We start from the raw sequence: 72,089 nt of genomic DNA, 5'->3' as shown, positions 1-72,089 counted from the left end.
GCCCCATTATAAGCAATGGTGTAGTAAAATAGCATCCCTTATATAAAATGGAAAAATCAAGGTTTTCATTTTGGAACTAAAAATATATATATTTTCAAGCCGTAGATGGCGGAATCCCTAGATGCAGAATCCATGCATCTGGAGGGCCAACTGTAGTAGAATGAGGTAGTTATGGAATTCAGTGAAAAATCATAGAAACTAATTTTTCACCTAACATTATCACTACCTACTAAGTATTCCAGAAACATCAGAGTTCAGGGTTTTTTCTTTGCAAAATTTATATGTGGACTGTAATGCAGCGTTTTCTGCACAGAAAAGGCTTTTCTATTAAGAAAAGATTGTTCCCTGTGCAGAAAATGCTGTGGTTAAGGATTTATTCTGTGTAAAATTTGCATGTTTTGTGCAGAAAAGTGCATTTTCTCAGCAAGAAAAAATATTTTTCAGCTGTACTTTGCAGAGAAAATGTTTCCTGTACATAAAAACCAACCCACTTGAGAATTGTGCACAGAATAAGTTTTAAACTGCAAAAACGGTGCAGTCTGGAGAAATTAGCAGTCTGCTAAAATTACTTGTTGCTTCTTTGAAGAACTAATTTAGCAAATTATCTCCCTGCTCTTGCCATCCCTTTACTGTTCACTCTCCCATCCTTTCTCCTATGCAATTTTTGACATTTTATATAACTTGAACAGAACCTGCTAAACCACTAGATTTGTTTGCTTGCTTGCTTACTTACTTGTTTTAGTAAATTATTACATGTATAAATAAAGGTTGGGGAAGATTTGGGAAAGTAAAGGTATCCATGAATTAGGAGAATAATTTTTATTAATCTCTAGGAGAAAAAAATGAATGGATTATTGGTGCACACAGAATTAGTTCCCTTAATGCCACAGTATCAATACCATACCAATAAGAATCACATTATATAATCATATCTAATATTTAAAAGTGTGGGGGGGATTCCTATTTCTGTTGTTACTCACAACAACAGGAATAAAACAGTTGTTATATTGAAGTTTTGGTGTGCTAGATTACTGATAAAAGCAGAAGAGTAGGAGCAGTTTAATAACCATAGTAATAATAATAATCATAATAAAAAAGTAAATCCTAACTGCATCTCATTGTTAATATGACCTAAATCCCTTTGTTGATGTATTTTTGAAGATTTAGTGTAGCAAGGCTTATTCAGGACCTTGTTTTCCTAGATAGCAATGCTGCAACAAAGTGTTTTAGATTCACTTGGGGCTTGCATGTATAAGCAAGGATTTGTGTTCACAGTGAATTTCAAGGGAGGGGGAGCCTCATTAATATTATTTTTCAACTTTTGTGGTTGTTTTTATCCTTCTTCTTTTTCTACTCAGAATGCTGATGGATGAATTTATTTTATCCATCAGCAAACTAGCACCCAGTCTGACTAGATAATGGCAGGAACAGAAAGTAATAGGCTGTTACTGTGGTTTCAACGGACACCCACAAGTCTCACCTATTTCCATTTCCTGCACCTCGTGCACATTGTCTTTTAAGTGCAGATATCAGTGTGTGTGTGCATCAAAGCTTCCAAGTAAATAAGAGCTGAAAACAAGAATGTGGGCTCAAAGCCAAAAACGCTTTTCCTTGTCTCCAGTGGTGGACATAGCACAGGGGAAAACTGTCTGGTCTGGTGCTGCCACTAATTAGAAAAATGCAGGCAGCAAAGCCTGGCACATTTGTCATCTGGTATTACATCACAAATGTGAGTAGAGTAGCGTTAAATGCATCTAAATGACGGGTCTTTTCTTCTTTTTCTTCCCCCCTCCCCAAACCTGCTCACCATTGCTCCTTAAACACAGATGGAACCCGTAACGGCTCCACTTATTAATTCATTTGTTATTCATGCACTCCTGATCCTTGTGACACTTTGTCCTCTGGCCTGACATCAAGTCATTTTTAATACATGATCTCGGAATGGTGGCCCTTGCCCTGCATTCTGCCTAGCAAATCCCTGACACACACACGCATGCATTTTTTATTGTTCTCACATGTTGCTGATCAGTCTGCGTGATTGCTGCTTTAAAAAGCACACCAGATGGGGTTCCTGCTTTGCAGTGAAACAGATGAGATGCTCAAATCGATTGCTTTATCAACAATCAGTTGCAGATAAAAATCATTTTAATGAGGGAAATTAATGGTGTTTGCAAACATGATGTTAATTAAAGAACATTGCATAGGTCCCCCCCGTCCTTTGCTTTCCCGTTTTTTTCCTTGCACACAATTTTTGTTACCCATGACATCTTTCATTATTGACTCATGCCCCAAAGAAAAGGCGATTAAAATCTGCTTTTGTTTGATGTAGCTTTTATTGAAGAAAGAAATAGATCTTTCTGAAGCGTCCTGGTGAGATGAAAGTCTAATTATCTCCACAAATGAAAGGAAAAGCTTTAATTAGGCCTGCGCTGAATTTGTGCACTGTGAATTTGTGCATTGTGATGGATGGAGCCTGTATTTCCTCAGTGGCTGAGGTTGAAATAATGAAAGAAGAGGAAAGGTAACCTGCTCCTATGATTCAGCTGGCAGGGTTGAGCTGGAGGTACACCTGTGTTGTGTGAGAGTGCCCAGAGCAGCTGCCACAGGCCATGTTTCAGTGCAATGCATTCGGCTGTTCTACAGCCCCCTCCTGAGCTTTGATCTCTTCTCAGACAGCAGGGGTCCTAACAAATCAAGCTTTTCATGTTTCACTCTGTTTCACTCTCTTTGCTTCACCATTCACACTCCAACTCCAAAGAGGACAGATAAAATATTGTCTTTTTCTGATGCAATTAATGATCAGCAGCCGGCATGACTGGAGTGTGCATTCTGCTTTATGTGAGCTATTCTATGGTTTTGCAGCAAACAAATATGGTTGGTGCGGAAGGGATAGGTGAGGGAGGGCGAGAGAAAAAACAAATGGTTTAAGACAGTTTTAATTTATTTTGATGGTTAATTAACTTTCTATTTATGATTTCAAAAGCCTTTTTGAGCATAACATTTAATTTGTGGGCACACTCCTCTTCTGCAGGGCTGGAGCCTGTAATTTGGTCCACCCTGGTGAGAAAGGTGACAGTCAAGGATATTGTTATGATTGTAATGGCCCCGGGAGGCAAAATCTAAATGATGACAAATAATGCAATACTTCAGGCCTTATACCATCTCTACTGGATTTTTACCATGTTGCACAAAGCTTACTCTGTCTTCCTGTAGTCCAGCTGATATCAGGAAGGTCAAATTGCTACTTATTCACATCACTTGCAGCTAACACATTCCTCGCAGTGAATCATAAAGCACCTTTGACATCAAGGGCAGTCAAGGGGATTACTTGCACACCTTTCTAGATGGGATAACAATGGGAGGACAGGAAAGGGAATTGAAGACAAACTTGGATCAGCATGAGCAAGCTGACCTTTCATTCTTTCGGTCAGAGTATTCTGTATTGTTTTAGAAAGTGTTAGTCTAATTGCCAGCCCCTCAGTGAAAGCCAAGTGCTCTGCAGCCAAGCTGAACATGTAGAAGGAGAAGGAGGGGAAGGGGAAGAAAGGAAAGATTAAGCTCCGTATAGTTGTTTACAGATACAGGCCTTGGAAGTTAAAATCGACTGTCATTTCTCCATGCAAATATTATTAGTATTATTATTTTGTCTATCTGTAAATTAGGCAAAGTACAAAGTACAAAAGAGCAATGAAACAGACTGCAATATGGACTCTTATTTGGAAAGAAAACTCCAGTTAACATTTTTTTTTCATGAATGCAGTTTTATATTCTTTTATTTCTAAACCTTTAAAAGGTACCTTTCTTGGCAGCTAAGCTCTGTATGCATCTGCAATTGGTTCAGGATCTGTGGTAAATTAACTTCTACTTGTCAGTCAAAAATTTCCAGTTTGCTTCTTTTTTATTTCATATTTTGTAGATTTGACCTCTCGGTAATTATCTGCTTATGTCACTTGCTTAACTCTATAGAACAAAATACAGGACACACCTTAGCTGTATACAAAATGTTTTGATATGAATAGTCAAACAAATACCAACTTGGAGATTATGGTGGGTGTGCAGATCATTTCCTGTTGTGTGTTGAAACAGCTGGTAGAAGCTGGAGTGCTGTAATGCATGCATCAGTTAGGTCAAGGCTCAGGGGAAAATAAGCAAGCCAGGGAATAACTATCACAACAGCTTTACAACTGGCTGCAAAGCAAAAGACACAAAAACACTGATTGCCACTTCATTTGTTCCAGCACAGATATTCAGAAGGACAGGCCTCTCAGAGAAGAAATTGCTTGGGAAGAAAAGGTGGAAGAATGAGTGAAAAAGAGAGAATGGATAAAAATATCCTTGCTTAGCAGCTCATAAATCCAGGCAAATCCATTGCTTCAAAAGCAATGGCTACACACTTTGTGTGTCAATATTCACCAAACCCTATATCCACCTGAAAGTGTGGATTCAAGCTGAACCAAAAACCATATTTGTTAAAAATTAAGGGAAGAGTGACATAGTTTTGTGTAAATGTGGTGGTAGATGACACTTTCTTTTTATCATCACTTGCATTTTCCACCATCACTGCACTCTCTAGTTCTGCAGCAACCTGGTCACTTTCCATGGGAACCAGTGTATGTCATGATGGAATATTGTTCCCATGCTCTGGAACAGGGATGTAGCTTTTACAGTTTTCAGGTCTGTCATTTCTTATGATTTTATGGCCAAAGACTAGAAGGAAGATTCATGTCATGTCATGTCATGAAGGGACCCTTGTGAAGTCAGAGAGGCAGGGCAGGCAAAAGGTCTCAGATGGTGTGCAACTGCTTCTGGGTCAACTGATTGTGGAAATGGAGGTGTGAATAATCTGGGAAAATGAACATTGAATCTGTGTAAAACCTGGCTAAGGAATCCACAGCAAAATACACCTAGTAGATACATCAGTTGACCCCATTCCATCTGTGGCTGGTTTCCCACATTGTTTTACCCACAACATTCAATACATGGAGAGTTTTCCAGAGTTTACTGCTGCTGGGCCATTTAGAAGACTCATTGCCTTTTTTTGTTCAAGCTCTGCAGGACGTATATAACAAGAAGGATCACAGGCCACAACATTGGCCTTGCTACAGGTGGTTCAATAGGCCAAAGTGCATCATTTCCCAGTCCCTCCCCTTGCTCCTGGTATTTTGGTGCATTAATAGTGCAGAAGTGCAACACACATAAACATAGTTGTGCTATGTAAGTGAACACTGGTGTTAACTGGGAACTGGGAATGCTAGAAATAAAGGTACTTCACACACAGAAATGTTCTCTTTCTCTTTGCTTCAGCTGCAGGCAAAGGCAATTGACAATGCAGTTTTGTTCGAGATAACTACCTCCCAGGGTTTGCTATTTCTCTCTCTCAAAGTGTCTTTGAAATATATTATCTTTATTATATAGTGTCTTAGTAGACAGAAGTCTTATGAAGGAAGGGAAATGGTGCTATTAGAGGCTGCCATTTTCTTCCCAAAGCTGATTTGCAATGAAATTAGGGCTTCATCTGCAGAAGTAATATAGTTTGACAGTGCTTTAACAGCAATGGCTCGATACTGGGATTTGCTGCTTTTTGAGATATTTAGCCTTCTCTCTCAGAGAGCTCTGGTGCCACAAAAAACACAAATCCCAGGATTCCATAGTATTGAGCCAGGCAGTTAAAGTGGCAAACTGCATTATTTCTGCAGTACAGATGTAGCCTAGCACATGATACAGAACCTTTCCAAATGAAGAGGGAGAAGATCAGTAGTCGCCAAGGGAAACTCTGCTGCCATTGCTTGTAGTGATGGCAGAGAAAGGCTTTAAAAAGAATTTCCATCACTGTAGCAATAAATAAGTCCCTTAAGTATTTTAGTGAATTCTCCTATATCCCATCCCATCCCATCCCAAATCGACTGTGTTCCCTTGCTGTTGACTCTAAAAAAATAAAAAAAATAAAAAAACCAAAACCATCCTCACAATTGTAATATATGAAACCATAGAACAAATTATATGATTCATGGAGACCAGGAAGTGTTTATGAATTCAAGGCCAGGTAGACTAGACTGTAGATGAAAGAAAATTCTGAACTCCACAGAACAATACTTCTCAAATATTGATTTACTATCTCTTTGTCCTAACCATATTGTGTGTATCAAATTCAGTGTTTTAAAGCAGTTTTAAACTCTGAAGTCATTTGTCTAAAGATAGTAATATACTTCTGCTGTACTCTAATAATGTTGCTAACAATATTAATTATTATTTTTATGTGTATTAATAAAAATGATCAGACATGCATATAAATATTAAGCTTTCCTACACCTAAATTGTATTAAAATATATTTTCCTTTTTTCACTTTTAATTTATCCAATAGCTTTGAAGCTGGATGACATTAAGACATAAAATGATTTGTTCAAGGCCTGAGTTTTAAATTTTATGCTGATGTGAAGAATCTCTCCAGTACTACAGATATGTTTTGTCTTGTCTTGGACTGTATTGTAAATTTGGGATCTTAAATGGATGGATATTTGAGCAGTGTCATCTTAAAGTTCATTTCAACTTGAGAGACAGCTGCCAAGCATATGAAACTTTCCAAATCCTGTCATGGCATATGTGTGAGCTGCATTCATGTTTTGATACCTTTCTCAACAAATCTAGTCAAAACCCTTTGCACATCTCTTGGAATTTCTACTGATATTCTATCTGAACAGTAACCTCTGAATTTACTTATTTTTTCATAGAAATAATCCCTGAAAACATCCAATAACTGAACATGCATGAGCTATTGGGCAATTATGATGTGTTATGCTAGACTTATGATCTTGACATTGTTTCATATTCACATTTACAATTATGACATCAAACAAAGAAGGGCTCCACTACTTGTGAGTAGGGTGCTGAAAGACAGTGCATGCAGACTGTTCCTGGAAGCTATCTGCAATGCAACAAGGAGTTGTGACTGAACTCTGTAGGGCTCTCTGCTTCTTTGGCTCCATACTAGGATGGGGTTGGATGCCTTATCCTTAGCGGTTCACTCCCCAGTGCTGCAGAACATCTTCACTCAGTATGACTGCCTGGCTTTTAAGTTGGGTTTGGAGGGGGGGTTGGATCAGGAGATGGAGCATAGCTACTAAATCATAGCTATGTGTTCCATACAGGAACTTGTCCATCGTTTTTTAAAATCTCATTCACAGTCACCCACCCCACCCCCTATTCCCAGCTGCTTTTGCCCTATTTCATCTTCCTGAATCCTGAGTGCCTCCAAAACCCTTCAGTTGAGTTGCTCCCTGGAAGAAAAGGTAGGTTTTTGTGGGGTGGACCTGTAAGATGTAGCTACAGTGGTGAAGTTCCATTCTTGTAATTACATCTGATGAAGTCTGAACCATGATGGTAAATGCCATGTTAAAATAACTATCAACTAAGTGTTTTTGCAAGATAAGGATGGGGAACCTTCTTATGCAAGGACGTTGGAGAAGTATGTCCAAGTCTACATGCCATCTCTGGGCAAGGTCAGGACCCAATGGGTTCAATGCCCTTTCCAATCTTCCTTCCTCTCCCCTTTCCCATTCTTCTCTCATACATACCATTCATCTATTCTTTCTTTCTCATTCATTCTACTACCACAACCACAATTCCAAAACCTGTGGGATCAATAAATGTCTTCTCCCACACTCCCATAACAAATGTATGTCTCTGCAGGATCTTGGTGCTCATACAAATAATCTTATCTTCCAAAATGTCACTATCTTCTACTATTAGTTTTAAGGCTGCATCTAAACAGAAAAGTTAATGCAGTTTAACTGCCATGGCTCAATGCTATCCTTCTGTCAGAGAATTTTCAGAGAGCTCTGTGCCACAATACAGTTTCTCTCATAGGATGGAGCCATGACAGTTAAAGTAATGTCCAACTGTAATTCTACAGTGTGGCAGCAGCCTAAGATCCATTTATCTCTTTTTAAAAATTCTTTGGTTTACATTTTCTTTTTTACATTGAGTATTTAGGAAAGGCAATCAATGGGACAAAAGAAGGGACTCTGCTTGTGAGCAGAGTCAGGGTGCAATGTCCTGATGATGGCCTGACTCCGCCCCCAGGGCACCATGATGTGTGTGCCACTCCAGATGGTGCATGGCATCATGACGCACATCTGGCTCTGTGTCCAGATGATGCAGCGCTGAAGGGGTGCTAAACAGCCATGCCACCATGGCTAATGCGGCTACCCAACTAAGCGGGCAGGCCATGTTGCCGCCGGGGCCGGCAACGCAGGGCTCCTGGTGCGCCCCAGCATGCTTTGCTGGGGCGTGCTGCCCTGTGATTGGTGGCCAGGGAGGGAAGGGGAGGGACTTCTGCCTCCAGAGGGCGCTCTGAGAGGCGGATAGCCCCTCTCTATGGTTGCCCCGCTGATTGGTTGGCTGCTCTGGGGGTGGGGGACTCCCTTCCTGGCCCCTCCCACACATGTATTGGCCTATATAAGGCCACGCTGCTCGGCGCTCAGCGCCATTTGCTGCTCGGCTCTCCCACCCGCCCTCCCTAGGGTTCGTGGTTTTTTTGTCACAACATTGGGGCGGCAGCAGAGGGTCTGGATCTGGTTGGCATGGTCTATAGGGTTGCGTAGCACTGTATCAGGAGTCTCTATGGGACACGGGAGCAATGAGGGCATGCGTTGTGGCCATTGCGGGGGCCATAACGTGACACCGCTCCCCGGTGACTAGGGGCTTTATTATTAATGCAATTCGTAGGTTGCACAGATATGAGATGGCGTTCCATTAGCCCCTAGCTCATCCCGATGTCTTGCTGATATATGCCTTGCCCTTATCTTAAAACAGCGGGTTGTATGATGATCCAGACCTCATGCATTTGTGCCAACCCTACCTTTGGTTGCTGGTTTTGCGTTAATAAAGTTGTGGCCTTTCCTCCACAGTTGGCTTTTGTTTTATTGTGGCTCCGCCCTCCCAGGCAATGACACCCTTTGGAGGGCACAAAAAGGAGCCAAAAAAAGCGGCTTCTTTTTTAACCCTCCAACGGCCAGATTGGGGCTGCAGCGTGTGATTGCCATGGCTCTGATCCAGCCAGGAAAAGGGTGGCATCCTACCGCCCCCTAGGGGCAGTCTATATAGCTCCATAGTTGAAAAATAAGGAATGTACTCTACATAAGTGAAAGAGGTTCAGCAAAGGTCTTTCAATCTAGCCTTCTACTCATATGCAAGGGCAAGCAGGACCTGTGTGAGGCAGGACTGGAAAGTGTTGTGCAATGCAAAAGTAAGTGGAAGAAAAAAACATTTTAAATACCCATATATTATATTAAAATACATTTTTCTAAATACTTGAAAGTAAGCAGCAGTGCTGAGCAGAAAAGTACGGCAGTTAGAGAAGTTGACCAGGGCCAGAGAAGAAGGCTCTGTGGGCCAGCTTTGCCCCACAGTATGGAACCTCACCATTCTTCTTTTATAATAGTCAGGCTGCAGTCTTTTCAGCACTTTCCTAGGAGTAAATTCTGTTGAACTCATTCAGTGTCATTCCGAGAGATGTAAGTCTTCACTAATTATGTTCTTGAAGAAATGTGAGTACTTTGACATTGTTTTCCTTTGCTTCATTCTTTATGTCCTTTGTTATATGCCCTCTGTTTTATCTTCAACATATCCATGAGTCATATCAAAATCCATAATTTTGGCCCCAAAACTTGCCCTCAACTTATACATGAGGTCAACTTATAGTTGTTTATATATGGTAGTAGTGATCAAATTAGGGACGTGGTGGCTTTGCAGTTACAGTGCCATCTCTGATGACTCCAAGGTTGACAGATCAGCAGTTTGAGACCCAAGTGCTGCATGATGGAGTGAGCTCCCATTATTAGTCCCAGCTTCTGTCAATCTAACAGTTTGAATGCATGTAAAAATGTAAGTAGATAAATAGGTACCACTTTGGTAACAAGGTAACAGCATTTTGTGCTCCTTGGTGTTTAGTCATGCTGGTCACTTGATCATGGAGTCATCTTTGACAATGTTGGCTCCCTCAGCTTAGTAACAGAGATGACCACTACCACCTACAATTGGACATGACTAGACAATCATTTACCTTTTCCTTTATCTTTAGTGATCAAATTAGTCTGAAGTTCATGAAAATGAGTAGCAGTGTCTGTCTTTAATGCAATTGCTATATAATGGGTCTCTCTTAGCATTTAATTTCTGAAGCCTTTAAGAAGTTTAATTTTGAACATCATAGAGCTACTCGTGGAAGATACTGTTCGAAACTAGTGAGTAAACAAATTAGTGGTAAAATCTCAAATTGGGTATCCCTCACTATGATATTCAGAATATTAGTTTTATAACATCTTAAATTATCATGAGAAGCATTGTCTGTTTATAGCTCTGAATGCAACTGGCAAATGGCAGTTTACACAGTTTGGTGAAAATATCAAATGATCAATAAAAAGTGAAGCCATCCCAATGTCTCTTCTCAATATTTGTGAAATGTCAAAATACTTGTCAATACATATTTCATAATAGGGATTTCCCATTTTCTGTATTAATAGTATTGAAATATAAATTTGAAACAAAATTTAAATTGAAAAAAATGAGATTGGGGTTGCAATTGTATAGGGGGTTATGGCTTTAAATACTGATACAGTAGTCCCTTCCCTTATGCACGGGATCCGTTCAGGACCCCCGCGTAAGAAACATTCAAAATTTGTGACTATGTACACTGTATTGGCGATATTGTATTGTATCTTGATGTTTATGTGTAATTTTAGCAGAAGGAGGGATGGTTAAGGGGATTAGGGAAATTTTATTATTGTCTGTACATCAGTTTTATTGGACTGTTGTTGCTTGCCTAGATTCCAGAAGGAAGAGGTGGGGTATAAATATATTATTATTATTATTATTATTATTATTATTATTAGGGCTGCTGGTTGTTTGGAGCTTGTCCTCCTTGCAGATCCAGAAACCCTGATAGTAAGCTGTATTTTTGCATCAGTGCAGACATGGCCTAAGTAACATTTGTGGTGTGATATAGAATCATAGGCCTGTTACAGACTGCCAAAATAAAGCTGCTTCGGGTCTCTTTGGAGGTATGCTGTTTAAATTATGCATGGGTCCTAAGAATCCGAAAGCTGCACCAAAGCTGCACTCCAGTGCTTAGGAATGGAGTGTGGCTTTGGTGCAACCTCCGGACTCTTAGGACCCATGCATCATTTAAATAGCATACCTCCAAAGAGACTCGAAGCAGCTTTATTTTGGCAGTCTGTAACAGGCCATAGAATCATAAAATCGTAGAGTTAGAAGAGACCCCCAAGGGCCATCCAGTCCAACTCACTGCCATGCAGGAACTCTCAATCAAAGCATCCCTGAAGATGGCCATCCAGCCTCTGCTTAAAGACCTCCAAGGAAGGAGACTCCACTACACTCTGAGGGTGTGTCTCTCAGTTCAGGCCACAGGTGATATACCAGTTTTACTTTGATATACCTCAGTTCAGCCACAGGCCAGTTTTATATACCAGTTTTACATACTGTAAGAATTTTACGCACCTGAAGGTTTCAAAAGCCGTACTTTCTGAATTTCATATCTTCCACCTCACTGCAGTGCCAACAGCCCCCTGCTTTCTAATAATTATATGTATATCTGTTGGCCAACTTAGAGAAAACTTTGTGCATATGATGCAGAGGGCGTCCATGAACTCTTGTGACATGATAAAAGTGCAAGCTATTAAGGTACCGCAAGACTTCTCATTTTTCTTCTTCACCATGTGTTTGACTCTATAGGGATTCATTAAACTCATTCCTCAACACATCACAAATTTGCTTGTGTGATAATATTTGAACAAGGAATGCATGTTTGAACATAAACACAGATGGATTTTCTTCAGATGCCAGTTTTTCACATATTTTGATTGCCACACCACAAGGGGGGAGGGAATCCATGCACAATGCAAAATAATAATAAAACAGAATAAAGCTGAATCCCAGTGTACATCTTCCTAAGTAGGATGATTAAACACAGTGAGATCTGCTTCTGGGTGAACATGCACAGGATCAGGTTACATGAAACAGTTTCTGAAGATGCAATCTGACATAAAATCAGTAGAAGAACTTGAACTGTTCAAAATGATAGACTAAGAGGAAACATTTGCCCATTAAAGATAACAGAAAATCAACTATTTTCTTGAAAGTGTCAAAGGAAGAATAAGGTGGATATTTAGCATGGAAAACTATAGCTGGGCAAGCACATTTAGTGGTAAACCACCTCCTCACTATGGAAACCTACTGTACCAGCAGGATATGGAGGGCGAGCTTGACATTGCATTCCTTTAAAAGCCTGAGAGCAGTGGGTTTTAAAAGAATTGATCTCTAAGCTATGTTATTCTAGATTTTAGCTTCATCAGTCATTATGTGAAGCAGGAGTAAAGATGGTTTAAAAACACTAACTCCCATCATAATATATTATCAAAGGGTTTTTGAAGCCAACAATAATATTTTTCTTCTTTTGTTAGCTTCCATAAGTCATATTGCTCTTGGAATGTTAAGCCTTGCTAAGTGAAGTCATTTTTATTCTCTTTTCCGTCAGTAGCATAGCACTTTTCTCTGCTTCAGCTGTTCCTCTTGCAATAAAAAACACAATTTACAAGTCAGTTCTGTCTAAACAATGTGAATTATATATTGATGATGCTTTGCAAGTTTTCTATTCCATTACAGGAGGCATTTTATACTAGACCGGCTAGTTCTATGGTTTTTGGCAAATTAGTTCCAGTGGCTTCTTTGCTATGTGCTGCTAGATAAGCCATGTTGTGTTGTTCCCATTGTCAATGAAATGAATGCACAGAGAGTATTTAAATAAGGTCCTAATGGTGAATCTGACTAGATGGGGAAATGAAGCAGACAATTGCTTAGATAAGTATTTGTCAAATTGCTGAAGGTGTGTGAGGGGGTGTCAAAGCAGTTAATGTTGCCTCCTCCTGTCGCCTTATTATGGTTTGTCTTGCATTTAACCAAAACATCACCACTTCTGGTTTTAACCATGGACTTTCTGTCCATACATTTTAAGCCACTGTTAGTAGTGCCTTCCTACTTCTGTTGCCGTCCATTCTCTCTCTCTCTCTCTCTCTCTCTCTCTCTCTCTCTCTCTCTCACACACACACACACACACACACACAATTATAGGTTACAGAATAGTCTTATGGCAAGGACAAAGAAAACAGGAACACTTTGCCTAGCCAGACCACATTGTCAGGTCTAGATTTTTAACAGACCTGGTTGGGATACAACTTGGAAACTATTTGTAAGATAAAAACTTGAGTGCAGTTAACAACAACAAAGCTGTAGTGTAGTCTTCCTTTTGTCCTACTGCCTTCCACTTTACCAAGAGTTACAATTACCTCTAGTGAGTCATGTCATCTCAAGGTATGTCCAAAGTATGGCAGTTTCAGTTTAGTAATCTTCCCTTTTAATTAGTGTTCAGACTTCATTTGAACCTAAGGCCTATTTATTTGTCTTTTTTTTTTTTTTTTTTTTTTTGAGTAGTCTATAATGTCCACAGAACTCTTCCCCATCCCAGTCAAATGAGTTGATTTTCTTACTGTCAGTTTTCTTCACTGTCCAGTTTTCACATAGAAATCCACAATGTTAAAAGCCTTAGTCAGCCAAGGAAAACAACTGGGTGTCCTTGGCCAAGTCATACTCTTCTGTCACCTTAAGAAGAAGAAAATGGCAAGCTTCCCTTGAATAAATCTGGGCAAGGAAACCCTATCATAGAATTGCCATTATTAGGAGTTGACTTGAAGGCACATAACAACAGTGTGTGTGTGTGTGTGTGTGTGTGTGTGTGTGTGTGGTTTTAAATATATATTATTTATTTATGAGGTCTACATTTATTTTTTTATCATAGTGGGTATTTTAAATATATATATTTGTAATCTTTTGGGATGTCCTGCACAGAAATGTTCAAGAAGTGTCAATGCCAGGAGTAAATAAAATTCCTGTCTGCATATTAGTCCAGCTGATTTGGATCAATTAAGTTCACCTCAAAATTTGCAAAGACTAAAAAACAAACAAAAAAAACCCTTGGCTTAAAGGATCTTTATTTTATTTATTTATTTATTCATAGTTCAGCAATGGAAAAGTATTTTGCCAGAGGACAAGTTAACCTATTTGGACTGTGATTTTAGTAATATGTACAATCCATAGCATGTGCATGTAGTTCTCTACGACCCACTTTGTCACACTCAGCTACCAGACTGGAAAAATGTAATAGAACTTAATTGTTATAGTTAATCTTACATTGATTTTATAATTGGTGCACTTTTCCTTGTCCTAGTTTCTTAAACATTACTGTTTAGTGGCTAAATATGTCCACTGCCATTAGTGAATGTCTCTTAATAAAACAACTGAAAATCAGTTTCAGTGGTGGCAAATAGATGTGCAATTTGACATTCACCTGAACACATAAGTAGCCTACTGCAGGGATGGGCATATGGAGAATGTCAAAGGGCCATTTTTGCTTAACCTGACCAGCATGTGCTGCACCACTGTCATTTTTAAAGACCAGATTTGACAATAAATATGACTTTCGGTGTTGAGGTGGAAGATAGCTTTTAGAGACAAAAACATACCAATAGAAATATTTTTATAAAGTTTTTTTTAAAAAAAAATCTCTTAAAGGTTATGTGGGCATCCATGAGACCCAAGGACCACAATGTGGCCAGTGGACTGCATAATTCCTATCTTCTTCCACTGGAGCAGTAAGTGCAATAATACCCTTAAAAAGCCAGTCATGCTGGTTAAGAAATTTTCACGTACTTCCATCTATGGATTTATGGCCTAGAGAAACTTCTTTCACTGCTTTGTCACAAGAGCTCTCAGTGACTGATTAGCTCAGAAAGAAGGGGTGTTTTTTGTAATGTGAATTGAACTGTTTATCACAAGAAAGTACTCTACTCCAGCTATATATTTCTGCATGTTATGCTGTAGACAAATGGAAATCATATTCTGCCAGGTATTAAAATCTTCATAGACCCTCCTTAAATTACCCTACTGATTCATTATTCCTAAAGGTCTTTGAAGGCAGATGAGTTTTGGAGTCTTTGGCGGGATACAGACCGCCCTTTGGGGCGGCCTGCACCCATCCCTTTCCCCAACGGATCGGGGCCTGAGCTGCCACAGCGCCAGCCCCAGAGACCCCGATCCGCTGCTTTTCCAGGCCTCTGGGAGGCGGCAAAACACCGCTTGCTCATGGCCTTGAAAGGGATGTCCTTGGGACTTCATGTTCCAAGGACACCCCAACAGCAGCGGGGAGACAGAGAAAGGGGTTTCTCTTCAGTATCGCTGGCGCGGCTATGTAAAGGCCACACCAGCAATATGTAGCACAAAAGGAGGTCCATTTTGGAGCTCTTTTGGGCACTACTGATAGGGTACCACAAGCGCCCTTCAGCAGCGCCAGAATGTAATGGCTGCACAGTGCCGTTTGGACGCGACATGGCTGTTATGTCAAAATGGTGGTGCCCATGTGTACAGGGCATCACCATTTTGACGGCCCCGCCACATGCTAGGGGTGAGGCCAGTATGGACGCTGCGTCCTCGGCCAACCCTAGCACGTGACGGGGGCGCACTATCTGCCAGTATGTACAGCACCTTAGCATCATGGCCAAAGGTTAACAGCTGTCCTGAGACATAAAAAGGATTAATTGGCCTTTTTGCTACTATTTTGCATTAGCTTGATATTTTGAGGCTGGGGAAATATAAGAAAGCTGAGAATGGACTATTGGAATTAAAATTCTCTTTTACAAACTTGTTTGCACAATTCTTATAGCTAATGGGGGACAAGGCTCATGCTTGCATACTTTGTGTGCTCCTGCACTATATAACCCCCTTCCTTTTTGTTATGTTTCTTTGTTTGTTTTTATGCTACATAAACCGTGGGAGTTTATCCTCCACTGACCTCACCTAGAACGGATTGTATCCCACCCAACAGATTAAATAGTCAGTTATGGGGAATTGAGTTGTCAGCTATGGATAATTTGGTTGTTTAGGGGCCCAGTTCCACAATTGGCTATGAGGAGATTATGAATTCCATCAATGAAAAGCCTACATTATTTCTTTGCTATACAATATCCACTACATCCTTTACATCCAATAAAGCTTATATAATAACAGTAGCATGTGTCAGTGTTAAGTACCAAACATAGTCTTGGCAGGCAAAACTGCAACCAGTTCTTACATTGAACAGTATATACAGGAGCAGGCTGAGACAAAAGTCAAATAGCCCAATCAAATAGGGTAAAAAATCTGCAAAAGGAAAATTCTTTACATAGAATGTGATCGTGAAATTTCATCTCAGAAGATGTAGTGGTTATTACTAGGTGAAATTGCTTTTTTCAACACATTAAACAAATTCATTGAAGAAAGATCTATCCTCAGTTATCAAAACAAAAACTCTTAACTTCTATATTAGAAGATGTATGCCTCTGATCTCTAAATACTGGTGGAAAACAACAAAATAGCCATCATGTTACTTCTCTGTTTGTGAGCTGGAAGGGATAGCTAATTGGCTACCATTGGAGAAGGAATGCTGGGATGGGCCTTTGGTTTGGTCCAAAAAGACGAAGCATATATCCCTCTACTTCAAACTTCATTTTTAAGCTAAACATTCTGAGTTTCTTCATCTGCACCTTTCACTATTTGTCTTCTAGATGCATTGTCATCCTTACAGCTTTTTTCTGAATCCTTTTCAACCCATCAGTATACTTTGTGTGCTGTGGCTCTCAATCCAAAATATAATTCTTCAGAGAGCAACAGGACAGTGCTATTTCTGACAGCCTAGGTTTCCATTCAGTCCAGACTGAATTGTCCTCTTGAAAGCCAGTCTGGGTAAAATCTAAAGAAGAAAAGAAGCATGGATAAAAGGAAGAAAGCAGAACACTATTTTACCAAGGATGTGTAGCTATTACATCTTATTGTATAATGTTCATTTTTTCCCCCTTTACTCCCTCATGTTGACAGGGAGTGCACAACAAAGGTTACATTTACATTGAACTCAGACAAAAGCCCTTTAAAACCCTGGTTCTTTATGATGGGGGTTGTTTGTCCTTTTTTTCTAGGTTTTACCTGAATTAGCCTTGTTATATTAATCAGCAATAACACATCGATCATCATTAATTATGTGTTCAATTGATATCTGCACTTGCTTGCACTTTAATCTTCATTAGTATGTATGAGTTGGGGGGAATATACCACAGGGTGTACAGCATGTGTTCCTGTGTTTTACTCAGGCTTCCCTGGAGTCTTTACTGCTCAGAGAAACAGGCTTCTTCAATAGCAAGCAAGCATATGTCACCAGGGTCTTTTATCTTAATGCTTCAGATTAAATCAAAGGGCATAATGTGAGCAGCCATGAGCCAAAAGAGAAATGCAACTCTTTGCATTCATGATAGTGGTGATATATTCTGGAGTATCTTCTAGAGAACTCCACTTGGGTCTTGTAGACCTAAATGTGAACAGTTTCTTTCTAAACTTGTCCAGCAGCACAATCTTCCTTATTTCAGGTGGTTATTTTCACATTCCTTTATGCAAGGTTCATAACAGTCTATCACTAGGCAAAAATATCTTCAGTCCTAATCCCATAGCAGCACCAGTTTACATGTCCCAGTAGAATGCAACTTTCAATTGCATGCATCACATGATGTTGTCTATTGAAACTTTGCAACCACATTGATCTTGATAATTTCATGCATTTTTCTCATTTGGGGTGTCCTTTTTTTGGGGAGGAGCACACTGCCATCTCCTATCCTCTGCTCCTATATTGTTTCTTACTTCCTGAGGTCCCCAGTTCTCTTGCCTATAAGAGATAAGAAATCATCTTTTTGTAGGTATCTCTTGCTGTTGCTCTGATTCCAGGATCCCAGCCTACGGATCAAGGCTGCTGTGGTAAGTAAATCCAGAAATAGAGATGTTAGTAGTAGAGGGGCCAGATGCCTAGATCCAGCACATCATGACTGCTGGTTGAGGGGAAATAGTGGTTTATTGTCCTGCTGAGGCCAGTTCAGCAGCTGGCTGGTGGGGATCAGACACAGTTTCATACTAGGAGAGAATATTATTATGATCTGATGGCTAATGTATTTAGATGATAAAGATGCTTTCATACGCTTTTTTCCATGCCAGAGGCTTTAAACAACTCAGAGCTCTCTATCCTCCATAGTCCAGGATATCCATACCTTTACTTGAAAAGCAATTTATGACAGCTATTTGGAATATCTTTTACATGAAGGTGATATAGAAATCAATCTTAATTAAAATGGGAAGCAAGAGAGATGGAATAATATGCCTTCAGTATCAAGCCATTGAACCACCATGTTTACTAATGCAGACAGGCATGCTGTCATTATTCCTATGCTGTCAGAATTAAGTTATAGAGTTGGGGGGGGGGGAGAGACAAGCTGGAATCCAATTCAATTTATAGTCTCTCATTAATGCACAGGAAGAAGCTGGGTTTGGTTATTGTCCAGCAGTGGCATTGATTTTGATTTTATGTCAATAGGTGTCCTGTGAATTTTGCAGTGATGCACTTTGAAGGTGAATATATATTCTCCTTAAGAAAACACAGGGAAATGCTTTTATTTGCTGAAATGTACTGCTATGAATAGGATATAAGGTAGAACAAAACCTGTGTTTTGGATTGAGTTAAAGCTAAACTCATTTAAGACTGTAGATTTCAATGGGAAAATTAATGGAAAAGTTTATTGAATCTATGCCACTATCAAAACAGACATTTTAATTCTCAGCTTACAAGGTGTAGGTGAGCAGAGGGATCTTACAATACCTTTGAGACTGAGAGAAAGAAGTTGGTTGCATAAGCTTCATCTAATATTGCCTACCTAGATCTACTTCCTCAGATGTGAGAGTAGCTAAGTGTGCAGCATAATATTATAGACCCACCATTTGGAAATATATTAGCATTCTTACAAGCATGGCATAGTTAGTTGTATATTTGGAATTTTTGCCTCCGAAACCTTGTGGCAGATGCTATTAAATATATGATACTAAACATGTTTGATCTATTATAATGGTTAGAAGACTTGACTATGACACAGAAAGTCCTTGCTTTATGTCTTTGCAGCAAGATCATCAGATGGCCTCAGACAAGCCACTGTTTATAGGAAGGAGTTAGTGAGGGATAAACACACTAAGGCCTTTATCGCATAAGAAAAGAAAGCCAAAATGGATCAGCTTGCCTTTCTGCATGCTGTCAAAGCACTTCTGTTCCCAAGGGAGATGGTCATGCTGGAAAAATCCATTTGGCAAAAGGCATGCTTTTACAACCATCTCCCTCAGGAAGGAAAACAGAAGTGCTATGCCAGCATGTGGAGGGGCAAGGGGCAACCTGCAACACTGCTGATCAGTTTGGGCTTTCTTTTCTCATGCCATTAGACCCCACGTTGTGGCTCAAATAGGCCATAATGTAATTGACTGATCAACTTCTGACATTCTGTCCCATTTGTTTCATAGGTATAACACACATAGCCCTTGTGCTCTATCAAACCAAATGGCGCAAAAGAGAGGATAATTTATTTTATTTCTATTTTGTTTATTTCAAAGATTTATATACTGCCTTTCTTCCACAAGGGGATTCAAGGTGGGTTACAATAATTTAAAAAGACAGAAGTACAAAAGTTAAAAAAATAATTGAACATTATTAATATTAAAGCATAAGTTAAAAGTAGTAAAAACTGTAAAAAGCATTTACAGCATACAGCACAAGTAAAATCCATCCACAGAGTACCTGCCTAAATAAAAATGTCTCCAACTGCTGGTGGAAAGAGAGCAGGGAGGGGACCAAGCTGACCTCCTATGGAAGGGAATCCTAGAGTCTGGGAGCAGCCACAGAGAAGGCTCTCTCCCAAGTCCTCACTAGCCACACCTGTGAAGGTGCTGGCTTTTATAGAGAGATATGGTCCTTCAGATAGTCTGGACCCAAGTCATTTGGGGCTTTAAAGGTCAAAACCAGCACCTTGAATTCTGCCCAGAAATAGACCAGCACTCTGGGCACTCTGTTAGTATACAGCATCTAGAAAGTGAAGGTTAAATATCTGCTTTTCAAGTGCCCATAGAACAACATGACTTATGGCACTTCAGCATTAATTATTGGGAACTATAATTGGTAGGCATTGGCAGATCAAGCACCACCAGGATAATCCCATTACTAGAGTATTCTATGTGGTGTTTTAATTATCTGCCTAAAAGTCAACTCCAACAAGGCAATATTTATTCTAAGAAGGTTTGCCCTTGCTTTCCTCTAAGGCTGAGAAAGTCGGTTTCCATGACTGTGCAGGGATTCAATTGTTGGTCTCCTAGAGTCGTAGCACAAGTTTCAGACTACATCACATTGGTTCTCATTCTATGTGTATGTTGTCTATATTCTCCTATCAATGGCATCAGATGAAGGACAGTCAGAAGAGGGCTGTCAGCATGCAGTAAAGCATGGCAATAATTAGTAACAGCAGCTATAGCGGTATTTAACAGCCAGGAGGAGCTGTATGCAAAATCAGACTGGGAATATTGTGTTGTTACATTGTGTGTCTCTCACACACACTGAAAAACAAGGTTCTCTGTGTGTGGTACCTGTGTTCTGCTTTATACTTGTGTATGTGCGTGTGCACATGTGCATATGTGTGTGTAAATGTAAAAATGGTTCAAAGATAAAAGTTTAAGAAAAACCCTCCCCTAACATCGGAGTCTAACCTGATTTTGACTAAAAATTTTCCTGACAGTTAAATACTGTGACTGCTGCCATTCTTCACTGCATATTCACAGCCACTTATCTGATCTTCTGATAGCCTTGCTGGGAGAAAAAAAAATCCGTTTTATGTCCATAGTCATGGAATCATACTGAACCATTATTTAGTGATCACATTCTATGAAAGAAAGGAGTTGAAAGGAGAAGTTACTAAGGGACAGTACAGACCAGCACTTTGTGCCAGCCTGACTGCATGCTAGGGCTGAACTAGGGCTGAGTGCTTACACACCTAGTTACGCTGCATGGGCATCATTATGGCACATGCCTGTCCACATGAGGTACACCATTATGATGCATGGGCAGCACAGCGCCAAAACGGTGCTGGCCAGAAGGGGCATCATCATGGTGCGAGAGCGCCACTATGGTGCCCCTTCCAGGAACCTGCTTACAGCAGCTTCTTTTTGCTCCCGAGAGGGAGCAGATCATTGCCATGGCATGTGGTTGCTGCGGCAATGATCCGGGGCTATGAGGGGTGCCATTTAGCTGCCCATCTGTTGAGCCCCTTAGTTTTTCTCAGCCATGTCCTATGGTTTCCTGGAGGCTTTCTGGAGTTGGCCAAATCATCATATGACTACTGTTCTCCCTCAACATGTGATAAAGGCTCACACTCCAGAAGTTGTTTCTCAGCCTCATTTCTACCCAATATACAGGAATAATAATCGTGATCTACCTCATAGGGTTGGTGTAAGATTTACTGAAATAATATATTTGAAGTGCTTTGAAAACCTGGATAGGACTCTATAAAATGCTTCATCTTGATAAACAGAAACAGTGGGCATATTGTTGTTGTTAACTGACACCAAATTGACTTCTACTGATGGTAACCCTACCAATGAGAGACCGCCAAGTCTCCTGAACCCCAATAGCCCTCTTCAAGTCTTGCAGATTCAGATCCTTGGCTTCCTTGACTGAGTCTATCCATCTGCAATATGGTCTTCCTTTTTTCCTGCTGCCTGTTACCTTATTAAGCATTATTGTCTTTTCTAGTAAGTCATGTCTTTTCTTGAAACGGTCAAAATATGACAGCCTCAGTTTTGTCATCTTCAGTTCTCAGGAGAGCTCAGGACTGACTTGCTCTAGGACCCATTTATTTATCTTTTTAGCTGTCCATGGTATCTGCACTCCAGCACCACATCTCAAATGAGTTAATTCTCTTCTTATCTGCTTTCTTCACTGTCCAGCTTCCACAGCTAAGCAGGGGGAGTACAAACATTTGAAAACCACATTGGTCTTGTTAACTGAAATGTAACACATTTCTTAATTGCAGTAGTTGAACTTGTTAAATGACTATTGATTCCTCTGCTACCTCTTCAACCTATAATAGTGATTCCCTAGCATGCCCCACCTCCTTCTATTCTCCAGGCACATCATTTACAGTTCAATGTCAAATTGACCTTCAGTTTCATTAGCCATAATGCAAGTCCTGGATTTCAGAAGATAAATGTCCCTTTATGCGGAATCAAAAATCTTTTCACAGACCCCCTGTGTGCCACACTTGCGAAGTAATTTTAGTGCTCCAAAGTGGAAGCTTCCTTTGTTTGCCTGCTGTACTTGGAACAAGGCAGCACAAGAATAGCTGTCAGAAGTATAAACAGTAGCTACTAGCTTGCAAGAGCTCCTTCAACTCTGGCAGCCTTTTCATTTGATAACAAACCAAACCCTGCTTGTAAAAAGACCAAAGATGCTCTGTTCTCACTTCACAACTTTCTGCCTCAAACTACCTTGTATATGGTTGGAGTCACAACTTTTATACCACCCAGCACTTTCCTCCCTCCCTTCCTCCCTCCATCTGCATGTACTCTAGAGGTGTTAGTACATCTCCAAATTTTTCACAGAGATGTATTCTAAAGTGATTAAAACTAATGGAAACTTTATTTTAGGCATTACCTAACATCATGGATGCTTGAAGGTTTTATTTCTTATTTATCTGAAAGAGACATGGCCTGGTTTGTAACTCACAACCTACTGTGCCTGTCTTACTGCTACATTCCATACAAATATACCAAAATGTGTATAAAAGTCTTGTTTTGTTCTAAGATGCATCTAAAACTACATTTTTATACGCTTTGTCTATAATATCTACACATTTTCATGTAGATGGTTTTTAAAGAAAGATGCATGGGTTAATTTGGGGATGGGATAGCTCTGTGAATAAACAAGTGAGAAATTCAAACTAAAAATAGTTTGATCTGATAAAACAGAGACACTTGCCTGCCAGTATCTATTTTGTGTACTAGTTACTGTGGACAACATTTCGTCTGTCAAAGGACTCACTTAATGTGTGTATATTGAGTGTGTACAAAAACATCTATATTGCAGAGATATCCCCAAAATTCCTTTTTGTTAAGTGGGGAAACACTTGCAAAAACAGTGTACTAGAGTTGTAATTCTGCACTTAATTCATTCTCATGCACAAGGATATAAAACATTTACTCCTGCTGGATGAGATGATGCCAGATTTTGTTTATTTTTTAAAAAATTCTCATTTCAAAACCTTGCGATAACATTTTTTTGTGCAAAAATGCATTTTTGCTCAGCAAAAAATGGGCTAAAATAAAACAAATTAAAAACTGATTAAAGCTTACATTTTTAGATTTCCCCAATGTTGCAAACAATGAAAATTAAAATTAATTCGGATGTGTACACCTGAGTATGACGGCAGCTTCTTCTTCTTCTTCAGTTTAGTATGAAATACATTGCACAGGCACTTGGCAAATGACATCACAATAATACACATTGCTTAAGTTGCCATGTTCTTTTGTCACTTTAAGAAAAAGACATATTGCCATACACATTTCCAATTAGAATGCATAATCTGTGGTCACTTTATAATTTAAGTTTTTTTTTAATGTCTGTGCAACTTTGAGAAATGAAAGCTGCCATTCTGTATTTTTTTGGTAAGAATTAGTGAAAGTTTTTTTTTAAATGGTTTGTTTGTCAGTTTCTCTTGTTTTGATTATCTGTGGCTGCACAGCATATTACATGATCACAGCAATGTTTTTGGAGATATAATCATCAAAGAGAGTTACTCAGTTGGGGTAGGACATGTGAGGGATATAAATAATGGAAGAGAACAGGGGGCCATTAAATATATTATTTTGTTTTTTGTGCTGGGAGGCTAGCTTACATGGTAGGGGGTATCCTTTTTCTAACGGAAGAATTCTGAACTGCTCCTTTCAGCCAATCCATCTGTTTGGACTGAGAGCCCTGAAGCCCTGGCAGACCTTGAAGGCTTTGAGAGAGTCAGCACTGAGTCTGGTTCTCCAAGCTGTGAGCATCTCAGCAGCTCATGCAGCTCTAATTTACAGACAAATACATGCATCCCCAACATCATCTGTTCCAGGGAATTTTGGCACTTTTTAACTGTCTCACCAATTTTTCAGTGCATGAGGTTTCATGAAGCTTGTTTTCATGTAGGGCATCAAAAGTTTTAAAAAAACAAACCCTTGTTCATGCTAATTACCAATTGGTCTAGAGGAGAAGAGAGAGCAGCTACCAAAGTGTTCAAACATGTGTGTCCCTGACTTGTAACTGGGTTGAAAAGCAGCTGGCTGTGTATGGATAATTACCATGACTCGGTCTGACAGACCCCTATTGTTTATCAAAGTTGTGAGTCTGTCTCTTAAACTGTTCAAACATAAAGCTCCAATAATCGTGTCAAGAAAGCCTTGTTCAGCCAGCTGCTTTGTTAAATCTCATTGCCTATTTGTTCAAATGTACATTATCTTCCTGTGACTGCTTCAGTGCTCATATTGTGACAAAGGCAAGAGTATGAAAAGGCTGGCCCTCTCGATCCTAGTCAAATGGTTCCAGCTTTCCGCAAATCTGCAACACTAATTGCTTCTGAAGTTTGACAAAAATGCTGCCATTTCACAATATGCTTGCAGCCTTCGGTGTGGTTTGATCTTGCTTTTAAACTGATATAAATAAGAATGAACTGAGCTGAATTGAAGTCTGATTCTTGTTTAAGCAGAGACCAGTTACTGTTGCAGTGTAATAGAAATCAAATTCTCAGTTCTTGTTTAAGCTAAAGCCCTATGTTACTGATGCAATGTAAAGAAGGTCAAAGTAAATTTGTATGCCTTTTGCATTTGAGAAGACTATATAAAAAACCCTAGTGAACTACACTCCTAAGTATTCATCACCTACAGAACAAAACGTATAGGGAAAAATTTGTTATGTGAAAAGCCTCATCCCATTAAACTCTCATCCCTGCCATAAAATGCCATGCTATCCTTACTTATGTAAAGCAAATAAATAAGTAAACAATAATACCACATTTCCAGCTATGACATAAAATCCATATATGATATGAAAAATGGAAAGAAAATTAATTAATCCCCTCACCTCTTTCTGTTTGGAGGAAACATGTGCAGTCTGCCTGTTAAGGAACAGAGAAGTGCAAACTAAGGAAGGTCAATTTTCATCTTTCACCAAACTCAAGTTTGGCTTGAGCCAAGAAGAGACCAATGGAGAGCATTTCAGACTCTGCTAAGAACTCATGTAATACAATGATCCACTTTTCAAAAGAGGGAGGGAAATCACTCTACATAGAAAAACAACATGTTAGATAGAAGGAAGGCTAGAACTTTCCTTATGACATCTGTTTTTGTGTGTAGTCAGATGGAGGAAGGTGTGGGAGAGAATTCAGTAAAGTAGAAATTGCCTACAGTCAGAAATAGGCGTAGGTAAGATTTTTTTTTGGTATGATTTAATTTCAAAATATGCAAATATTATCATAAATAAGATGGAAAGAATTTGAGATTTAAAACATTGGATAGCAGGAGAAAGCAGAACATATAAATCAGTAAAGTAGAATATGTGATTATGAGTGGTAACATTATTATAATAATTGGGTCGTGTTTAAGGGCTATGCAACAACTGCATTTGTAATTCTCAAACTTTTTTAAAAAAGATAGTGTGTAGAGGGATCTTGTAGCACCTTTGACACCAAATGAAAGAAAAAAGTTGGCACCATGAGCTTTCATAGATTTAAGTCTACTTCCTCAGATGTATTTGGTGGAGTGGAGAGCCGGGGCAGACATATATATGCCATTACTATGAGAGAATATCAATTCAAGTTCAAAATCCTTTGTATATGGAAATGAAGCGGCAAATGCATCTGAGGAATTAGACTTAAGTCTATAAAGCTCCTGTTGGCAACTTCTTTCTTTCAATAAGTCTCAAAGGTACTATAAGAACTCTCTACATTCTGATAATACATACCAACATGGCTATATCATTTAATTGTAATCTTTAAAAAAAATAGTTGCCTTTGAGGGAAAGTGGTTATTGAGAGCAATTCGACTGAATACCTGTTCATGAGCATGCATTAAGACCGAATCTCAATTAGATTAGACATATTGAATCATTAAATGGTGAGTAAACATTTATGTAATTTCCACTGATTCAAACCTATACTTTTAAACCTTGTTAAAATTAAAAAGGAGTTGCCTACTGCTACAGGTGGGATATTTTAAAGTGCAAGTGGCCAACTTGACAGTCTCCATAGCCATATTCCCAAGAAAGGTCCAAAAAGCAGCGGTCGCCCGCCTCGCCGGGGAGACCGTTTTGCCGCTAGACACGACTGGACTACAAGCCCCAGAGTGCTCTGGGGCTTGCCCGGCTCCCTATCGGTGCGCGGGGGTGGAAGGGGCGGCCCTTCCGCTCCGCGATGCTCTGGGAAACGGTTTTGTTGGTGCGGGGCTTCCGGTCCTCCAAGGCTGCCCATTGGTGGGCTGGGCCTTGGAGGCGGGGCCCTGCACAGCAGGCAGGGAGGGAGGGGCCTAGGCCTATATAAGGCTGTGTTGCTGGCCCTTTCCCCTTGGCTTCGAGCAGAGTGGAGCCAAGCTGTGGAAGGGAGCAAGTCTTGGTGCTTCTCCCGCCTGCCCACCGCTGTTGTTAGGTGGTTTTTAGTCACAACTTGGCAGCAGCATAGGCCAGGATCTGCACGTTGTGGTACCAGGGCTATGGAGCTCTGGTTTGGGAGTCAATAGGTACCCGGGGGCGAATAGGGCAGGCGTTTGGCCATTGCGGGGGCAGAACGCAGGAGCGCCTCCCGGTGACTAGGGGCTTTGTGAATTGGTGAACACAAGACAAGGTTTGCGGTCAAGTTGTGTTCCTTAGCCCCTAGGTCATCCCAAGCACCGGGTGGGTGCCTGGTTTGGATAATCAGACTACATCGGGTTGTTTGATTGCACAGATCCTGACCTTATGCTTTGTGCCAACCCTACCAATTGTTTGCAAATAAAGTTGTGGCCTTACTTCCAACATGTTGTACTGTGGTTATTTGACAGCAACATCTGAGGCAATGCAAGCTGTTGTGTCAGTCCATATCACCTTAGTATCTTTTGTCCCCAGTTTTTTAAAAAAAGCTAACAAGTCATTATTTCATATTTTAACCATATCTCCATGATGTCTGTTCTTGGGCTGTGTCCCTTACAAATCCACACTTGCATTCACTTTTTCATTTGTGAGATGATGGAGCTAGTTTCCGGGGGGGGGGGGGAGGGGGTGGGGAGGAAACTCACAGTACTAATGTGTTATAAATAGGGTATCACTTCTGACACTTTGGGGGATAATGTTGCCACCCCCCATTATGCACACATAGGACTTTATCACATGGGGGGAAATGGGGATCAGAATTTTGAGATGATGACACAATCATAAACTAGATAATAATAATAAATAATAATAATAAAAACTTTATTTATATACCACCTTTCCACAGTGATCAAAGCGGTTCACAAGACCATCAATACAATTACACCATACATCAAATACAAAATAAATAAAACCGCAAGTACATATATAATTATACAAGCATCCTTAAAATGACGAATTAAAACATTAAGTAACATCTGTCAGTCATAAGAGCATCTTTCAACAAGGAATAATATCTATAGAGAGTCAGGAGGATATGCTGACCGGAAAAGATGGGTCTTTAAGGCTTTCTTAAAGGCATCTAGAGAGGAACTAAGCCTTATCTCCTCTGGGAGCTTGTTCTAGTATATGGGAGCTGCTGATGAAAATGCTTTTTAGCGAGTTGATGCCGATATTGATAAGAAGTTTGTTTTGGTGTTGATCACTGACTGAATTACCAGAATCTTTTCATGCAGGACAGGAAGATCATGAAATTATTTTTCAAGGCTATCAGGGAAAAAGCAAGGCTAAAAGAATTATCCATCCCTAGCTGAAACTATCTGGTCACAAGTATACTATGGAGAACCAAGTCTCTGTTCCTCCACACATCTACCTTGATAAGTATGATAATTTCCTGTGTGGAAATGCATCATAGAACAGACCTGGTACTGGGTGCACAGGATTGTCAAAGCAGTCCTTCAAGGAAGCTTTTTCACACTGATTAACTTTCTGACTGAGAATTTTTTATAAGCCTCCAAGGAACCCCAGAGGTTCTATGGAGCACAGTTTAAAAACTACTGCCTCTGAGTACAAACAGTTCTGAGGATCCCAAGGAGTTTTTTTAAAACAACAACACAGAGAGAGAGAGAGATTTTCTGATAGAAAAGTGCAAGTTGATTCACAATTAGACGTTTCATGAGGGTGAATTGTTTTCAGCACACGTTTTCCATTGGGCATAAATCCATTTAGACTCTGTTAAAATAAAAATTGGTTTTGTCCCATTGGACTGAGAAAGAGCTAATGCACTTTAGAACCAAGAAAAGAAGGCAAGATTGCTTGCTGTCAACTTCATTCTATGATTATTTTTTTAAAAAAGCAACATATTTTCCTCTTTTGATGAAATAACCCATTTATTGAGCAGGAGAAAGGAAACTGATGTGATATGCCCATACTTGAGCAAGGATTTTGATCTAGCTCTTTGTATAAATGTGGACTAGAAAAAAAATTTGTAAGGCAAATATACATTTGTCAACTAAACTTCCATGCACCAGCCATAATGTATGGATTAATATCATATAAAGAAGGTGTATATAGAGGTATCTATATACTCCCAACTCCCATGTACCTAAATTATGAAATCTATCTGTTCAGCAGTACCAAGGCCCACAAGGGCCACTGTAGGGCTTGGTACTTCTGAATAGATTGATTTCATAATTTAGATACATGAGAATAGGCAGTTTGTAGATTAAATTTACAGAAGATAGAAATACCCATTAAAGAGACTATCTTTCTTTATGTCATGAGGTGTTGGAAAACAGTTTTCCAAACAGGGCAGAGAAAAAATATACTGCAAACCGCAGACATTGTATATTATACTTATTGTCTATTTCTGTTCTTTTAATTGTGACCCAAGATAATGAACTAGAGAGATTGAAAATTATAAAAAGAAAAAAGAAAACAAAAACAGTGTTGGTGCAATGCTAGGGAAGGAGACATTTTCAGTTTTTCAACAATAGCTCTGCTATACATGGGACCTTAAGATAACTGGGAAGTGCTAAAAAGCAGACTAAGTACTAGATGTCTTTGTCTGTATCAAGAAAGCCTCTTAAAATATAAGGGATTTTTAATGTTTATGAAGGCCAAGATACTGTTTTGGTAATCCGCCTAGGATATGGGCCATTCTGTGAGCAGTTTAACAGGATCGAGTGTGCACCAGTGGGATAGCAGTGGTGGCAGGAGGAGAGGCAGATGATTGCAAGTTACTTTTTCATGTATTCCTGGCTTTAGAGGTACTCAGAACCCAAGCATTAGAGGAGTATTGGCTTGGAAAATCAACAATATAAGTGATTTTCCAAGTCATCACTCCTATAGTGCCTGGATTCTATGGAGCCCCAAATCCAGGTGTTGGAGAAAAAGGCATGAGTCATCTGCCCCATCCTTCTGTTGCCAAAGGCAGCTTCTCTTTCTGTTACTGTCACCACTGCATTCACCTTCTACATAACTATGCTAGCAGAGCTGGAGGATCTTTGCCAGATAAATGGTTGAGTTAGGAAATAATTGGGGAAACAGGAAAAATTTAAATGTTCTCTAAATACAAAAGAGGTTTAGTACTTGATAATAATTGTTTTTAATATTTAAAAACGAGGCTTCTCTGTACTTGAGGACAAGGGTAAGACTAGTCACGAAGTAATCACATTTAAATACAATCAGTCATAAGGCAGATCAGGGAATTGGGGCTCCCCCTGAAATCTCAGGCTCGCAGCTTGGGTGCACCTCTGGACTCTGCCCTGAGCCTGGATGCCCAGGTCACAGCAGTGGCCAGGAGTGCATTTGCACAATTACAACTTGTGCACCAGCTGCACCCATTCCTTGAGACATCAGATCTGGCTACAGTGACACATTTAGACTACTGTATTGTCCTCTATGTGGGGCTGCCTTTGGAAACTGTTCAGAAACTTCAGCAGGTACAAAATGCCGTGGCTAGAATGCTGACCAGTTACAGAGAACGTGTAACTCCTGTGTTGAAACAGCTTCACTGGCTATAGTTTCATTTCCAAGCACAATTCAAAGTGCTAGTCTTGACCTATAAAGCCCTACACAGCTTAAGTTTAGACTATTTGATAGCATGTTTTGAATTGTTAAATGGTTAAATGTTTACATATTTTATTGATCAGTTTTGTAGTTATATATTTATATTAGGTTGTAATCCCGCCTTGATCCATCTGGGAGGGACAGGAAAATATATATATTTATTTGTTTGTTTGTTTGTTTGAGAGACCGTATCTCCCCATACAAACCACCTAGAGCTGTGAGATCCTCAGGAGAAAGCTTTCTCTTGGTCCCACCACCATCCCAGGTTCGTCTGGTGAGGACACAAGAGAGAACCTTCTCAGTGGCTGCTCCCACCCTCTGGAAGTCCCTTTCACGGCTGGCCCCCTCACTGCTGGCCTTTCGCAGTCAGGCAAAGATATTCTTATTTAAACAGGCTTTTTAAGGTCTGGCAGGTTTGGTTTTATTGGGGGATGAGAGGGTTGCTCTTAGATTATTAATTTTAACTTTGTATGTTTTACATTTTATATTTGTAATTTTTATATTTACATGATTTAATTGTATAATTTTAATTGTTTTGCTTACATATGTTAGCCACCTTGGGTCCCACTACGGAGAAAGGCGGGATAAAAATAAAATAAAATAAAATAAAATAAATACAATGCACTACACTCCATAGCCAACCAGTTCACAAGGTCTTCCATGAGTTCCACAAGACAGACAACTAACTAAAAACATTGCCAGCATTAGGTAGAAGATTGCTTATATATGTGGACTACATAGGTGTATTTTGCCTAGCTGAAGTGTGCTATTTAAAAAAAAAACCTTTGGAAATTTACATGACATCCACAGACACCTGTGAGTTGTCACAAAATGTTATAGGAAGATCATATTCCCTTCTTTTTACCCTTAAGTGTTGTCAGAAACTACTGAAGTTAACACTCTTCAGTTTAAATTTAGTGTAGTTTCTTCAAGTTTTTGTTTATTGAGTTCAAGCTGTGTTCTGTAAACAAAAATTCATAAACTGGTGTGTGTGGGGGGGTAAAATTATTCCATGGAAATGCACTGTTTTAATGTAATGTAAGGAGTGAAAATAGGCAGTATACTACACACATATATAACATATTGTGCACATACTGTAAGCACGGGAAAACACATTCCTGCCAGTCTATTTGTATATTGAAAATTATGTTAAATTCTGATAGCATTTTAATCATGTAAATTTATCATACTGTATGAAAGTGATACTAAATAATAAATCATACAGTCATTCCACACCAATCCAGAAGCAGAGCTGCATTACTTGAGAAGCCTTCTAATTTAACATAGAGCAGTCTCTTGTGCATAACTGGTTTTTCAGGATCAAACTATACTTTTAAACCTCAAACACTAAAGAAAAGAAACCTAGAGTGTCTTGGAAAAAAGAAACAGGCAGAACGTCTTTTAACACAAATGGAAATGACTTGATAGAGAGCTCAAAGAGAACCAAAAAGAGTTAGACATTTTTGTGGGTCTGTTTAATCTTGCAAGTAAAACAAGACCGCTAAGAATTACACAAGTTGCCTGGTTCTAAGTAAGGATTCAGGGAAATAAATAACCAGTAAATTACAAATGCAAAGTGAGAAAAAGAGAAAATACAAGGCCTTTCTAGATAGTTGTGCAATAACTGTAGCGCTGATGTTCTGATGCAGGTTCTAGGTATATTTCCTAAGTATTTTGGTTGCAAGTGAATTGCACTATTAAAGCAGCAGTGTTCTATGACTGAGAAAATACATGTTTACATGCATTAGCTTTTACATGCATAACTAGCCCACCCCTTACCACTGTAAGGAGGCAAGGTCAATTATGTGGTAACAATGCAAAATCAATGAAAAGATTTAAACACATTAAAAAAACTAAATTATCATGAGGGAAACAAGCTATCTATTGCTTAAATTACTGAGTATAAGCCATATCTAGTGTTCCAAAACATATTTTTAAATATTTCTCTAAAATAAAATGTCCAACCAATATGCTAAATCTGCTAGCCTTTACATAGCTTGATCAAACAAAATTCTCCTTTGAAAGAAACTCCACTACATCTGAAAAACCTGTCTAAGATGCAGGGAAGGGAATCATGAAGCTATCAGTGTATTGTTGGACTGTGAGTCCAGGCAGCCCTAGCCAATATAGATAATGGCTAAGCATGCTGGAAGTTGCAGTTCCCAACATGTGTCCCTGCTGTAATATATGCAACATGTTGTGTACTTTATGAAAAAAACTATACTCATACAAAGATGGTGCTTATTTATTTTTATGTCAATTTGTTAAAGTCTAGTTAGAACAGAAGCAATTATTTTCCAGGAAAATATAAATTATCTGCTCTTTCCATCAGTTCAAAGACATACGCTTTTTGTTTATTAAATATATTATTCTTCAAAGAAGTTGGCATGCATCCTCTACAATCAAAAACATGTTATTGCTTTGTGTTTTTTCCTAAAGAGATGTTATTCATATATAAATATATGACAGTGTTATTCATATATAAATACAGGGACATATTGGTCACAGATATGTTTGACAGATTCTTGGACAAACTGGACCAAATCAAACATTGAATCAGTACAAAGAGTGGTCCATAAGGATTGTACCTGGACTTCTAATGATATAGGCACATCAGGTTGCATCCTGCTTTGAAACATGAGAGGAGGATATGCCTCGGTAGCTTATGGTTCAGCATTGGTTAAAGATGAGAGATGTGCCTCCTTCCCCCCAAAATGAAACACCTGCTCCCTGTTGCTCTGCATGGCTTCATGTATTAGTCCACATGTAGATACATAAATAGATAACCAGAATTACACATTTCCTGTTGGGAAAAATTAAACCCAACTAATGGGGAATAGAAAACAGTTTGTGGAAATCTTTACAACAATGTGTTTAGATGTATAGGGGCTTGACATTTAATTATTTTTTGCATAGTTATCAGCAGTAGATGTGAAATGAGGTTAATTGAAATGACCAAGCAATGATAATTAAGGCTTAAAACCCCTCTTTTTTGCTGTTCTAGAAACCATTGAAAAACAGCCCTTGAAAGGGACTGGCTAAAATTAGCAAGCTGCGAGTAACCGAAACAAGAAAGGCAAACCTGATATAATTTCACTATGTGTGTGGGTCCTTTCTTTTTTAACCACACAAGATCACGTTAAATTATTTCTCCATTAGCTCATACTGGTGCCTACTTCGAGCCCTTGCTGAGCTCACTTCAAGAGCAGAACCCAGCATGTGTCCTATAGTTCAGAACAGGAAGCACTTTGGTACTCAGTATTCATGAGAGATATGGGAGGGGCAGCAGGAGGCAGGGGGGGAAATGAAAAGAAATCCAATGCATAAGATCCCAGTCACTTCTTTTTATTACACTTGGCATAGAAATGAGACACTTTGTTCACCATTATATGGGGCGGACCCAACCCATGAACATATTCCTTTCATGGTTCGCTAGTTGCTTCTCTGTGTTGTTAACTGGGCAGTAAGTTATATAAAACTAGTCCACAGCAAAAAAAAACAGAATTGTTTTCAATGGACATGCTAGAAAGATAAAGTACAGGGAGATGGTGATGGTCTCAGGCATTTTTATGGTGGTTTTTTTTTTGTGTGTGTGTGTGTGTCCCTCTGCTTCCTTCACACCTTTTCCAGCTTCCTACACACATGGTTAACTTTACTCATAAAAGGAATTTATTTAACTGTTGCTGGATTGTGTTCATAGTAAATTTGTCACAGTTACTATCTGCACTATTTCTATGCAAGTTCTGCTCCTATTGGGAGCAAAGATGCAGTATTCATAATGTAGAAGTTGTGGAGATACAATGCATATTCACAGATTTCCCCTCCCCAGCAAGAAAGGGTATGTGTACATCATGACATCTCATCAAAAAAAATTTCCAACCTTTGCAGTATTTTTGTCCTTCAACAAGAGTTTAAAAAACCAAGGCTGTTTTCTCATTTGTTGTCTTTGCATTAAACACCATTTATAATGTTAGCATAAAAACCTATTTTACACAAAGAGCAATGGGTGGCATACTGTTGGTGCCTTATACGTTTCCTAACCTTTGCAGTATTTTTGTCCATCAACAAGAGTTAAAAAACTAAAACGAATTTATTTAACTGTTTCTGGATTGTGTTCATAGTAAATTTGTCACAGTTACTATATGCACTATTTCCATGCAAGTCCTGCTCCCATTGGGAACAAAGATGCAGTATCCATGATGTAGCAATTGTGGAGATACAATGTTCATTTAGATGTATAGTTGTACTTTTTAGGCTCATGTGTAACATCCATATCCTGTTGAAGTTTGCAAAAGCAGAATTATGCACATTATGCACATTATGCCCAGGATTGTCTACTTTCACATTTTAAATTCCCATCCTTTTCAAAATATGAAGAGTACAGTAAGTATTTTCTCCCACTTGAGGAGGTACAGACAGTCATACTGCTAGACCCTGGAATTAATGGAAAAGCATCCCTGTTTTATGTTCTTCTGCCTCTCATTTTTTTTTTAAAGCTAAAGTTCTTCCCTCCCCTGAATAAGAGGATTACCTCTTCTCCATATTTGTACAGACCAAATACATTTGAACCAGACAAATTCAGGTGATATGGCTGTCTCCAGCTTGGAAAGGACTATGTCTGCTATAAAAATGTTTAAAGTGAATACCTTCTCACAACAACATAGTCCAGGTCTAAAATACTACTAAATTAGAGGTGAAACAGACCGCCCCTTTGCAGCACCATCTGGGTGGTTTCAGAGTGCGGTGTTTTGATGCTGCATGCTCTGAAGCCACCATTCCAGCCGTCCACACATGGTCCAGCTTTCAGGCATCTTGGAGATATGGCAGTTACACGCCGCAAGCCCCCAACACACTGGGAAGCCACCGTGGGGCCATAGAAGAGCCACTAAAGGTGGCTTTTCCGCAGCCAAAAAAGGGGTAGTTGAAAACCTCTCCTTTTTTGGCTGGCACTGCAGCAGATTGGGGCCTTAGCATGCGGCTGCCACAACCTCAATCCATCTTCAGGTGGGATGGCTTCATGAAGCCCAATCCTGGCTGTTTATTTTGGCCCAAAGATTTAAATCTAGACCTAAGTTAAGCACTCCAAGCTCAGGAATTCATATTCCCAGAAAATTCTCCAAGATTCATATACAGTGACTTGTACAGTGTGCCCTTGCCTTATGTTTCGGACACACACCCCGGCATAAGGCAAGTTGAAAATAATGGGGCTTGTGCATGTGGCGGCACACGATGTGCATGCCATTGGCCTGCGCACCATTTCCTGTATGTCACACAGCTTTCAGCATATGCTGAACGCCCCGTATAGCGCACTCATGTATGACGCAGGCGCACTGTACAGACGTTGGTTGTTTGTTTCTTTGACTCCAAGTAGTGGAGCAGTAGTACTTCTAGAAAACTAGGCAGTGAATGCCAGCGTCATCTATACTGCTTTTAACAATGTAATTTTGTTAGCTTTCACTGTTTTCCTCTTATCAGATCGAAAATGACTATTGTAGAAATAGTCATATCTTCACTGTTAGGGGGAAACATTTTGGCTCCCTTTAGACTTTTAGGAATGCAGTGCCTATCATACCCAAACAACATGGCTAGGTCATCATGAAACGTGCAGTCCAAATACTTGGAAAACACACAGTTGCCTATCAATGCTTTATTGACACAGGTATACAAGATCTCCTTTCTATTTTCATGCATACTTAAAAAAAGTAGTTTCAGAGTGGGGACATGGACAACTATAGCATAAAACATACTGTAATGGCAGTTCAGGAATGTAATTAGAACGTATCCATGGTGCCATGTCTACCATATGGAGACATGGATGGTTCCAGAAGGCTGCAAATTTATGACCATTTTTGCAAGAAAAAGTGGAGGCATAAGTTTTGTCTGCCTGAGGTAGAAAGCCCTGGTGGTGGGGTGGTTAAATGCTGGTACTGCAGCCACAACATTGTAAGTTTGATCCTTTCCAAGGTCCACTCAGCCTTCCATCCTCTCGTAGATCAGTAAAATGAGTACCCAGCTTGTTGGGGCAATTAGTTTATACATTGTAAACTGCTTAAGGAGTGCTAGTTCACTGATAAGTGGTATAGAAATGTACTTGCTATTGCTATTTCTACAGAGATACTTGGAATTTGTAGTACTTCATACTATGAGGGATCTTTTCTTTGGACACTTAGAAAACTGCTAGAATAACAAGTTCTCCAACAGAATTAAATTAGTTATGTTTATGTTTATACCATATATAAACATGGTATAAACATAAGTTGACCTCATGTATAAGTCAAGGGAAGGTTTGGGAGGCAAAATTATAGATTTTCATATGACTTTTGCATAAGTCGAGGGTGAAACTTTGGGACATTGAGTAATGGATCTAAATGATGAAGCAAAGAAAAACAATGCCAAAGAACCTACAAAATTATGACAAGCATAACTGTTTTGGCTCACACTAAAGGCTGGATAGAAGAGAGAATAGAAGGAGGTCAGTGCTTCCAGGGCAAATTGCTCTAGTGCCTTTCACCAGGGGATAGTTCCCTTTTGAATAAGAGTTAAAATATAGAATTTACATTGACTCATGGATAAGTCGACCTAAGTTTTTGGGGTCAACTTTTTGACTAAAATTTCTAGACTTATACATGAGTATATACAGTAAGTATATATATATATATATATATATATATATATAGAGAGAGAGAGAGAGAGAGAGAGAGAGAGCAGCAGCAGCAGTGATGCTCTGTAAATATGTGTTTGATATGGAGGAAACCAGAGCAGACAAATATTTCCAGTCTTTTCTTTCACCCATAAGAATATTAAGTTTTAAATATATGCAGCTAGAAGCCGATAAAATTATAGCTTTCAGACACTTCATAACTCTCAAACAGATCTTTGATTGATTGCAAGGTGGCATAGCTGCTGGCAGTTTTTGTCGGCACATTTTGATGATGCAGTTTCTTAGGTGAACTTCAAGTACATCAGTGACACCTACTATGTTCCAGACACTTTGAGTGATTTCAAAGCTAATAATTTATGAGAGCTTTTGGAGAAAGTTATTAGGTTTGTCTCAGGAGAGACATTCTTTTTAAATCCTTAATTCTTTGCTGTACATTCTGTTTATTTCATTTTACTTGTTGGTAAACAAATACATAAAAATTGATGTATCCAATTCTGCATTGTAACAGTAGGCTGTTACTTTCATTACTTTAATGAAGTTTCTTCTTCTTCTTCTTCATTTGCTCTACTGAATAGCGGTGAAGCATCCTGAAAGCCAGGATCACTTCATGGCACACAAAGTTAATGCAGCAGAATTGATATCACCACAGTACACTGATAATTAATGACAGTATTTGGAGTCCCTACTCAGCTTATATACTTTATACATCTATAACACATTGTTGTACCTTATTATTACACAATAGACAAACATGTTTTTTGTGATTCATTTTTTATTAATCTTTAACAAAAATAATCTAGTCCACAATCAAAATAATATACAATCAAAGATAAAGTTCAGAAACAATTCATTCAAACTGACTTCTGACTAGCATATCTGAATAAGTGGCTTCATGTTAAGGTTTCAACCTTGATCAACAAACTACAGGGGATTATATAAACTGTTGCATTAAGTCAATTAAGAGGACAGCCAGCAGTTTTATCATGGGATACCAGGATTATTGCTAAAGCTTCAGGAACAAATTGACATGTTCTTAACATGTGTACAAGTGCTTAATGAACGAATATACATGGGGGTGGGTTTAGCCAAAGTGAGATGTTTATCTAGTCTATTAAATAAATATGGGCATTATTCTAGAAAAGCTAGTTGGTTTTATTTCTGTCCAGTTTTTAGATATTCAAGGGCTAAGGCACCATCTGGATGACTTTGAAGTTGTTCCAGACATTCAGTTTGATTGCTTGCCCTTAAATATCTTGATTTAAGCCTCCATAAACAGAATTCTAAAGCATATCAAGGCAAGAATTATTTGAAATATTTTGATGTATTCTGGACAGCGACCACAGAGGTTGGATATGAAATAGGAATAGAAATGATATGAAATAGAAAAGTAAAACTAAATACAAGTATCTTAACATGCATTTCTGTGAATTTTTTTCTGAAAAGTTAATGTCACTGTCTTCTGTCTGTTTTACTTAGAATTCAGGCTTAATAAACTCAATTTGGGTCAGCGTTAGAAGACATCAGATGCTTCTTCAAATAATGAATAGCCATGTTGCAAATGTTCCTACACTTGACAAGAAAGGGGAGAACATGTGTACAATGACATTGGGGTGAAGGTGTAATTTGGTTCTTTCTGAAAAACCATTTGCACAAAAAAAGTTGTGGTGAGGGGTAACCACCCCCACCCCCACCCCAAAAAAACCCCATTGGTTTTCATGCAGAAAACAACACATTTCTTCACAAAAGTGTGCCAAACAAATTTATTTACAAAAAGGTATTTTTTTATTATTTTTTCACTAAAAGTCTTGCAGTGTGAAAAACTGTCCTAAAATAATTCCAAAGCTCATCCTGTAATCTCACTCAGTGGTGGGAAAACTTTTGAAATTATTCATTCCTGTATACAAGAATAAAATAACTGAAAATGTATATATCCCAAATGATTACAAGTACCTGAAAGAAACTTTCAGGAACCAGACGGAGTAGTTGTATATGAGTTTCTTGTGGTAAGTATTGAACCTTTGCTTCTGGAATACAGAATGTACTTTTAGCATATGCAGGTACATCCTGAACAAATTGTGGGTTGTTTTATGCAATGCAGAACAAGCACAGGGATGTGGCAGCAAAGGGAAAACTTGTCTCTTATTTCACACTGCAGTCCCATATTCATTCCAAAAATTGTTTCTTGAGGGCAAGGGGAAGCTGAAGATGTGTGGTCGAAATGTCCACAGAGGATGAAAAGGAAATTACAGAAAAACAGACAGAAGGAGCAGATTGTGCAAGTCCACGTTCATCCTATCCTTAGTGTTCTCCAATGGTGCAGGGAAGACTTGTTCAACTGGATTACATGGGAATTTTTATTCTCTGAGAATGCACTTGAACAAAGAGCCTTTTGTATGCACTGTAAATTATTGGGGGGGGGGGGGGAATTAATCACTTCCACCACTATAATAGCCACATATAGATCTACTTAACCAAAAACTTAGCTTTGTTTTTTAACATATTGCTCTTCTGATTATCTTTTAAAGCATATTCCTATAAGGCCTTCCATAAAACTTCAGTCACTGTTTACAAAAGCACAATAATGTGTGTGTCCATTAACACATTAAAATACATTTAAAAGTCTTTGGGGCTGAAAACGGTGGGCCTTTTGGGGAAAGTAATCCCTTTAAATAGGAACTACCACAGAGAAGTCTTTCCCTTTCTCTTACTTCAAGTTGATAAGTGGAACAGGATCAAGGACCCATAACTCTTCTGTCCTAAAGACTAACATGAGCTATTGCTTTGAAAGCCACAAAGAGGCCTGGGAGAATCAGCTGGATCATATCAAGTACCTTGGCCAGGAAAGGGATATTGGCAACCAGATGATAAGTCATAGGACTTCAATGGTATAAGGAATATTTAAGGGGCCTTGAAACCCTAAAGGCACCAGACCTCATGTGATCATAAATCCTATTATTATTATTATGGAAGCTAAGCAAGGCCAGCTCTGGTTAGTACTTGGATGGGAGACAACCAACAAATATCAAGTGCTATAGGCTGTGTTTCAGAGGAAGGAACTGGCAAAGCCACCTCTGAGTATTCCTTGCCTAAGATAGCCCTATGAAATTTATGGGGTCAAAATAAGTTGACAGGTGACTGAAGGCACATGTAACAGGGAATTTCCCCTTAGGATCAGCTTCACAACTGCCTTTTTCAAGGTAATAAAGCCAACCTTATATCTAGGCATAATCCAGGTATCAGTCCACTACTGTGTGCAGTGAAGAAACATTTGAACAACAAGGGTCAGTCAAACAATGGCATGGATGATTTGGAAAGTCATCTTAATAATGCCTTGAAGCTTTAAGAATGGAAAGTTATCTATGACAAGATCATATACAAGTGTACACAGAAAACAGAATGTTGATGCAAGAGACAGAAAGTTTCTGACACTGCATAAATGGCAAAGACAGGGTTACATAGAAAGGATCCATGATAAATGAAAATGCTTTCATTTTCTCCTCAGAAGAAAGCACAATATGGAGACATGGCTGTCACTAATCCATACAACTAAAGAAATTTGGTTGCATAAGAAATGTTGATTCTGACAGTTCAATTAGATGCAGAAAAATAGAACAATAGGCAAGGACTTCATTTTTTTTCTGATTGATTCTATGGGGCAGGGGTAGCTGGAAACCTGGAAGAAGGCAATCTACATCTAGGATGATTTGGTATTAACTGCATCAAAAGAAGTGGGTTTATATCCACTAAAGTTCATGCATTAAAAAAAACAGTCTTAGGGCTTGTTTACATGGGCCATTTAGTCCAAATTTCCCCTGGGTTTACTGTGCCTTCTTTATATGATGCAGGGTCAAAAAGCTGAATCAGGCCCAGAATTTTTTCACAATGTCCGCACCCAATTCAGCCTTTCCTCCCCTTAACCCACATTTAAAAATCTTAACTTTTTCTCTGATCTGATCTGGACCTCCCAGATTTACGTAGGGGCTAAAATGTAGCATTTGTATTTTGCATTTCTTAGAATTTTGTGACGAACAATGTTCTCAAATAACTTAACAAAATGTGTATTGTTATTCTTGTTGTTTTAAAAAAATGCAGGTTAATATAATGCAAAAACATGACAGAATTGATCTGTGAATATACAATTATGAAACTCATGGACTGGAAAAAAGATTTTTCTGGTCACCCTATGTAATTGGTCCATTAAGTGGAGCATATTGGACTCAAATATCTCTCAAATATTCTATGGGGGAAAATTTTTCCACTTATTCTTTTTCCAGCCATCGGTCATGCCATACTTTTTCCACTTAAGCTTTTTTCTTCTTTTTAAGGAGAGGGAGACGTTAAAATTGTTTAGAAATGTGTATGTATTTCTGATTTTTTAAAATCCAAATATATCTACATTTGTACACACTGATGTCAAATATTTGCATGTTTGTTTGCCTTTCATGTTTGAAGCACTGCACCAGAAATCTATAAAAGTGCAAAGATTGGGGGGGGGGGGGGAGATAACTGTGTTCTGGAATAGTAAATTTGGTAGCTTATATCAAAACGGAAAATTTAAGAAAATTATCCCCATTCCTAATCATTCCTAACATTTTATTACACATATCAGCAACCCAAAAATGTATATTGCTTGCCTTCATTTCTATATCATTTCCCATGAGCTATACAATGTCAAAATTCAGAACATAAAAATGTCATTTTATTTAATCAAAAGAATTATAGAAAAATCTACTTTACTTATGGATCAGCAAGTAAATGGCTGCATTTTTTAAATAAGCATTTATGTGCTTTCAGTACATTTATTGGTCAAGAAGAAGTGCATAATCAGAAGCTCATTAACACTAATTCAAATAGTCTTTGCAGATGAAAAATGGATAACTGGATTCATAAATTCTTTACTCTCCAAGTGACACATCACTCAATTTAAAATAGTGGCAATCCTGCTGGGTTTACTGGAATATCTCTAGGGAACAGATTGCACCACTATGTTTTGTTCTAGGTATTCCAGATATTCACACATAATTGTTAATCCTATAATCTTATCCTTTGAACTGTATGCAGAAGAATTAATTCCTCAGGAAGAGGGTAGAATCAAGCTTATAATGAACAAATTGCATTACCAGACTATCTATGAATATTGCAACAATTATTATTGTGAATTATTGAGCCAGTGTGGGAAACCTAAGAATGGATATAACATAATAGCATTACAGGGTAATTCGGTACATGTCCACTCAGACATAATTCCCAATGAACTCAGTAGGACTTCTTTCCAAGTAGACATGTATAGGATTATAATCACAGTGCTTTCATTATTTTACTAAATATAATTATTTAAAAAGCTGTTCAAAACCTTAATATTGTAACAATGTTCAAGTATGGAGGAATCCTACTACTGACCACTACATTTAAACCATTCCTCTATTAAATGACCTACCAATACAGTGGACCCTTGTTATACGCTGGGGTTTGGTTCCAAGATCCCCCGTGTATAACAAAATCCGTGTATGCTCAAGCCCCATTAAATATAATGACATAGCAAAATGGTGTCCCTTATAAAAATGGAAAAGCGAGGTTTGATATTTGAAATTTATACTTTTTGGAACATTTTCAAACCATGCATGCTTGAATCCGTGTACAAGAAGGACCAACTGTATAAACAATGATACATGATAGAAAGCCATGTATCTTTGCAACTCCTGAAGTCTTCCTTCTAATCCAGCAATGAATCATCATCAAGCTTTTGCTACTGCCAGTGCTTGCTACAGGAGCTTTTCTCTCTTCATTGGCTCAGGCTTGAGTGATTTCATGGTCTTTTTGCCACCTGCAAGGTGGTACATCTGTTATTCAGCCTTCAATTTTCATGTCCCATCAATTCTCTTCCCTGTCTTAGCAGAGAGATAGGTGGGTATAAATTTAATAAAATAAATAAATATTTTCTCAGATAAATCTATTTCACAGAAGATCAATCAAATACATTCACGAAATCCAATATTCCATTGCACCACCTAGCTGGACACTGCCATCCAGTCATCTTCCATAGAATGTCCTAAATACAGAAAGCTCACTATCTAGAGTCCCTAGAGTCCCTCTATTAATGTAAATATCCAAAACATACTTGTATAACCTTTTCTCACAATGTAATAGGATGTAATTCTTTGCTGAGTTCATTCTCTGAGGAAGCAATGAGTAATTATAAGCATTTTTCTTCTGATTGTGAAAAAGTCTTAGAAAATTGTGAAGTTGTCAAGATGTGGGATAACCCATATCTCTTGCTGGGGAAACACCTGGAAGAAGACATAACTTTTTTCAGCATCTTAAGATTTAAAAGAAAACTTTATAAAAATGGTCAACGGATGGTATTATATGACAATTAGATTGAATAAAATTTACAAAATTGGAAAAGAAAGATGTTGGAAATGCCACAAAAAAGCAGGCTCCTTATATCATATGTGGTGTACCTGCCCGTTCATTAAAAAAAATTGGAACAAAGTTCATATAATAATTCAAAACAAACTAAACATACAATACTCCTTCTCTCCTGAGCTTTATTTACTTAATAAGACCTCTGTACTCATAAAAGACAGGAGGACCTATTGGAGGATCGTGCTTTACTTAGAGCCAAAAAAGACAATCCTTTAAAGCCCACTTCTGGGTGTCTTGGCAGTGTGGTGTTTATACAGTGCATGCTCCGAAGATGTCCGGAACCTGACTGGAAGCCGGGTGAAAGCCCAGACATGAGTGGCTTCAAGATGCACACATCACCAGAGCATCTTAAATCCACCCTAGGGCTGTGGCGGGACTAGGAAAGTTGCCTCTTTCCTGGCCCAAATAGGAGCAGATCTTTTCTGCTCCTATTTGGGCCAGGTTCAAGGTGGATTGGGACCACAGCGACAGCGGCTTCAAGCCACCCCTTTAGGCCATCGGTTCCGGCCCTAAGTTACAGCAGCAAGACTAAGTATAGCAAAAGGATGGAAAACAGAAGAACCACCTAAAATAACTTAAAATTCTTGACTTTAAAGACTTTTTTCATTGGCTCCCATTTGAAGATGACGGAAAATTCATGTGTGTTTTTGTTCAGTTGATTGATAGATAGATTTGGTTTGCTTTTGCACAGAAAACATTTCCTGCCGAAATGCTGCTTTCTGAGCAAAAATAAATAAAATACATAAAATGTGCAATTTTGTGCAAAATAAGTCATGAACTGTGAAGATTCTGATCAGTTCAGGGTTATCCCCCTCATTCTTTTCTGACACTGCAGAAACACAGTTATGGCATTTCTTGAAAATTTGCTCCATCCCTACAATGTAAAGAGTGTAATTGTTAAGTACTGTAACTGTCAACTGCCGTATTATGTTGCCATCATTGCCTTATGACACTGTTATTCTGTTAATTACGCTTTTGCTTGCTTTTGGTATTACTATTTGCAAAATAAAGTTTAAAATAAGTTTTAAACATGCAACAATGTTCTGTCAGTTCACTGCAGTTGGCATACTGTTAATATCTGCTAAATCTGTTCCTGGAATAAAGAAAACAGCATGTCTAGAACAAAATGGAAAGGGGTAGAAAACTCATCATTTTTCTGGCAAAATATTTTCAAATGTACTTAGTTTTTTAAAAAGTGACTTTTCCCACGTCTATACATAGATAAGCCCAGACACAGCTAGGATCCAGAGACAGATCCAGGCCTGGATTCAGTGACTAATATCTATGTTTCTTGACCTCCCTGCAGTTCATTCAAAAATACAGTCATTAGGAGTCCTTTGTGTTGTAATATATTCTTATGTATAGAGTATGGCTTTGGAGAAGGCACAAGTGTCTCAACCCACCACCGCCACCACTTGTTCCTTACCTTATTGTTACAGTTACACTAGAACAGCAGTTCCAGCAAGCATGCAGACAAGCTCCTTCACAGTTTACTCACAATAATAGTGCACATCTGGTTCCACCAATTGGGGGAGTATTTTTCTTTTCGTCTGTAAAGAGAAAAAATGTAAATTTCTTTTGAACATGCAATGATGTGGCTTTTCTTTTGTTTTTCTCTAAACAAAATTTACAAATGATCCCTGATCAGTTGTAAATACTTGGAAATCCTATAGATCTCTGCATTTTCTACAGTGGAGAAATCGCAAAAAATAATAATAAAACTGAACTAACTAGCGAACAAAATATTTACAAGGTGAGGTTTGAATTGAACACCTGATCTCAGCTCAAGATCCGCTGTACTCGCAAACATTAAACCAGTCCATTCATGCTAGTAAAGCTTTTCATTCAACTAGCATAGTTTTGGATCTAGACCCAAGTGCTCCAAAAGTACAGACAGAAAATGTCAGAAAAACATGATTTAAAAAAGGAGTGTCAACCAATTAGAATTGAACAAATGTTACTCAGAATAATTGTTTTCTGATAAAAAAAAATAATGTTTCTTGAGTATACTCTCTTCTAATGTTTCAGAACAAATGCTGTCGCAATGCTGTACAAGATCGTGAAGGGGTCAAAAGAGTAATTGTAGTTCTGAAAATCTTGATTAATATGGTCCTCTGCCAAATAAAGTTTAGCTTTGCAATATTTTTGCATACTGGGCAGTTAATAGACCAGTTCCATTGGACAAGGGACATCCTGATGAGTCTGAACAGATTTAAAGCCTATTTGTAGTAGCCATTCCTGTTTAAAAGCAAACATTCAACCTGAGGCATAACTTTGAGCTCTCATTTGTATGTGTGTTTATATGTTCCTAACAGTTCCTTATAGATTTTCATTTTTAAAATTTTAGTTCTTTTAAATCTAGATGTGTGAAACGAATGCTCATGATTTTACTAGCAGAAAAAATTATATTAAAAATATTATATAAAAGTATATATATATATATATATATATATATAGAGAGAGAGAGAGAGAGTTATAAATGTCCATGAATTTTTAGGAGAAAAACAATAAAAGAAATACAATTGCATTATCTATAAGGAATTTTTTTTTAATTCATAGGTTTTCATAGGAGAACTGTGTATCAGATACAGTGGAACCTCGGGATACGAAATACCCGGGTTACGAATTTTTCGGGACCCGAAAAAATCCAATTGGAAATAATTGTTCCGGGTTACGAACGTTTTTTCGGGTCCCGAAAAAACTTTTGGTGCTTTTTGCCGCGATTTTACACCAAATCGCGGCTTTTCCCCATTAGCGGCTATGGGGATTCGGCTTGCGAAAGCCGTTCGGGTTACGAAAGCGGCCGCGGAACGAATTATTTTCGTAACCCGAGGCTCCACTGTATATACTTATAAATGGAATGTGTGTATAACCTACATATAAATTGTGTCAGTTTTATCAAAACTCAGTTTTCCTTGACTTTACTCAGATGTTTCCCCTGAACAGGGCACTATGGCGCATTACAGAGAGCCCAAGAAGGGCGCTCTGCCACCGCCGCTGGTTGTTGTGTCCGGAAACCGCAGCGGCCAAACGGCGCAGTTCCCGGAAGCAGCCAGAAAGAAGCCCCGAAATGGCGCTTCTTTCTGGGCCCCAGAAGTGGTGCCGCGAGGTGCTAGTCACGCGCTCACGGTGTGACTTCTGCCCCCGTGTGGACGGGCACCGCCATTTTGTACTTATTCGGTCCGTACTATGGTTGAGGGGCATCAGGAAGTGATGCCCCTTCTCAACCCTAACACGCCCCTTCCTAACCCTAGCATGCCCCTTTGGCGCGTCTGTGACGCGCCTATCCCTGCTTCAGATTTCATTTCATGCAAATCCTTTGGCTCCTGAGGGATCACAAATCCCTCCAAGGTTTACCTATTTGGGCTAAAAATAAAAATACATTTTATAATATTGACATTTTCTTCACTTTTCTTCATATTCTAAGAAACCAATACATTTACTTTCATTTTCAGTTTTGAGAGACATTTTAGTGCCAACAGAAAGAAATAGAAAACTAAGGCGTGTTACAGACCGCCCCTTTGGGGCGGCCTGTAGGCGCACCTTTCCCCGCCGGATCGGCACCTCAGCGGCCAGAGCGGCAGCCGCTGAGGCCCCGATCCGCCGCTTTCCAGGCTGCGGGGAAGCGGCAAAAGGCCCCTTCCCCGCAGCCTGGAAAGGGGTGTCCTTGGGGCTTCAAGCCCCAAGGATACCCCGCGTTGGCAGGGAGAAGGAAAAGGGGCCGCTTGGCCCCTTTCTCCTTTGGTCCGCTGGGTGCAGCTGTCTGAAGGCTGCGCCCAGCGGACCAAACCAGGAAGGAGCTCCGAAATGGAGCTCCTTCCGGGGTCGCGGAAAGGGCGCCCTAGGCACCCTGCCGCGACCCCAATACGTCACAACCGTGCTGCCTCGTTTGGAGGCGGCGCGGTTGTGACGTATCGGTGGCAGCGGCCGTGCGGAACGGCCGCTGCCATTTTGTGCACGCACAGCGCGCACTAGGGTTAGGGCGGTGCAAAAGCACTGCCCTGCCTTAACCGTAGTATGCGCTGTGCGCGTACTTTCCTGCCTGTCTGTAATGGGCCAAATACAGAGAATCAGGATTTTCTGTTCAGATTTTCTGCTCTAAATGTAATTTAGGAGTTTATTGCACTTACCTTAGAACGGCCCCTGAGCGTTCTTAAAGGGGCCATTCCTGGAACAGGAGGCGGCGGGGAACACTGTATATTGCAGAGCGAGAATGCCGCTGCGGTGCGTTCCCCTTCCGTTCTGGGAGCCTTCCGCTCTGTTCTAGAGGGCTGATTTTCGAGAATGCTTGAGAAAGCGTTCCCGAAAATAAGCCCTGAGGAATGCTCCCAGAACGGAAGGGGAACGCTCGGCGGCAGAGGCGGCATTCCCGCTGTGCGATATACAGCATTCCCCACTGCCTCCTGTTCCCAGAACAGCCCCTTTTCTAGGGTAATTGCGATAAACCTCTTAGGTTGACATGATGGCTGGGGGAGTTTTAGTCCAAAAAATAAACCTCCCTATACCCTTTCACCTTTAGAACATCTATATCCCAGTTCACCTGTCTTTACCATTATGAAGAAGCCGGCAGAACTAGGACATTCTGCTCTTTTCCAAATCCATGCAATGGATCTTTTTTCTAAGATTTCTGATAATTTCTTTCCCCACCCAGCCCGCCAAATAGAAAAAAAGGGAACTTTTCTGAATATTTTGAATAATCATGTGTATATGTGTGTGAGAAATGACAGTTGTTCCACCGCACATAATGCCTACGTTCCAGGCCACATGGATGATGCAAAATAGTGTCCAGTGAACTGAACACATCTCTACCCAAGTGGCATGTGACAAGTTAGATAACAGATAGTCTCCTCAAATTATCAGCCTAGAAGTATTGAGCTTATTCTGAAGGACCTTTCGCCCTTTTAACCAGGGGATGTGTAGTGGGTTGTTGACCAAAAAAGAAAGAACAAAAGAAAGAGCTCAGAGTCCTTCCTTGCAGGATTGTTGGTTGCATCTTAATATCAAGTTTCAATGTTTTGTTACCATTTGTCAAGCTTTCACTTTCCCTTGCTTATATTCTTGACTGTTATGGATTCTCTGGGTTGTTTTTTTTTACATGCCTTCAATCTTGCATCAAATAGGAAATCTTTCAATTCCCATTTAGATTAAGCAGATGATATACATAAAAATAGTTACATACATTTCTTTTAGGTGTCTCAAATGCCATTTCAGATACTTTTAGACTTCTTAGCTTGGAGTAATAATTGTCCTCTGCTAAGAGGCTGACTAACTTGGAAAATACCAGCAACAATAGTTATGTGGCTCTTTTCTTAGAGGGCCCTTTGCTCCAGTATGTGGTATTATCCAAAGATATAGCACTGTGCTCTGCAGTAAAATGCTTTGTGAGAAGCATTTAAATCTTTTGAAAACAAGACAAAGAGACATTAAAACCAATGTGAAATTTCAAACTGAGAAAATCATGTCTTGGAATTAAACAGATGCATGCTTTATAGTTTTCTGCCAGACCTTTGAAGACATTTCTTTAGGCCTGGAGAGAATATTTGTGAGTTCTCTTAGCCCTAGAATCTTTGCTGATGCTACTGGTTTAATGCTTCCAATAAAACTGTGTGTATTAGTCTGTCTTCAGTGGTTTCTGAAGTATTGCTCTTGGCAACTGCAACCCTTCAGTGACTTATTGCAGAAGGTTGACTTGGATGCTTTGTGCTCAGTTGAGATAGTTCAGGTTAGGAAACAGTGTATGGGGAAAATCTGTGCAGAAGATCAATTCCATAAGTATTTTATAAGAGCAACAGACATTTTAAAATACTTTAAAAAAACCCCACTGAAGTATGGCCACAGTGCCAAAAATATGTCACAGATCTCAATGATAAAGACAGAGAAATAGCAGAATATATATTTGAATTTGAAAAGAACGAGACAAGCAGATGTTCTGTCTATGAATTGATCACTCTTCAACAGAATTAGATTGCACATTCAATTCTAGACAGTTGTGAGCTTTCTCAGCCAATGCCTCTGCAGAATTCAGCTTCTGTTGTACATATTGTCAGTTATGTTGAAAAGGAAACATGAGACCCATCATTGATCATAAATCAATTGTGTTATGTATCTAATAATTGGGGCATCAGGGGAAGGGGAATATATAAGAAATTATTCATAACATATTAAGACTTGTTTCCATGTTTATTAACAGAGGCCTGTTACAGACTGCCAAAATAAAGCTGCTTCGGGTCTCTCTGGAGATATGCTATTTAAATGATGCATGGGTCCTAAGAGTCCGGAGGTCACGCCAAAACCACACTCCATTCCTAAGCACTGGAGTGCAACTTTGGTGCAGCTTCCGGATTCTTAGGATGCATGCATCATTTAAACAGCATGCCTCCAAAGAGACCCGAAGCAGCTTTATTTTGGCAGTCTGTAACAGGCTAATATAAGTATAAAAAGAAATGAAGTTGACCCAAAAGCTTTCCATATCCTTTCTAATTCTACCATCAATTCTATTTTCAGTTTGTTCATAAATCACATTTTTGTCCAGAGATTGGTACCTAACTCCTTGATACTAAGAGAATTTGTACTTAGCAGGCAGCAAAAGCTGTTTTGATTTAAGCAAGAGTGCATTCCCCTCATTCCATTCCTCCTAAATTCTGTTCCCTGTAGGGGGAAAGATCTAACGTTAGTTTCTCAATTCGAGCACCATTTGCCATAATAGCTTAAATGCCTGCATGTTAATTGATTATATTATAAATAATCTTGATGTGGTCATATGGATGATATGAAGGAATATATTTTCTATTCATGTGCATTTCAACTATTTTTCATTCAAATATTGTTGTTTTAGCTCTTAAAGTTAATTCCAACTTAGAGTGCCAATATAACAGGGTTTGAGTGTGTATGTTTTGTTTGTTTTTTCTTTGTTTGTTAGCAACATTTTGGAGATTTGCTGTTGTCTTCCTCTAAGACTGAAAGAGTGTGACTTGCCCAAGATCACCCCGTTTCCATGTCTGAATGGGGATTCAAACCCTTCTTTCCTGGAATCTGTGTCAAACCACTACACCATGCTGGCTGTATGCTTTAATATTATAATATTATAATTTGTTTAGTTGTGTTTTAATGTTGCAATGTTTTGTGTTTTTATCTGTTCCTCCTTAATTAATCTTTTGCAAACTGCCCTGAATATCATTTTTGAGAGAAAGACAGTATATCAGTTCAATAAATAAAGAAAATAGCTGCCTGTATTGAAATATACACTTATAACACGAATCATGTTCAGCTGGCATCCTGTTAGGGACTCGGCTATTCATCTTTAGTCAAACTTGTTATTATCCTTTTTAAAAAACAAAAAACAAGGTTCTACAAATTTAGTGCGATCATAATCATCACTCTTGATGAGAAACACTAGGGAGGATGTGGTCAAAGACTATATCAATGAAAGATTAACTAGTACATAATTTTATTGTTGTTGTGTACCCTCAAGTCATTTCCAACTCATGGCAAACATAAGGCAAACCTATCATGGGATTTGCTCTGTAAGATTTGCTTAGAGGAGATTTGCCTTTTTTCTTTCTATGATACTGAGAGAGAGGGCTGAAGCAGATGGTTCAGAAGGAACAGCCCCCGGCACTCCAGCACCGATCATGCTGGGTCGGACAGCCAGCTCCCAAAGTGGACTGCTGCCACAGTCCCAAATGGGCCACTGGCAGGAGCAGATTTAAATCCTCTCATGAACAGTCTGGCTCCTGCCACCTCAGAACAGCTTCGGAGCAGCTTCCATCCACTTTAGGGGCGTGCATCATCTGAATGCCATGCTCCCAAAGTGGCTGGAAGCTGCTTTTTTAGACCATCTGTTTCAGGCCAGAGTGACTTGCCAAAGGCCACCCAGTGGATTTCCATGATTGATTGGCAATTCAAACACTGGACCTCATCGCATGGAACCTCATTGCACAAAACGGCGTGGGAAGGGAACAGAACGGGGCAAGGACGCATGTTACCACATGCTGGAATGCCGCCAATAATGCCGGAAGTTCCCTTTCTATTCCCCAACCATCCCACAGAGGGCAATTTTCACCTGAGAATTCTGGGTGAGGGCTCAGCATAGTAAGGCAGTGCCAGAACTCTAGTAACTTGTTGGAACAACAGAATTCCTAGCCACATTCTGTTTGAAGTACCCACTTGCATAATGGGTTTTTTAAAATGGATTTGCAATAAACAAGGCCTGAAACAGATGGGCCAAAAGGAGCATTCATACGATGCATGCCCCCAGAATGGTGGGAAGCTGCTCTGAGACTGCCAGAGGTGGCCCAGAGCTGCCAAAGAAAGGAGTAAAGAAAAACCGCTCCTGCTGGTGGCCAGCTTTGGTACTGCAGCCCACTTTGAGAATGGGCTGTGAAGTCACTGGGGTGAGGTCCTTCATGCCCATCTTCTTTGCCCCTTATTCAGGCTCATTTCTGATCAACTCGGTTCCAATGTAGTTAAAGTTAGAGCAGGACAAATCTGTCAGGCAGTCTAATTTGACATTTTCTTCCTGCCAATGGATTATGTGTGTTTGTGTGTTGTGTTGTGTTGTGTTTTTGTTTGTTTGTTTTGTAGACATATATGTTTCATGTGTTTGTGGACATATTCTTGTATAAACAGTTCTGAAGATCCATCAGTAAAGGAGATGTGCAGTTTTGGGGTGAGATGAGGTGAGATGAGACCAATTGACAGCTAAAATTTAAACCCAAATTTCACTAAACCATCTGTGGACTACACTGACGAGAAGCTCTCTGTTAAGTGCCTAACCCCTGGCACTTTGGTAGTGGAATTCAGTTAAAGGAAGGGATGGATCCTAGTGTTAGTTACATGAGACAGCAATTTTAAAGCAATGAAGAAGAGACTATAGTTCTTTGAGATGTGCATGTCTCAAAGAAATAGGAGAACAAAGCTTAATTAACAGAGGAATGGTAGGATTAGGCTTTTCTTAATCTATTTTGTTGAGAGAGATGGTGTTTCTCATAGCTATATCACTGAGATTGCTTAGGAACTGAGTTGTGTTCATCAGGACTCCACTCCTTAATAAGCAGCATTACGATTGTGGCACAGTGTTCTCATCTAGATGAGTATATGTTCGTGTGCACATGCATGCATCAAGCTTGGCCAGGAAAGCATTTTCAATGGGAAAAAGAAAGTGAGCAGAACAAAAAGGGGATGAGTTAATTCAATCAAAAGGCAAAGATGGATTAGAGACATTTTAATCTCACCTGTCTGGCTCAGGAAGCTCTCTACACCAAGATTTCAAAACTAGCAAAACATTTTTTTGAAATATCTGTAAATGTTTTGATGCCTGGCAATTCCATTTGCCTGCCCAAAAGATTCTGTGGGCGTTCCTTCTTCAGACCCTATATTACTTCCACTTCATCAGATCAAATGATTCCATTTGGATTTCATTGTTCTGTTTTCTCCCTAGTTGTCCCCTGGCTGTGTAACTTCAGGGCAAATATATGTAGGATTGCAGTCTAAGGGTTTTATATTGTACGTGTAATTGTGAAACATAACTTGATTAACATCTGTAATATTTTATGTTTGAAATTATATGTTTGCATAAATCTCTTGTGACCAGAACCTGTGCTATATGCCATTTACAGCACTTTTTAGGGCATGGTGAGAATCTTAAAACTCTGTTCAAAGGAACACCATTAAAGAACAAAACCAATATCCTCGTTGAAAATATTGCTCATGAACACAGAGATTCTCAGTTACATAAAACTCCCAGTTCTGCAGGAAATCATTGTCTGGAAATGAGCCAATTCTCCAGGGGAAGAAAATTTCTTTAGGCACAGATGGAAAATGCTAAAATGTAAAACAGAAATATAGTCCAAGTCCGTATTCTGATTTGAACATGCTATTTTTCTGACTTGTAAAACCTGTGAGCCACCAAGCTGAACACGGCCTGTCAGGTATGTACTGTGACTTGTCATAGGCTCAATAAACCTTCCATTTTTGTTCCCTGCTTAGGGCTGCAAAAACTCATGGATTGTCAAGCACATCAAAATACATGGCTAGTGGGCTTTGTTTAACTAGGTGCGCTACAAGTTCAAGAGGCCTGATATAATTCTTCATGTTTTTTATGGTTTTTCACTGCCTTTTATGATTTTTAACTGCAACATGTTGGGCCTGTTACAGATGTGCCAGCATTAGCCTAATTCTATTGTATTTTATAATACAGTTTATATACAGGCCTTTATGCTAGAGACTATCAGCAGCATAAAGTAAGTGTGGCAGTCAGAGAGTGACACTATGCAATAGACTTCCTATTTACCACACATCTCTTCATCCTATATCAAAAGAACATAAGACAAACTAGATCGTATTGAGGTTTATCTAAGTCTAGCATTCTGTTTGTACAGAAAACCCTGTATGGACAGAACATGATCACATATGCACCCTCCTCTCATATTCCCCAAGAACTAATATAAAGAGACAAATCCCTCTGATACAGGAGGTGATGGATAGCCATTTTGATGAGTAGCCACAGAGGATCCTGACCTCCATGAATTTATCTGATCTTCTTTTAAAAGTATCAGAGTTGGGAACCATCACTACATTTTGTAGCAGTGAATTCTACAGTTTGACACTATGTGAAGAAATATTTTGCCCATTCAGCTTCCCCAGGTTATAGTATTATGAAAAAGGGGGGAAATCTTCTCCTTGTGCACTTTATTCACACCATGCATAATTTTATACAACTCTGTCATATCTCCCCTTACTTTTTTTTCTACGTTTCAAACATTGTAACTTGTTTTATACCATTTGTGACACACACTGCAAGTTCGTCAGGCATATCATTGTGAAACTTGCTTCAAATAAGAAAGTATTATTCCAAACAAATTTCCTTTTAAGGTCCCAATCTGGCCCTTTGGGGCAGTCTGTTGCATCCCTTAATCTTCTTCTAATTTCTTAACTACAGCCTTCATTTTGATCAGTGAATGACCCAAGGTGTAGTAAATCTTTCAACTATTTAAATGTATTCTTCATCCACTTTAAAGTTATGCAAACCATCTGTGGTTATAATATTTTTGTTTTCTTTGATGGACTTGAGAGAAATACCCACCATGAGACCGAATATTCATTGAGCCCAACCCACTCTTTTCAGCCATTCCCCTCTTTCCATCAAAAAATATCTCTGTTGGGTGCAGCTCCCTGCTACTAAATGTAATGATAGCATCAGAGGCCACAAAGATACATTCCTGACTAAAAGGACTCTTTCAGCCTCAGAGGATGGCAAACCTATTCTTAACAAATCTTGCAAAGAAAACCCCGTGATAGGGTCACCATAAATTGGAAACCAATTCCAGACACAAAACAACAATGACAACCTATTCTTACTAATGTTTTTCGTTTCGTGTTCTTGCTACAGCATTCTTCCTGATGCTTTTATTTGTACGATATAAAATCATATAAAGCAGTAAAATCACCAACAATTAGATATGTTATTTGTATTACAAATGTACATATTGCATGCTATTTTAAGTTTGAAGGAACTCAGAAAGAGGAAATCACAGATGTATTGTCTATCAAATACATTCTAGTTCTAATTTTCAACTTTTTTGAGTGAAGCTTGCACTGTGGAAATGCAAAAGGAACTGGGTTACGTACATATTGATAATTAATAGTGCATCTAAATGGTAGTCTGACAGGTTATGTTACATTACTTTCTATTCCAGTTTTATGTAGACTGTTGCTCACAATTTACTATACAGTCGGCCCTTACCTTTTGAAGGGATTAGGGGTACAGGTTCCCCTCAAAAGTGGAAAAACAGGAAACTATTGGGAACTATTTTATTGGATGGCCAGCTGTCGGGGATGCTTTGAGTGAGAGTTCCTGGATGGCAGGGTTTGGACTGGATGGCCCTTGTGGTCTCTTCCAACTCTATGATTCTATGATTATCTGTGAGAATACTTCTCTGGGTGTTTCTAGGTTCTCCATTATTGTATAGTCAGCTTTCAACTAGAAGTTGACCATAGTAGAAATGCCTAGGAAAGTGTTCTCACTTAAAGGGGGAAAAAACATATTCTCTCTAAGCATCTCTAGGTCCATAGAATCACAGTGGTGGACCTAGAAATGCCTAAAGAGAACACTTCTCTGGGCATTTCTAAGCTGACCATAGCGATTCTGTGGACCTAGAAATGTCTAGAGAGAACATATTTTTTTCAGTTGTGTATAGGGCAGCAGTGGAGGTAGGGGCAAATACAGTAATCCACAAATAATCAGATCCATAAATGCGTGGCCCACAAATATGGAGGGATGACTGAATTTTTTTTAAAGGTTCTTTGCTTTTGAGGCAAGAATTTTTTTAAAAAAAAAAATCAAGGATGCAATATCCCTGGCAATTTTTTTCAGTATGGATTCTTGGCCATCATTGTCCCTCCTATTTCACTGTACTATGAAGCTCTCTTTGAAAAAAAAAGTGAACATTCTTCCCTGATTGTACTTAGCTTTTTTCTTACATTTAGTCTTCCTTCTATTTCTATCTGAATTGTGTTGGAAGCTGTGAGAGAAATAAGGAATATCTTTTAGCGCCATGATGCTTTGAAAAATTTACATGTTGCAATTTTCTAAAAGCACTGTGACCTTTTCTTGCTCTCCCACAACTTCACCGTGGCACGGTGTTAAAAGTTCAAATTTGTCATGCAGTTAATCCTTGATGAATATGACAGTGTGTGACATGTCTAAAAAAAAAGTTTGGCTTAGAAATAAAAAGTTAACATTGGTCTCTTTTTAACCCTTTCAGCTTCATACTTTCGGGTCCAAGGAAAAAGCTTGGGGTGAGACAATACCAAGGCATCTTCAGATCCCTCTGTCTAGTGATGCCATAACTCACGATGCTCCTCCACTAATCTGATGAATATTTTTATCCATAATTTCTCATGAATGAAGAGGTATGTGTTTATCTTTATGTTTTTTCCACAGCCAAATATTTAATTCAAGTGACTTCTTGAAAATGTAATCATACTGTGTGACTGTCTTTGGAATGTCTTTAAAATACATCTATTTTAAAGGGATTAGTAGGCTTCAACAGTGAAGAAATGAATAAGAGGTTATGCTCATTTTGTGCACATTTTGTGCAGTGATTTCAGTGGAAATCCTAAACATTCTGAACTAGGTGCATGGATTAACAATACATTTCTGACCCCAGTACAAATTGGTGACTTTGTCCTTTAAAGTCCTCGGTGCATCCAAAGGATTTCAATTCTTCTTGTACCTTATGAAACTGCATGTTTTAAGTACATTTCAGATGCCCAATTCATTGGTCCACTCTGAAGATAAGAAAGGTTGACAGTAGAGATAGGTGCCAGGATGCAATGGCATACTGTGATATGTCTTGTACCAAAGAACTGTGAGGTGAAGGCTTAATTCAGGAGTGACGAAAGTATGGTCCTCCAGAGCCACATTTTTTAAACAAACAAACAAACAAACAAACAAATAAATAAATGTTTTTCTATTTAAAAATACTGAACACACACTCATTGTACAAATTATCTATTTTAGGCCTATTTTAGAAATTGAGATTTGTTCACTTCCTTGTTAAATTCAGCCCACACTGGGTTCTGGAATAGCTTGGATGAAGCACAAACAATGAAATTGCCTTTGTGTGTGTGACAGAGAGAATTGTGAGTCCTAATTTTTGTTCCTTCAGTGTGTGTTTAGGGTTTTGAGTCCTAATTTTAAAAATAATAATCCAAGGAAGGGGGTGCAGATCATGGCAATGATGTGCCTCCTGAGTCCTGCAGAAAGGCAGTACAGCCCTACAACTCTTGGTGGCTTCCCCACCTCAGTTAAATTGTAAAGTAAGATTGCACTCTATATTTTACTAGAAGCTTGGGCTGTAGAAGGTTATAATGTTATAATGTTTAAATAGTGGGATGACAAACTGCCAAAAAGGAGTTAAAAGTGTCAGTTTGTGGCTTATGGTGTATGACCCTGTGGCATACAAGACATGGTTCATCCTTATATAGAGATGGAAGGACTGAAAAGGTAGTAAATTCTGATTTGCTGAATTGGGATTGGGAACATTCCATAGTTTTTGCTGTTGCTGTTGTTGGTTTCTTAAAACTTCTTTGAAATGAATAGGATTGGAGTTGTACTTTCCAATAAAATGAAGCTTCTCGCCGGAAAATGTTTATTTCTAACAGTGTATTTAGTCAATAATAGTGTAGTCAATAGGGAAATATTGTTTAAATGAAGTAAACTGGGCAAATAAAATGCACAAATTAGGAAAATGTATTTGAAATACTACAGAATCCAGTGTGTAAAGAAAATAGAAAGCCTCACAATATAATATGAGAGAAGGACTAGGATGAAATGAGAGAAGCTTGAGACTGAGAAACATGTGCATCCCTACCAAAAACCAATTCTGGAAGCTGAGAAATGCTCTGAAACAGTGTTTTGTTGTAATTGGGTGCTGTAACATTAGGGGATGAGAAGAAAGTCCTCATTCCAACACTGTTGGTTATAGAAAGATATACTGTAGTTGAATTTTGGGTAATGTATTGTTTTCTCCTATTCATAAGCCCAGCAACTGGAAGAAAGAAAATTCATGTTTCATGGTGCAACAGAATTGAAATAAGAGATATTTACTAAAGGAGGCTGAATGAACAACAACAAATTAGCCATAAATGGTTGGGATGATAATAATATTGGCATTGTACCCTATACTGAACCACTTACCTTCCACAGTTGGTGGTGTCCAGTGGTGGGATCTCCATGCATTGGTAGCAATGCCAGTATCCATAATCACAAATAGTTGGTTAGCAGTGGGATATCCACAATCATATATGCATTATGTCCTTTGCTTATCTCTAAAGATTATACCAAAACACAGGAGGGACAAATACAAAACTGCCAGAGCAGCAAGATACATTAGTGGCTGCTTGCACACATTATGACAGAAACTAACTGTTAGTCACATATTTATTGGTATGTATGTACAACTTATAATATTATTTTAACCACAGAATTCTACTTTAATTTTAAACAGTTTAAAAATCAATGATTACTTACAGAGTCTTTAACAATAGGAGGCTCTATTAAACATGCAGAGGAAACAAATGGAGCCCATGAATTTAATTCTAGTTTTCATTATCTGTTACTTCTCCTTCACACCCTAAAGCTGTTGATGCTTTTTTCCATATTCATCCATCTAGCTGAATGCACAGAGTTAGGGATTACAAAGACCAATAAGTGCAATGCTTTTGAATTATAAGTTAATTTAATGTGAAAATAAACCCCTGCCTATGTTAAATCTGATGATGTAACAAGTTTCTAAAGTAATTTGGAATAGTTTTCCTTTTTCTAAGGCCCAGAACAGCTGCAAGCACTCTCTGTTAATTATTAAGTTATCGTTTAAATAGGATAAAATAATGTAATACAAGACCAAATTATAATAAAGTGAGAAATCCAAATAGCAAATAAACCTAGTTCAATTTAATGTTTAAGATTCTTTGAATGTTCACTGTCAGCACTATTGCATATTTGGCTTCTATTCAACCTCTTTCTTATTACGGCCTTTTATTTCCATTCCTTTATACCTTGTATCTTTATACATACACCTTCTAGTTTGTTTATTCAAGAGGAAGCTTGAAAGCAGCATCTGAATTTCAATGGAGTTCTCCATTTTGATGCAACTTTTAAACTGGTCTAAGTTCAAAACAAAGAAGGGTGAATTGTCTTCCTTCCTTGATGATGGCTGAGTAGGCTTTAATATTTTCAGTCTTTTTGCCCATCACCTTTTCCTGCTTTTCTGTGCAAACCCATGGACCTTTAAGTCACTATGTGTTGTTGTTGTTGTTGTTGTTTTACAGAGGTAATTGCACTTCTTCAAATCTGTGCATTAGTCTAATTTGCATTTTAACTCTGCAAATTAGACATGTTCAATTTTTGTGTTTTTTCCTCCCACTATGTTTCTAACTTCATACTATTGTTGACAATTACAACTGATCTGTGATAACCAGTATAAAGCAATGTTTAAAGTGGTGGGCTTGGAAGACTGCGATCTGAGTTCACATCTTTACATAGTCATGGAGTTAACTATGTGACTATAGTGCACCACTGTTTTTCAACAAACCTACCTTACAGGATTGCTGTATGGAATGGAAAGGGATGGCAAGTGAAGTGGACATGTACATTTATGGTTCAGTACAAAACCAACAACAACTGAACATTTTGCTGTGCACTTCCAATAGTATTTCCATCAGATCACTATTTTTTTATATTTTAGTGTTGTTGTTATTGTTGTTGTTGTTTTTGACATCACTGCATCAGCCTTCCACTGATGGTAAAAAGCTACAGATCTATGAAAATACTACAGAAAATTCCTGAGAGGATAGCCATTTGATTCACAGGACAAGTTGCAGAGGAAGGTGGGAACAAATACTGTAGCTGTAACTGAAGGAGTGGACCATGGCCTGATTTGTTCTGGAGATGCAGAATAAATATTTTATTATAAATATACTTTGATTTTTACTTTCATGGGAATATACATGCTAAGCAGCAGATGGATCAGGTACTCCTCTTAACACACCATCTTTGTACTTCTCAACATAAATCCTTCCTATATCCTCATCCTTATAGCTGCTGGTTGTTGTTTTTCTCTCCTGGTTTTCAAGCATGCATTTTCCTGTCATTATTATATATGTGGTTTAAAAGTAAATAACTTGGAAATCTCCTCTTATTTTACCTCTTATAGCTCATTTGTGATAATTTCTCCACCCACAATCCTTTCTTTTAGAAGGATTTGCCATGGCTATATATAAAAGGAACATATCATGGATTCCCTAGCTTTCTGCTAATTACAGTTTCCAGTATCACACCATATGCAACATCCAAAAACTAGAGGAGATACGCGTACATAGATGATAGATAGATAGATAGATAGATAGATAGATAGATAGATAGATAGATAGATAGACAATGCAGAGCCTGTATGTTTATGTATCTCTTTAGCTCTTAGCCTGTACATGTAAAACATGTATATGCTCTGCAACAAGAATGGCAATTGCATTCACAGGTATGTATGCCGAGGACCATGTTGTGGGAAAAAGCGTAATTCCCAGTTATTATCATTTTGAGTCTTTTCTTCATAGTGCTCAGTTCATTTTATTTTCTCTGACCTTAATAGAAGAAAAAGTGGTAGTGACAGGAGGAGAAGCTCCAAATCACCTATTCCTTGAATGGTTGGCTTTAAAGGATCCTCAGAGCTGAAGCAGTACAGGAGGTGTTGCATGTTAAACTGCCTTGGTTTCCAGACTCCTTGAAGGTGGACTGTTAAGAAATAGGTGATTTAAGCTGTCTACTTGTTTCTCCTATTGTTAATGTTACTGCTGCCACCATTTGGAAGTGCAAAGACTGTAAAATTGCTTGTCTAATAGACTTTTGAGTAAACAGTACTATACAATCCTGGTCTAGTGCAGGAGATATAATTCGAAACAATCCCTCTTTTCCCCCCCTGTCTAATAGACTTCTATTTTTTTCTGGATATACTGCACACAAGACTGATATAATACAATTGAGGTACTGCCATGTGGAACTGAGAATTTGCTCAGAAACATATTCTGAAATTTTCATCCATGCTTAAGTATATGTAAATATATTTGCGGATTTAGTGCCTAAAACTTTGCCATACCAATTCGGTTAAGGAAAAGGGACTTTCTTTTTGCTTTGTTTCCTGTTGTTGTTGTTGTTGTTGTTGTTAACTGCCCTCAAATCAATTTTTACCCATGGTGACCCTGTGGATGAGACATCTCCAAGACTTCCTGTCCTCCACTGCTCTGCTTAGTTCCTGCAAAGTCATACCCGTGGCCTCCTTAATAGAGTCCATACATCTAGCATGAGGCCTTCCTCTCCTTCTGATTCCCTTTCCTAGCATTATTGTTTTTTTCCAATGAGTTGTGCCTTCTCATGATGTGCCCAAAGTACAGAAGCCTCAATTTTGTCATTTTGGCTTCCAGTGAGAGTTCTGGCTTATCTGCTCTAGGACCTATGTGTTGGTGTTTTTAGTTGTTCATGGGATCCTCAGCATTCTTCTCAGCACCATACCTCGAATGAATTCATTTTCTTCCTATTTTCTTTCTTAACTGTCCAACTCTCACATCCATACATGGAACAAGGAGCACAATGGCTTGTATGATTATAACTTTTGTGTTCAGTTGTATATCTTTGCATTTTAGGATCTTTTCTAGTTCTTTCATAGCCTCCCCCCACATTCTTAATCTTAATCTTCTTCTGATTTCCTGGCTGCAGACCCTGTTTCTATCATTGTTCAATCTGAGGTATGAGAATTCTTTTACTACTTCTATATCTTCATTGTCTAGATTGAATTTATCTAGATTCTCCATGATCATTATTTTTTCCCTTTATGCTCAACAGTAGGCCTGCCTTTGCACTTTCTTCCTTGATCTTCGTTAGTATTTGTTTCAGGTCTTTGAGGTTTTCTGCTAGTTGGTAAAGGTAAAGGTTTTTCCTTGTCTGACTGTAGGGCTGTTATTAAGCCGAAGAGCTAATGTTGTCAAAGATTACTCTGTGGTCATGTAGCCAGCATGACTGCACAGTACACAGTTACCTTCCCACCAAAGTGGTAAATTTTATCTACTAGCACTTTTACATGCTTTCGAACTGCTAGGTTGGCAGACGCTGGGACTAGTAACGGGAGTGCACTCTTCACATGGGCCTTGAACTCCCAACCTATCAATCTTGCAATCGTCAGAGTCAGCGTCTTAACGCATATGCTGATTTTCTTTTGGAATTCTCTGGTGTGCTCCATTAGCCCTCGTATGTTTGCGGTGTGGTCCCTAGTGCCTCTTCATTTTCTGAACCCTACTTGGACATCTGGGGTTTTTCTCTCCATGTATGGTTGGAGCCTCTGTTGCAGAACTTTGAGTATGATTTTGCTTGTGTTGGAGATTAACGCTATGGCCCTATAGTTGCTGCAGTCTTTTGCATATTGTATATCGATCTTTTCCAATCTGCTGGCCATTGTTTTGTTTTCCATATCTGTTGGCATATGTTGGTTAGCACTACAGTTGACTCTGTCAATGTGGGTTGCAGCAGTTTGATTAGAATATTGTTTGCCCCTGATGCTTTGTTTTTTTTTTGACATTTTTCTTATTGCAGCTTCCACCTAGCTTTTAAGAATATGGGGTTATCTGCATATGGCTCTTAGTTCCATTTGTCCTTCCTTTTATCATCTCTTTTATATAGAGTATATGTGTATTGCATGTGACATCTTTATTCCTTCCTGATCTTGAATTATGTTATTTTTTTACAGTCATAAAGCACCCTGGCCCTTAGTTTGAACTTTACTTTAATTTCCTGGACTTTGTGAAACAGGCCTCTAGTTTTTCCCTTTTTGTTGTCTTCTGTTTATCTGCACTTGCCACTGTAGTAATTATCCTTTTGCACTAGCCATTTGCACTATTGCATTGTTCCTATCTCTCTTTTGTTTTCCTTTTCTTCTTTCTTTTGTTGCTTGTAACATTTTATCTATCACCCATGTTTTTTCTCTTTCTTTTTGTCTACTGAAAGCGTCTATCTGCATTCTTCTTTTTTCTTTACCACATGCTTTTTATTGTGTTGCTCAAATATTGTTAATACCATTAAACAGAACAACTAGTGTGGCCTTGTTCTGGAGAGGTTAAAAAGAATGAATAACTTTCTAAACATGATTCAGTTTCCTTTATGTGAACATTTTGCTTAAGTGACCATTATAATATTTGTCCTTCACTTTGCACCAGGCTTTTGTAACACCAACCACACCTGGTGTACATTTGATTATGTAAAATGATACAAAGGCAAAAATAGCTTTTTCTGAGCTCCAAATAAGTAATATTTCTTTCTAGACAGTTCTCTATAATGTAGAACTCGAATGCATAAAAATGAATCATTTTAGTGACATTGTATTTTAATTTTTAAACATTTGTTACCATGTACTCAGTTTTTAATAAATGTGTAAATGGATGCAATATTTTGAGTTTTATATCACAAATTCAACACCCTCAACAGATTCTCCAGACTTCAAAGAAATTTAATATTAGTATCATAAAAGGCCTTTTGAAGACTACTACTATAGCATAAGAAAAATGACTGCTTGAATGTGCCCTATCGTTTTGAAAGTGTTTTATTGCTTTAATTTCCTGTCTTAGTAAAGTAACAAGCAGCATAATAGAAGATATACTGTTACAGAGTTTGCAATTTATTAGGAAGCTTAAGCTGGTCGAAGCTTTATGTTATGTGAAAAAGAAATCTCATATTTAACTTGAAAATTCAGACAAGCACCAACCTTAATGTTGCAGTAATTTTCCATGGAGTGCTATCAGTGACTGATAATTTGCCTATTGTGTTTGCATGTAATAAATGCAGGAGTTTAGGCCTCTCAAACTCTGCATGTTGTGTGTTGTTAACTTTCAGCAACTTTACTGCTGTTTCATTTGGGAAGCATATTTAAGATGGTTGCTGCTGTTTGGATTCTTTTTCGATAACTAAACGTTAGCTTTATATTTAAAATTACTCAGTACATACACTCTCAGTCATTTCTCACCTTTTTGTATGCATGGCTGAATTTTAATTCAATATGTTTTAATTCCAAAATAGTTACATTAAATATTTTAACACAATTATATGGACATTAGTTCTCAATAATATCAGTGCATACAAAGGTGAGAGCTTATTCCTCAGAAAACAATCAATTTTCTTTACTAAAGTGTGGGTATGAGGAATGTGGCATTATGACTAATGTACTGAAATTGTGTAAAATGACCTCATAAATAACTGGAGTCATTTTTCTAGCCAGTATAATAGATTATTCACTGGCTTGTACTGCATGGGTAGCAGATATACAGCCATCAAGTAGCACACTTGTAATGGAAGTTACATGTTTATCAGTGCAGAGCAAGGAGAACAAGATTCACAAGGTCTCCCTAATCCCACCACTGTTTTGTCACTGAAGGATTACAAAACATCTGTTAGTAACAGATTGATGGGTATTTCCACAAAACTGAACATAAAAAGGTAATACACTTACCATGTGGCCTAGCCCTTTGAAGCACCAAAGAGAACAGTTGATCTGGAGATTTGATTTATAATAATAACAGTCTTCAGTGGATTTGCAAGCTGTGTGATTCAATCATGGATTGCTTTATCTTTATTGATTATATGGAGAGAATTTTTAAATAACCATAAATACTTGCAGAAAATTGCAATATTTGTAATGATAATGGGTGGAAAGACAGATTAAGTTATGGCAAGGGGACATAAACTAAATGAATACAGCATTTAAACTGTCTTAATATTAGTACTGAGTGTAAAACAATATATTTGTCTAGTAGTGGCTAAATTGTAACAGAAATCCCACATATTGTGGTATTTGGTTTCCTATGCTAGTCTTTTAAAAGAATAATGATTTACAAGCTTTATTGCTAACCGAAGCACAAAAGATTTCCTCTAGGCTTGCCACAGACAATCCTCAGGCACATCAGATGAGTCAACTAGAGTTAGTTCAAAGTGAATTGCTCCATTTTAATCATGGTGACTTTAGCCTTTCAGTCAATATGCTGTAATGGCATTTTGTTAGAATATCTCCCCCCGACTTTTTAACAGGCAGGATTCATCATTTTATTTTAAAAGTATATTTTAGTGTTTTTGACATTTATAGTCAGCAGCTCTTCAAGGAAGCCTTTAAAACAACTTTGGAATGTTGAAATTCAGTATTCTTCATATTTTGATAGTTAAGGTTGCAAGCTCACTTGTTAGGCAGTCAATTGTCACTAAACCCAGTTGGATTGAGAGCTCAGTAAACTTGTTTTGTGCTAAAGAGTGACTGTTATATTTTAAGGAGGCAGTCTAAAGTCAGATACATTGTTAATACATTAGATGTATAATGTACAGAAATGATCATTATAATGATTCCTGTTTAAACAGAACAAAACTGAGAAAAGAAAAATTAAAAACAAACCTGATATTTGCCTCATTTAGAAATAGAAAACTGTAAGCCATGTATGTATGTATGCCACACCTTTTCTCCAGCCCGGGATGCAGGTGGCTTACAAAGATTAAAACATGCATATCATTAGAACATTAGAAAAGTATTACCGAATGAAAAGCATTTCATAAGCATGTCAATTGTAAAAATCTAATAGACAGTACAGATCATTATTAAAACCATTTCCCAAGGCCTGTCAAACCAAGATAAAGTATTTGTCTGACACCATGGGAGTTTATCGTACTGGCCCTGAAATGGGCCCAGTGCGTTCTAAACGTGCGTGTGCGTGGGCATGCACAGAACAGGATGGGGCCAAGATCCCTCTGTTGGAAAGGAATTCCAGAGCCTGGAAGCAGTCTCCAAGAAAACGCTCTGCTGTTTTCCCACCAAATATACCTATTAAGGTAGTGGGACAGAGAGGAGGACCTGCTCTGAAGATTGTAAAATCCAGCCAGATTCATATTGGGAGACTATGGCCTGGTACAGACCGCCCAAAAATGGTGGTCTGACGGCGTCCTGGTTTGCTTCGCGAGGAAGCCACAGTGGACAAGCTGTGCGGCTTCCTTGCAGAGCAAAAAGAACCTGCAAAAAGCGGGTTCTTTTTGCGGCACCATTATGATCATTATGGCGCCACAACATGCGTACACTAGGCGTCCATTGCATCAAAATGGTGGTGCCCATCTGTACAGGGCGCCGCCATTTTGACGGACGGAAGACGTGCTAGGGTTGTGGGGCATCTGTAAGCGATGCCCCAAGGCAACCCTAGCACATCATCAAAATGTGTCATGAGGCCCGTCTGTACCGGGCCTTTGTTACTTAGATAATCTAGACCCAAGCTGTACAGGTCATAACCAGTACTTTGAATTTAACAGAATGGTAGCCAGTGGAGCTGTTGTAAAAAGGGATTTGTATGTTTCCTATAACCAGCCCTGAGCAATAATATAGCTGCACTCTTTGGGCCAGCTAAAGTTTCTGAAGTTTCTTCAAAATCAGTTCCATGCAAAGGGAACTGTGTAACTAAAGAATATGTCACCACAGCCAGACAAGAGATATCTAGGAACGGACACAGCTGGTACTCAAAGTCCAGTGGCAAATATGGTCTTGGCCACTAGACCCCAAGCTTCCTGGGTCAGGGTTGAAACCAGAAGTGCACCAAAGCTGAAGACTTATGTCATGTCTGTCTGTCTGTCTGTCTGTCTGTCTGTCTGTCTGTCTGTCTGTCTGTCTATGGGATTTATATCCCACCTTTCTCCCAAAATCAAAGTATTGTGTATATTAAATGCCATGGAGGACAGAACCAACCACATGTCAGTAGTTACGTGGTTGAACAGAAGCCTTCCTGGCACCACCTTCTAGCCTTGCCCCTCCAAAAAGGAATGCACAGACTATAGAACAGTGCCTTTACATCCATCCCAAGGTGGCCCAGAAGGATACCATGATAAGTCATGGTATCAAAAGCCACTGAAAGGTCCAGCAGAACCAGCAATGATACACTTGCATGGGCCAGTTACTAACATAGACCATCTGCTAAAGTGACTATGGGGCAAAACAGACAGTCAAAATAAGCAGGTTTCCAGCCAGTTTCGATGTGGGGCATTTAGACAACGCATACCTTGAAGCCAACTGAAAGGTGCACCCAAACCACACTACAAGAAGAAAAGGTAGACTAAAAAGGAGCTGGATTTTCCTGCTTCTTCCTGGAAAGTGTGCACCTTTGCATGTACTTATAAATGCACCAATGCCAGGGCAGTTCTAAAGGGGTGTTCTTTCCAAACCCTAATCCTGATTATGTGTGCAAACGCCCCATTGCAGGAGCACATTTAAAAGGGACAGAGCTGCCGAACCCAAAAGCTTAGGGTAATGCCCCAAACAGAAATCATGACACTTCCCATGGAAATGAACACAACATACACAAAAGAGATAGTCTAATAGGGGGCATGGGGTGAAGAGGGGCATGATCGTGCCTTGCCAACAGATTGAAATGTTTTTTTAAAAAACCTGAAAACCATCCAAAAGCCCCCCAAAACACTTGCAAAAGCAGTGGTTTGCTTTCCCCAGCTTTCAAGGCCCTCACTGCCCCAAACCTGAAAAGAAATGAAAAGAGTGGTTGACAGTGAAATACACTGAAATGCAATGGTGGGGCCTGTCAGGCTGACAATGTTTCTCCCCTCTTTCAGGCCATGTGTATCATCATCGTCGTCGTCGTTGTTTATTTATATAGTACCATCCATTCTCCATGGGATACATAAATTGAGTTCATCTGCAGTCACCAGGTCCTCTGAATTTAAAATGGCCAGCCTAGAAAGGAAAAAAAAGAACTAGGTACTTCTGTATTGCAGTTATAATGGAAGCTCAAGAAAGTCTGGTAGAAATGATAGGTGGAAAACAGCCAATGGGCTTTCATATGAAAAACATCCCCCATCCATGGTCTAACCTGTTCTAGAAATCAGCAAAAGCATCTACTTTCACTCCCACACCAAAACAAAACAAAACAAGAACAAAACAAAACTTTCACAAGCTTTATTTGTTCATATAATGTCTGTCAAAAGATGGTAGCAAAATTATCTTAGAGTAGCCTCCCACAGGAGATGTGAGTTTTTCAATCTTCAAAGTTCAGGTTAAAGGGCGGGGGGATGATATTCATGCTTTGTTTTTTGTTTTTTTTATGGGTACTACTATGACTACTACCACAACTGCTACTAGATGTTTTGGCAGGATTTTGGTACAGTTGAATTCTTGCTTCCCAGTTTGGTCTAGTTATAGTCCTCAACAAAGTATTAACAGATTATAACAAAGGCTAGCAATGTTAGATTAAACACATCTAAAATGTCATGATTCTTGAGATATTATCATTCTTAGGTCAAGAAATCAACAGTTTTTAGTAATTTTCCCTGTATGGTAATTTTTCAATATCTCTCTGCAAAGAGTTTTATTTTCTTTGTGCCACATCATTGGAGGCGAGTGGGTATAAACTAAAGCAATGTATAAGATAATACCTCCTATAAATCTAAGATGAACATAGGTAATCTGATGCATAATTACAAAGTGTTGGAGATGCCGTATATTACAGATCTCAGTGATGTGTAAAGGTTAAAGATACATAATATTCATGCTCCGAGGACAATACAAGATTGTTCTTTTTTCTGTGCTAGATCCATATGCTTAAAGAAGATTAAGCAGTGAAAAAATTCTGTATTAAAATAAGCCTGGTTTACATGATCTGAATTTTTAAAGAATGCTTTATTTATTTTTTTATTAAATCTTTTACACACCTACTATGTGTGTGGAAGAAAAGAGTAATGTATACAAAAAAAAACCTTGTAGGATTTGCTTCTAAAAACAAAGTTGTGATTTTTCGACTGTGTCTTCTTAGTGCTTTATATCCCCAAACATTTCACATTGCTTAGTACAAATAAATGCATAGAGAAGAAAATAATTTAGAGGTGTGAAGAAAAAAATATGATATGATTCCTAAAAGCCCATAACTTCAGCTGATCATCTGAGAGATTTTGACTGTAGTAATTTTAAAGGTTTATGTTCATATTGCCCCATATGGAAGATGCAGGATGTATGGATGGTTAAAACTATATATTTGGATATAATATATAGGAAGATAGATATTAACAGACAAGGAGAAAAATTTGCACAACATATATCTAAAGCTTTCATGTGAATGATAATTTTAAATAATTTAAAGCATATTAGTGGCAAAGCTATATTAAACTGATTATTTACTTACCTTTTAGATCAGTGGTTCTTAACCTTTTCTTTACCACAGATCCTTTTGAAATATATTTTGTTGCTGCAAACCTCCAAGAATTAACTCAAGATTTATTATTTATTTATTTAGATTATTTATACCCCCACCCTTCAACCACAAAGGCTCTCAGAGCAGTTTACAGGTTACTAAGTTGACAGTTTCCTAATTGAAAAAGATGTGACACAAAAAAGGAAGGGAATGGCAGTGGGGAAGGGGATCAAGCCCAGCAGATACGTCCAGTTCTTCTCTACTTTCGAGACCAATGGGGTGGGAGTTGGAATGTAAGGATGATGCTCCATCTGTATCTGGGGCTAGACACAGTGGAGCTGTGCCTCCCTCATCTCTTCCTCCAAATCCATGCATGTCTAGAGGAGGTCGACTAAAATTGTGAAGAGTCTGGAAACCATGCCCTATGAGGAGAGACTTAGGGAGCTGGGTATATTTAGCCTAGAGAAAAGACAGTTAAGAGGTGCCTTATTGAGGATGAAGCAAGCTTGTTTTCTGCTGTTCCAGAGAATAGGACCTGGAACAATGGACACAAACTACAGGAAAAGAGATTCCACCTAAACATTAGGAGAGCTGTTGAACACACTCTCTCAGACTGTGATGCAGTCTCCTCCTTTGGAGGTCTTTAAACAGAGGCTGTATGGCCATCTGTTGGGGGTGCTTTGATTGTGAGTTCCTTCATGGCAGGGGTTGGACTGGATGGCTCTTGGGGTGTCTTCCAACTCTATGATTCTATGAAATCCATGGTGGTAGCAAGATGGAGGGAAGGCCTGTCCTCTGCCTCTGGGCTAGAGGAACTGTGCCTGCCTCTTCTCTCCCTCTGAGGTCATTAAAAACTAAAATCATCATCATCATCCCTGAACACTGAATCATTAACAATTACACCATATGTTTAATTTTCCCTCAGAGGTGCCAGAGGGGAAGAGAAGACGTTCCTTCTGTTTTTTTGTTTGCTTGCTTTTTTTGGTTTGGTTTTTGCAGTTAGAACAGATTTAATGGCAATGCCCAGGCCCAGTCAGCCAACCAGCTGGCCTTTGCCTTGGCTCTTTCATGTGTCTGTCCCATTGCAAGGAGGAGGTGGTATGAGCAGCCTTCAAGTATTCAAAGGCTTCCTCTGAGGCCATTGCAGCCCCCTGGGAGTTCACAGACCACAGGTTAAGAACTACTGTTTTAGACCAGGATGCTGGATCAGAAGTCATCTCCCCTTATCCCATTGTTGTTATTGTTAACTGCTGTCAAGTCGAACCCGACTCATGACAGCCCTATAGATGAGGCATCTCTAAGACCCCTCCATCCTGCAGTGCTCTACTTAGGTCCTGCAAATTCATTCCTCAGACCTCCCTGACTGAGTCTATTCATCTGGTGCATGGCCTTCCTCTCTTTCTACTACCCACTACCTTTCCTAACATTATGATCTTTTCTAACTGTGCCTTCTCATGATGTGGCCAAAGTATGACATACTCGATTTGATAAGCTTGGCTATTCAAGGACCCATTTCTTTGTCTTTTTGGATGTCCAATGTATCTCCAGCCCTCTTGTCCAGCACCACAACTCAAATGAGTTGCTTTTATTTTTGTGTGCTTTCTTTAACTTCCAGCACTAAATAAATAAATAAATAAATAAACATTTTATTTGTATACCGCCCTTCCATAAGATCAGGGCGGTTTACAGCATTTAAAAACACACAATGTACAAGCTAAAAACCAAATCAAAATACATAAATCATCAACAAAACAAACGCAAGACAAAAACAAAAACCAAAAACCAAAGCCCCCGGGTTAGCCAAACCGTTGCCTGTGCGGCCTGTGTGGCGGGGGGGCCTATAGGGGACTTAGTCGGGGAATGCAATTTGGAAAAGGTAGGTCTTTAAGTCCCATTTAAATTGGGCCAGGGAGGTAACTGAGCGGAGCTCTATGGGCAGCGTATTCCAAAGGGCCAGGGCGGCGGTGGAATAGGACCTCCTAGAAGTGGAGGATAATCTCGCCCCGGGAACCCTAAGGAGTTGCTGCCCAGATGTTCTGAGGGTGCGAGGCGGAATGTACGGGGAGAGGCGGTCCTTCAGGTATCCTGGGCCCAAGCCATTTAGGACTTTATAGGTCATCACCAGCACCTTATATTGCGCCCGGAAGCGAATGGGCAGCCAATGGAGGTTTTTTAAAACCGGTGTTATATGGCTGGCTCTGGACATGCCAGTGACCAGCCTAGCTGCCATATTCTGCACCATTTGAAGCTTCCGGGTTTGGTATAAGGGCTGTCCCATGTAGAGTCCATTGCAGAAATCCAATCTCGAGGTTACCAGGGCATGTACCACAGTTTCAAGGTCCCTCTGGGCCAGGTATGGGCGCAGCTGGCGAATAAGCCGAAGCTGATAGCAGGTGCTCTTGACCGTCGCATTCACCTGAGCAGTCAGGTGAAGGGACGAGTCAAGAAGCACCCCCAGACTGCGCACGGAGTCCTTCACAGAGAGCGTGACCCCGTTCAGGACAGGTGGAACCACCGTCATTCCTGGACCAGGGGAACCTATCACGAGTACCTCCGTTTTCTCTGGATTCAGCTTGAGTCAGTTTTCCCTCATCCAGCCCATTACTGACTCCAGACAGGCCACGAGAGGAGAGACGCCATCCTCAGTCACTGCATCAGTCGGAGACATAGAGAAGATTATTTGGGTGTCATCAGCGTACTGATAACCCCGCGCCCCATGTCTCCGGATGATCTCTCCCAGCGGTTTCATGTAAATGTTAAATAGCACTGACATATGTACATAGTGATGGGGGATACAATGACTTGGACAATTCTAAATTTGGTGCTCAATTGTATATCTTTACTCTTTAAGATCTTGTCTAGTTTCATAGCTTCCCTTCCCACTCTTAATCCTCTTCTCAACCCTCCCCCCCCCTTTAAAACTGCTGCAGCCCTCCTTCCAATACAGCCATTAACTGGTTGGTGTAGGATGGGTAGCTCAGCATCCAGCTATATTCCTTATAGCTTGATACAGAGTGGCAGACATCTTCTAA

The sequence above is a fragment of the Sceloporus occidentalis genome, unplaced genomic scaffold (assembly GCF_023333645.1).
Source record: "Sceloporus occidentalis isolate IW3139 unplaced genomic scaffold, rSceOcc1.0.p SCAF_5, whole genome shotgun sequence".
Lineage (NCBI taxonomy): Eukaryota > Metazoa > Chordata > Lepidosauria > Squamata > Phrynosomatidae > Sceloporus > Sceloporus occidentalis.
The sequence above is the reverse complement of the archived record's forward strand: the minus strand, read 5'-3'. Positions refer to the sequence as shown.